This window comes from Salmo trutta, chromosome 14, assembly GCF_901001165.1.
Source record: "Salmo trutta chromosome 14, fSalTru1.1, whole genome shotgun sequence".
Classification (NCBI taxonomy): domain Eukaryota; kingdom Metazoa; phylum Chordata; class Actinopteri; order Salmoniformes; family Salmonidae; genus Salmo; species Salmo trutta.
In genome coordinates, this window is record NC_042970.1 from 38,074,000 (window position 1) to 38,145,544 (window position 71,545).

Consider the following 71,545-nt stretch of genomic DNA (forward strand, 5'->3'; position numbering starts at 1 on the left):
GGACTTAGCTATCTGGACCTACCTACCGGCCGGACCTAGCTACAGTGCATTTAGAAAGTATTCAGACTTCTTGACTTGATCCAAATTTTGTTACGTGACAGCCTTATTCTAAAATTGATTAAATTGTTTTTTCCCTCATCAATCTACACACAATATCCCATAATGACAAAGCAAAAACAGGTTTTTAGGACATTTTTGCAAATATATTAATAAAAAATTAACTGAAATTACATTTACATAAGTATTCAGACCCCCGATTACAGCCTCGAGTCTTCTTGGGTATGACGCTACAAGCTTGCCACACCTGTATTTAGAGAGTTTCTCCCATTCTTCTCTGCAGATCCTCTCAAGTTCTGTCAGATTGGATGGGGAGCATTGGTGCAGAGCTATTTTCAGGTCTCTCCAGAGATGTTAGATCGAGTTCAAGTCCGGGCTCTGGCTGGGCCAATCAAGGACATTCAGAGACTTGTCCCGAAGCCACTCCTGCATTGACTTGGCTGTGTGCTTAGGGTCGTTGTCCTGTTGGAAAATGAACCTTCGCCCCAGTCTGAGGTCCTGAGCAGGTTTTCATCAAGGATCTCGCTGTACTTTGCGCCATTCATTTTCCTGTGATCCTGTGATTTGGAAAGGTGTGAGCCTTTCCAAATCATGTCCAATCAACTGAATTTACCATAGGTTGTGGACACAATCAAGTTGTAGACACATGTCAAGGATGATCAATGGAAACAGGATGCACCTGAGCTCAATTTTGAGTCTCATGGCATACTTTATTTACTTACATAAATAAGGTATTTCTGTTTTTAATTTTTTATACATTTGCAAACATTTATAAAAACCTGTTTTCAATTTGTCATTATGGGGAATTGTGTGTAGTTTAATGAGGGGAAAAAATTATGGAATCAATTTTAGAATAAGGCTGTAATGTAACAAAATGTGGAAAAAGTCAAGGGGTCTGAATACTTCATGAATGCACTGTATCTGGCTGGCCGGCCAGACCTACCTAGAGTTGAAGTCGGAAGTTTAAATACACCTTAGCCAAATACATTTAAACTGTTTTTCACAATTCCTGACATTTAATCCTAGTAACAATTGCCTGTCTTAGGTCAGTTAGGATCACCACTTTTTATTTTAAGAATGTGAAATATCAATAATAGTAGAGAGAATTATTTATTTCAGGTTTTATTTCTTTCATCACATTCCCAGTGGGTCAGAAGTTTACATACACTCAATTAGTATTTGGTAGCATTGCCTATAAATTGTTTAACTTGGGTCAAATGTTTCGGGTAGCCTTCCACAAGCTTCCCACAATAAGTTGGGTGAATTTTGGCTCATTCCTCCTGACAGAGATGGTGTATCGGAGTCAGGTTTGTAGGCCTCCTTGCTCGCACATGCTTTTTCAGTTCTGCCCACAAATGTTCTATAGGATTGAGGTTAGAGCTTTGTGATGGCCACTCCAATACCTTGACTTTGTTGTCCTTAAGCCATTTTGCCACAACTTTGGTATGCTTGGGGTCATTGTCCATTTGGAAGACCCATTTGCGATCAAGCTTTAACTTCCTGACTGATGTCTTGAGATGTTGCTTGAATATATCCACATAATTGTCCTTCCTCATGAACTCATCTATTTTGTGAAGTGCACCAGTCCCTCCTGCAGCAAAGCACCCCCACAACATGATGCTGCCACCCCCATGCTTCACGGTTGGGATGGTGTTCTTCGGCTTGCAAGCCTCCCCCTTTTTCCTCCAAACATAACGTTGGTCATTATGGCCAAACGGTTCTATTTTTGTTTCATCAGACCAGAGGACTTCCCCAAAAAGTATGATCTTTGTCCCCATGTGCAGTTGCAAACCGTAGTTTGGCTTTTTATGGCGCTTTTGGAGCAGTGGTTTCTTCCATGCTGAGCGGCCTTTCAGGTTATGTCGATATAGGACTCGTTTTAATGTGGATGTAGATACTTTTGTACCTGTTTCCTCCAGCATCTTCACAAGGTCCTTTGCTGCTGTTCTGGGATTGATTTGCACTTTTCGCACTAAAGTATGTTCATCTCTAGGAGACAGAACGTGTCTCCTTCCTGAGCGGTATGACAACTGTGAGGTCCCATGGTGTTTATACTTGTGTACTATTGTTTGTACATATGAATGTGGTACCTTCAGGCGTTTGGAAATTGCTCCCAAGGATGAACCAGACTTGTGGAGATCTACAATTTTTTTCTGAGGTCTTGGCTGAGTTCTTTTGATTTCCCCATGATGTCAAGCAGAGAGGCACTGAGTTTGAAGGTAGGCCTTGAAATACATCCACAGGTACACCTCCAATTGACTCAAATGATGTCAATTAGCCTATCAGAAGCTTCTATAGCCATGACATCATTTTCCAAGCTGTTAAAGGCACAGTCAACTTAGTGTATGTTAACTTCTGACCCACTGGAATTGTGATACAGTGAAATAATCTGTCTGTAAACAATTGTTGGAAAAATGACTTGTGTCATGCACAAAGTAATGTCCTAACCAACTTGCCCAAACTATAGTTTGTTAACAAGAAATTTGTGGAGTGGTTGAAAAACTAGTTTTGATGACTACAACCTAAGTGTATGTAAACTTCCGACTTCAACTGTATCTGCCCGGCTAGCCGGAACTACGTATCTGGCTGGCCGGTCGGACCTCTCTGGTCGGCCGGCTTGCCGTACCTACCTATCTGGCTGGCCAGCCTTCTATATCTGGCCGGACGGACCTACATATCTGGCCGGTTGGCTGGCCTGGACGGCCGGACCTAGCTATTTGGCAGACCAGACCTACCTATCTATCTGGCCGGCTGGACCTAGCTATACCGTAGGACTGCAGGCCGGGCCTACCTATCTATCTGGCAGGCCGGCAATACATACAGTACCAGTCAAAAGTTCGGACACACCTACTCATTCAAGGGTTTTTCTTTATTTTTACTATTTTCTGCATTGTAGAATAATAGTGAAGACGTCAAAACTATGAAATAACACATATGGAATCATGTAGTAACCAAAAAAGTGTTAAACAAATCAAAATATATTTTACATTTGAGATAGCCACCTATCTGGCCTGCTGGCAGACCGGACTACCTATCTGGCTGGCCAGCCGTACATATATATCTGGCCGGCCAGACCTAGCTATCTTACCAGGTGACTGGACCTAGCTATTTGGCAGACCGGACCTAACTATCTGGTTGGCCGGCCTGCAGGACCAAGCTATCTGGCTGGCCAGCCGGACCTAGCTATATGGTCGGCCTGCAGGCCACACCTATATATCTGGCCGGCCGGACCTAGCTTGGTCCTGCCGGCAGGCTAACCAGAAAGCTATCTGGCTGGCCGACCGCACCTAGCTATCTGGCTGGCCGACCGCACCTAGCTATCTGGCCGGCCGGACCTAGCTATGCGACCGGCAGACCGGACCTAGCCATCTGGTTGGCCTGCCGGCAGGACCAAGCTCTCTGGCTGGCCGACCGGACCTAACTATCTGGCTGGCCGGTTCTAGCTATCTGGCTGGCCGGTGGGCCGGACCTTCCCTTTTTTCTCCCCAATTTCGTGGTATCCAATTGGTAGTAGTTACAGTCTTGTCTCAGACAGATAGTTGGGTCCAGTCGGCCTGCCAGTCAGATAGGTAGGTCCGGTTGGCCGGCAAGACAGGTAGGTCGCCTCCCGGGTGGCGCAGTGGTCTAAGGCACTGCATTGCTGTGCTAGCTGTGCCACCAGAGATTCTGGGTTCGAGCTATGTGGCTTCCATTTCTGACGGGCTGGCCGACCGGAACTAGCTATCTGGTTGGCAGGCCGACTGGACCTACCTATCTGGCCGGCCGTCTGGACCTATATATGTGGCCGGCAGACACAATGCCACAGATGTCTCAAGCTTTGAGGGAGTGTGTAATTGGCATGCTGACTGCAGCAATGTCCACCAGAGCTGTTGCCAGAGAATGCCGTTTTAGAGAAATTGGCAATATGTCCAACTGGGCTCAACCGCGGACCACGTGTTTGGTGTTGTGTGGGCGAGTGGTTTGCTGATGTCAATGTTGTGAACAGAGTGCCCCATGGTGACAGTGGGGTTATGATATGGGCAGGCATAAGCTACGGACAATGAACACAACTGCATTTTATTGATGGCAATTTGAATGCACAGCGACACCGTGTTGAGATCCTGAGATCTATTGTCGTACCATTCATCCGCCACCAACACCTCATGTGTCAGCATGATAATACACAGCCCCATGTCGCAAGTATCTGTAAACGATTCCTGAAAGCTGAAAATGTCCCAGTTCTTCAATGGCCTGCATACTCACCAGACATGTAACCCATTGAGCATGTTTGGAATGCTCTGGATCAACCTGTAAAACAGCATTTTCCAGTTCCCGCCAATATCCAGCAACCTCGCACTGCCATTGATAAGGAATGGGGCAACATTCCACAGGCCACAATCAACAGTCTGATCACCTCTATGCAAGGAGATGTGTTATGCTACACACCAGATACTGACAGGTTCTGATCCACGCCCCTACTTTTTTTTAAAAGGTATCTATGACTAACAGATGCATAACTGGATTCCCAGTCATGTGAAGTTAATATATTAGAGCCAAATTAATGTATTACTCATTACCCCCACCAATTTATGCTGGGTGTAATAACAACCGTGGTTGATGCTTTTTGCCTACTCGGAAATTACGATATGAAACGTTGATTTGAACCTTCTGACTTACTAGTGGGTGCCCCTCTGATTCATATCCCGTGACTTCTGATGATAGTTCTCGATTATATCGACTGATTGGGTCTGTATGTGGTAGGAATACAACCCTTGTTGAAAAGGGCAGAGGCTTCGGGTAACCTCGTATAAAAAAAATATATATATATATATATATATATATATATATATATATATATTAAAAAAGACGGGTTCGAGCAGCATCCTTGCTCTTTACGTCATCATCACCTGTAGCGTATTTCATTACGTATTTCAAAATTTTTAAACGGAAGCAAACTGAACGAAACGTGGAGGGACTTAACAAAAACTGTCGTTTTGCTATGTTTTCTTCCGTTTGGTTCTTAAACGCTAAACCATAGACAGTACTCTGTAAGTAAACGGTTTCCGTAATGAATATGCCCCTGCACGACAGCAATCAGCGCGGGCACATTCTCCAAAGCATCGAATCACAGAGTTTCTAAACCCAGAGGCGCAACATTACGAGACTTCCGGGAATGCTGGCTAAACAGACGAGGCGGGAAGTCAATGAGGGAAGTGAACAATTATTATTTAGTTTGTAATTTTCTCTAAATCTAAAGGCACAACTTAGATTCGACCCAATGTTTTAAGTAGTCGAACATGGTGTTACCCCAACCTTGTGAAAGTAACAAACTGACACGTTTTCATTTATATCAAAAACGACTTGATATCGAAAGATTTCCGTTGATTTGACGGCCTGCACTTGCGGAGTTTGGTGCTAGACGACCGTTAGTCCCGATTACATGTTTATACGCATGAGCCTTGCTATCCAACGTCGCCATGACACCGCCTACAAGTGTGATCGGGGAATTCTATTGGAGAAGCAGTTTTAGCCTATCTTCATACTGTACCGTCTTTGATCAAATTATTTGTCCGGTAAAAGCGTAACGTGGCTAGCTAAATTGTATCTCTCTAAATTATTATGTTGTTAATTATGTGAGTAATCTAATGTTTGAAATTGGCTATACTTTGCGATAAAATAACCAATAGCTGAATGACGTCAATAACTGATCTATTTAGCTAGCTAGGCTAGTTTGGTATTGGGAACATTTGTCATGTACAGCTAATCAGTTTGGAGAAAGAAAAATATATCTATCCAATAGTATAATCTACGATGACGAGAAGATTGTAGTGTGGAAACCATGAAAAGATCTAGAAGTGTTGGTGCGTCTTCACCTTTGAATGGGATTGGAAAACAAGGTAACGTTATTCTAACGTCATGGACATTCATTGTTTTTCTGTTTAGCTAGCTAGTTAACGTTAGCTAGCTGTTAGCTAGTTACCCAATTAGTTGAGAGGATGTGACGAATGTGTCTAGCTAACTAGTTGTCATGACGCATGTTTGCAAACTTGTTTAAACTAGATTAGCTAGCTAACGTTTACGTTAACAGCTGGAAAACGAAATGCATTAACGTTAGCTAACAACACACCATTGACTGGTAGTTAACCAGGCATTATTTGACATAGTCTCCTTAAATCTTTCACCAATCACCGGAACAGTACTAGGAACGTATAATAGAACGGGCTTCCTTAAAATACATAGCTAAATTAACTGTAATAAGTATGTAATACTCCTGAAAGCACACAAGTATTCCCAGTTTGTGTGGCACAGTGACATCAATATCCAGAAAAGGCACAGTGCAGGGGGACTGTCAAAAGGTCATGAATTGGGCTAGCCAGGTACTAACGTTACATTACACGATGGTTGTAACTCCCCAACCCAGTGGTTATTTGACTGAAGTACTCCCTCACACTTCAGTCAGCTGGGTGTCTGCAGTTCAGTTTTGTCAGGTATGTACTTGCTTGTATGATGCAGTGTTTCCTAAACAAAATGTTTTATTTTATTTTAGGAACTCAGTCCAGCTTTCAACTTATTCTTGAAAGTTTTAATAGTAGAATGCACAAGGTGAAATGTCGAAATTGGGTAGTGCATCATCAGTTTTCCTCTTGTCATATGTCAGTCATTGCCAATGGTGGAAAAAGTACCCAATTATCAAGTGAAAGTCACCCAGAAAAATACTACTTTAGTAAAAGTCAAAAAGTATTTGGTTTTAAATCTACTTGAGTATCAAAAGTAAAAGTATACATCCTTTCAAATTCCTGATATTAAGCAAACCACACAGCACCATTTTCTTGTTTTTATGTGTTTTTTTACAGATAGCCCCTGGCTATCTCCAACACTCAGACATAATTAAGCGTTTGTGATTAGTGAGTGTCTTATGTTATGTTATAAGCACATCAGACTGTTTTTGTTGTTGTTTTTTTACAGATAGCCAGGGGCTATCTCCAACACTCAGACATAATTTACAAACATAGCATTTGTGTTTAGTGGGTCCTACAGATCAGAGGCAGTAGACATGACCAGGGATGTTGTCTTGATAAGTGAGTGAATTGGACCGATTCCTGTCCTGCTAAGCATTGAAAATGTAACGTACTTTTGGGTGTCAGGGAAAATGTATGGAGTAAAAAGCACATTATTTTCTTTAGGAATGTAGTGGAGAAAAAGTAAAAGTTGTCAAAAATGTAAATAGTAAAGTACAGATGCCTAAAGAAACTACTTAAGTAAAAATACTTTAAAGTACTACTTAAGTACTTTACACCACTGGTTATTGCATACCTTAGAGCGCTATTTATAACTTGTCAGAAATGTCCAGATCAACTAGCGCATGTCAGCTAACGTTTTTTAGCCCATAAATTTTGTTGTAATGTTTGAGCCACTTAAATATCATATAAATAAACAATAAATATGACAAAATGTGTAGAATTGCACTAATTAGCTTTTAACCTACAAAATGTTCTCTGCGTTAACAAGAGGGGTGTGAACAGTGCTTGTGCCTATAGAAATAGACGTGACGTGTGTGCGTGGGGGGGGGGGGGGGGGGTTCGGAATGTGTTCCTCAATGCTGGAAGGGGGGCCTGAGTAAAAACGTTTGGGAACCCCAGGTCTGATGGATACTTTGCCTGTCCGCTTCCAAGTTTAGCTATCTCAGGAGGATGTTCTGGCGAATGGCCACTGTGCTACTGTAACTGCTGTGAGTTGAGACCTCACCTGAACTGTTGTCATGTGGACAGATGGGGACTCCCGGAGGAAGAGGAAGTTGGCAGAGATCTCTCAGGCCCTGAACGTGACGCCAGTTGATGTGGCAGTGCTGAGGAGGATGGCCATCAGCGAGGGGGGGCTGCTCACTGATGAGATCCGCTGTAAAGTGTGGCCACGGCTGCTCAACGTGCCCACCGACATCCTGCCTGAGAAACCAGGTGAGTTGCCTGGCCACTGCCACTGACAGACCAGGGATGCCACTAAGGCTAAAAAGGGTAATAGTCCTGTATCAAGCGTAGGGGCATGTATTGAAGTTATTTTTAAGGGGGATTTAGGGTCTGAGCTTAATTGACAGCAGATTTTGTCACTTGAGTTAGTCTACTAATTGCTGAACCTGATAGTTTCATAAATTACAGGAGTCCACATCCCCACTGCAATTGCCTATATACCTTCCATGCGCCCAACAACAGTTGGTGGTTAACAGTAGTAATGCACCAATATGACATTTTTGGCCAATATAGATATCCAATATTTTCCTTGCCAAAAAAAACGATACCGATATTTTGAATTTTTGTGTCCTTTTTAAGCATTCTTTTACAGTTAAATAGTTAACACACGGATGCAGCGGTCTAAGGCACTGCATCTCTGTGCAAGATGCTCCACTACAGTCCCTGATTCGAATCCAGGCTGTATCACATCCGGCTGTGATTGGGAGTCCCATAGGGCGGTGCACAATTGGCCCAGCGTCGTCCGGGTTTGGCCAGGGTAGGCCGTCATTGTAAATAAGAATTTGTTCTTAACTGACTTGCCTAGTTAAATAAAGGTTACACACACACACCACACTGACCAAAAAGTTATTTTGTTGGCATTTACATATGTCCCCATTACCAGTAAAACATAATCAAATCCTATTTCTTTCACTTGCTGTGCTGTTTCGTTGTTCATTTGTTCAGTCGTTTCATTCTCAACCAGGATTTGTATGGAATGCCGTTTGGGTCTTTTCGTGTCTTAAAATATACTATTTAACACGATTTGACGTGTCGATTAAGCTTGTTAACCAATCAGGACCTGAATATAATAATTTAACGGGTTGGTACATTTTTTACGTAGTTATTACACATTTTCGTCATGTACCACTCACTCGTATTTCCTATGTCATAACAATTCATTGATGTATGCTATGATGCTGGTAAAGTTGTCTCGCGCACCTACAGTGCTGGTCATTAAAAAAAAGCTAGCTAGCTCATGGATTCAAACAATGTTCTTCCCCAAAAACATAGCAAAATGACATCTGTTTCAGTAGCTGTATAGCTAGGTGTCATCATCTAAAATAACCCTAATTTATAAGACAGTTCTTATTTGATTAATGGTGGTCAGACCCATCTATGTGAAGCTAGTCACAATAAGGATTAGCCACAACAGTGGACTTTGCGGTTAGCCTTCAGAATAAAAGTATGGCATAATTCTACTATTTGTATTTATTTTCATCACTGTCAATGACCTACTTTTATTTTGAAGGCAAACTGCAAATTCCTTTTTTGTGCCCAATCCTTATTGTGGCTAGCTCCATAACCCGGTCCGGTCGAGCCTCACTAGCCAAATGAAGCCAGCTGAATCTTATAATGTTAGCTATGGGCAACAGGGTTAAGTAGTTGGCTAGCTATTTATTTTCACGAACTGAAGTTCAATTTCAATAGGCGAACAACAAGTGGCAACCTAGCTAATACTTACTCACAAGGATTCCTAAATCATTGCTAAGAATAATGAAAATGACTGCAGTTTCTACTGGTCATTGTTTTCAGGCCGGTTATATTGGTGCTATCTCCGTACCAAGCTAAAGCTAACTACCCCAGTTGTTGCGGTCAAACAAATGATGCTTTATTACCAACGCGGTATTGAAAACACATAGTTCGTGACCGGTGTTTTCTTGTTTGTAGACTTTTTTGTACAGCTTAGACAGTGCTACTGTATCTTTTTTGACACACAAAGACCCAAACGGTTTTCCATAGTATTTTTGTCTTGAAGCTAATAGCAGTGACGCTATTACTGTGTAACTCCGGTAGGGAAACATCTGAAAAATAGCACACTTGGTAGTGTTTACCGGTGCCCGACCAGTCGGCGAAAGCCAACATCACCCACGACAGAGAACGGTTGATTATCAAGGGCAATGAATCCATTATCTTAGCTTTAATGGATTTCACCTTTGAGTTGTCTCGCTGAAATGTTCTTACTCTTTCAAATTACTGCTCGTCTTGTTGACTGCTCGATCCACACAGCAGACATTCTGTGGGCTAGGTTAGGAATGCTGTGTTGCACGTTTAGCGCCAAATTTTACGTGGCATCATTACGTCATGTACCTACGTTTATATAGGTATGAACGTCAGCTTTGACATCGGTTTTGCACATCGGTGTTAAACTAGACATCGGCCGATACCGATGTCGGCGTTTTTAGCTAATATCGTCCGATTCCGATATGTTCACCCCTAGTTAAGTGTGACCTGATCTCTCTCTTCTCCAGAGGAAGTAGAGCGGGAGAATAATAAGGACTATAACCAGGTGCTGTTGGATGTCCAGCGTTCCCTGCGAAGATTCCCCCCTGGTGAGTGACACTGGTCTTAGAATAGCACTAAATCACGTGGGGCAGTGGTGTGGTTGGTCATCATTGTCTGATCTGCCTGCGTCCCGCTTGAATTTGACTTGTGTGATGTAGGCCTACAGACTACGCAACCCTGTCAGTTTGTATTTGTTTCTTTTGGAGAGTGTCCTAGATGTCTGTCCTAGATGTCTGTATGTTATTGCTTTTATTCATTAAAGCAGCAGAAAGTCCCAAAGTGGAGAAAGCATAATCTGATTACTGGGTGCTTTGGAATTCATTGGAATTCTGCCATGCTTGTGTTTCACTGGCCAAGAATTCAGAGCAACCTTTTTGCATGCGAAAGCTTGGTCATTTTGTCAGGAAGGTTGTGACCGTCTTTTCCAGTTGTATACTACAGAAGCCTAATTTGGGAGCTGCCTGCATAACTCGGTCTCCTGTTGACATCAGTGCATAAGATACACAAATGCCAAGTTATACATGCTTTTCCCTAGTTAGGATTTGGCCCATAATAAGGAAATCAACTGGGCCTTTTGACTAGTGACCTTTTGACTTTTGACTCATCTCCCTGTGTAGGCATGCCAGACGAGCAGCGTGAGAGCCTCCAGGAGGAGTTGATTGACATCATCCTGCGGGTGCTGGGAAGGAACACTCAGCTGCACTACTACCAGGGCTACCATGACATCGTGGTCACCTTCCTGCTGGTGCTGGGCGAGCGGCTTGCTACCGCTCTGGTGGAGAAACTCTCCACGCACCACCTTAGGTGGGTCTCTGTCTCTCTAGGTGCTCCCCTCCCATAGGAGCTTGGCTTTCAAAGGGGTTTTAAGTAGAAGGGAAGCCATGTAGAAAAGAGAACGTAGCCAGTTACAATACAATAGCAGCACCTCCTGTTAGTTTCAGCATTCTATACTGTGTGCAGGTTTAAATAACTGTAAACTGTGCACAGTTGGCTAGATGAGTCATCCTATACAGTTGCTAGTGGAGACGAGGCAAGTCTGGAAGCATTTAATTTAACAATACGCAGTGCTACTTTCTATTTTTAGGATTTGACAGACTGTTTTGTTGATTATCTGATTCTGGTTCAGGTTGTCAAGTGTCCAGTTTGTCTCTCCTGTTCCTTTACTGCAGGGACTTTATGGACCCCACCATGGACAACACTAAACACATCCTTAACTATCTGATGCCAATCATCGAGAGGGTCAATCCAGAGGTGCATGACTTCATGCAGCAGTAAGCATATTTTCTCTTGTTCTGTTAGTACAATCAGTAATTTGTTCAAATAACTAATGAGCACAACTAATGTAGCTATAATACCAATAATGTGACTTACTGCTAAATGGGTGTCACTACGTTTTGTGTCCTCAGGGCGGAGGTGGGCACCATCTTTGCCCTTAGCTGGCTCATCACCTGGTTTGGCCATGTCCTGTCAGATTTCCGCCACGTCGTGCGGTTGTATGACTTCTTCCTGGCCTGCCATCCCCTGATGCCAATCTACTTTGCTGCTGTGGTGAGCGTTCTTTTTGGGACTAAAGTAGAGCATTTTTCTAAGTGACTCCAAACATAACCCTCTTTTTCCTTTTGTCAGTTGACATGGATCTGATATTTAGAAATGTGGCTTTAGCCATCCTTAGAGTTCAAATGTGCCTCACAACTAGTGTTTTATTTTTAAAAAAACATGTTTTTTTCCCAGCAGCAAAGAGCTTAGCTGACCACTTATGCTGTGTTCTTGTCTTCGGACAATGTCTTCTAAGTTGCTGTAGAAGTTTGATAACAACATCTATTGAATTCAATAAAATGTTAACTGCTTGTTGTACTGTGGGTGTGTGCACGCCGTTTGGTTGGTGTCTGTTCCAGATTGTGCAGTACCGGGAGGATGAGGTGTTGGACTGTGAGTGTGACATGGCATCGGTGCACCACCTCCTGTCCCAGATCCCCCAGGACCTGCCCTACGAGACGCTCATCAGCCGCGCAGGAGACCTCTTTGTCCAGTTCCCCCCCTCCGAGCTGGCCAGGGAGGCTGCCCAGCAGTACAGTCAACAGTAAGCCTCTCGCTTGTCTCTGTCACGTAGTCTCTCCCATGGATTCTCTCTCGCCCGCCCCCACTAGATCCTCTACCTCCTCCTACATCTCCCTTCTCCAAGCCTCTTTTCCTTTTTCTATCGTTTCCCCTTTCTTTTTCTCTCTCTTTCCCCCCTCCTCTTTTTACCTGCTGTTGCGAGTCGAATTCCCTCATTAACACTGAGATGAGAGTGTAACCTGACAGAATAACATTCATCTCCCCTGACAGGTGAACTGTGCGCTAATAACCTGAGACTGAGCTAATTCTGTCTACTCCTTCACACTAGCCTGTACGACTATTATCATGTACTTATTTCCAGCGTATTTAAACAATGACACAGGAATTTGAACATGTACATGTGTCTTTCTATAAATAATGGGGCCAATGTGTGACATTGGGATAAACATTTCTAAATAGTTTGAAACTAAACTAAAATACCTTTTTATGCAGTTCCAAATGTGTACTTTGAGGAATAACTGTGAATATATGCAAATTGGCCCATAACTCCAGCTATACAACAACATAGGTCTAGGACTATACATCCTTTAAGCAGGGTTCATTTATATAATTGTACATATAGGGCTTAGTCCCACTGTAGCTCAGTTGGTAGAGCATGGCGCTTGCAACGCCAGGGTTGTGGGTTCGATTCCCACGGGGGGCCAGTATTTAAAAATGTAATAGAATGTATGCACTCTACTGTAAGTCGCTCTGGATAAGAGCGTCTGCTAAATGACTAAAATGTAAATGTAAAATGTTAATATAGAACCTTCCCTCCCCCAAAAGCATGCAAAAAGTAGGCCATAACCACTTCAGAAATAATAGGCCTTGCTTAGGCATTGATATTCAATTATTACATTCTACAATATGAGAATAATGTGGACATTGCATGACTACATAGACTGGCGACTTTTCTGTTTCCTGTTTGGCAGACGCAGGCACACACAAAGCCATGAATAGCGGTAGCATTAATCTCACCATTTGAATCTCACCATCCCTCTTTTTATAAAGAGAGCGCCACCAAAAAACAGTTTCTTTTTTTAATGGAAGGATTTGTATGGAAAGCCAAGTTGAAGCCAACATTAGATGTTGTCGTCCTCATAATAATCACACATGGTTTTACCTCAACAGAGTAGAGTAACACCCTTCAATTGAAGTAGCGGGAAACAAACGAGGCGACATCTCTCACAAAAAACTGATCAAAAATGAAATCACAGATAATTATAAGGGAGCATGAGAATGTATCAATTGACTACAATAATTACATTAAGCTAGGCCTATACCAGTATTTGAATTTCTGAGCTCCAAATTCAAGTAGGCTACTTCAAGCTCCTTGTATTGTTTAACATTGCAGTTGTAACATGGAAACCAAAATGTATTTATCATGTTGTTTAATTGAAAAACCCAGGCGATATTTATCTACAACAACGTTTCGACCCTTAGGTCTTCATCAGGCATTGTTGTAGATAAATATCACCTGGGAGCGTGAGCAGCAGTGTGCGGAGTTTTCCATGAGTTTGCCTACAACTCCAGCACCTGCAGAAAGTACCTGGATGTGCGCATGTTCTTCAGCTTTTGTTCATGTTATTTCATTACCAGATCATATTGTCAAATAAGCCCACTAGGCTATGTCATTTGTTGTCATATATATCCAGAATAATTATTAGGAATAGCGTTGGGTGTTGCGCAATAGTCTGTCCTGCACAATTGCACACAGTAGACTGTGTCCAATCATGAACTCGTTACCTTGACGCATTCTCTGTTAAGTCTAACGAGATCCTGCTGGAAATCAAACCGACAACAACCGATGATCAACAACAATTCACTAGGGATATTCGATCCGACGTGGATCCAGGCACAACTGTCTTCACCAGCGTAACGAATGAGACAAATATTCTTGACATTCCTTGCGAACACTTGGGCTGTTGTTTTAATCGCATGCGCCGTCACAACAGCTGTTCCTCACTTGGCTGTCATTCAGAAAATTCCTTCCTGGATCAGATGATGATGTGTGAAAATATCGCTGCGTAATTAAACAGCTCGACACCAAATATGCATCAAGTATTATGCATAATTATTGAAGAACCACAGTGTCGATTTAGGTTTTAAGTATAAAGGTAAGGTGACTCGGTTAGAAGCATTCGTTGTTTGCAATCACATACATTATTTGGGATTTGTGTGCCCAAAAAAAACTGTTTTCACGCCGTAACATAAGGAGACACAAAATGTTACACTGCGGCGTGGTAGGAAGGTCCGGAAAATCGTTAAGACTCCAACCACCCAGGCCATGGACTATTCTCTCTGCTTCCGTATGGCAAAAGGTACCGGTGCATCAAGTCTGGCAACAACAGGCTGTTAAACAGCTTATACAAGCATTAAGATTGATAAATAGCTACATGGACTAATAAATTGAACTTTTTATTTTTATTTGTGCACTGTCTCTATGCACAATCACGGGGCCCTACACATTTCCACACACACTTCATCTGTTCACTCACACTTAATATGCACAATTGAATTTCTACTGACCCTACACACACACGCACACTCACTCACATACAAACTGCTGCTACTCTGTTTATCATATATCCTGTTGCCTAGTCACCTTACCCCTATACATATCTGCCTCCATCACTCCAGTGTCCCTGCACATTGTAAATATGGTATTGAAACTGACCGTGTATATAGTATGCTTGCTTACTTATTATGCTCTTCCTATTTTAATTTTTTTTCTAGTATTACATTGTTATTGATTATTGCATTGTTGGGTTTTGAGTTTGCAAGAAAGGTAATTCACTGTACTTATGCATGTGACATTAACTTGAAATTGAAAATTCTGAGATCTCCATACAAAAAAATCCAGGATTCTTACAGGGTTCAAGTTCAATGTCTAATTTAACTGATTCATGCGTAATATATTATATAACGACAACTTACATTGCCATAAATGCAAGGACAGACAAGATGTGTTTTATGTCATACAATTTTGGAGAAATCCGTCAACACAAACCACGAGAAAGGGTTAAAACAGGTTTTAAATCAACTCTTGTATTTAGTTGAATATAGCTATTCAACCCCCTTATATCTTAATATAATGACATGACAAAAATTGGCAGATTATTATCAATTACTTCTCAACAGCTGTAACAAGTTGTCCAGTTTAGGAAATCGTCACGGGTATCCTAGTTTATAGAAATACACACATACCCCAAGCGAAGGCTCTGTATATTTAGGAAAATACATGTCCTTCCTTCTGATATTTGTTCTAAGCTGTACCACTAGTATGGGAGACCAATATAACTAGTTTGTACTAGAACAAGTAACACGGTTAGCCCCAAACAGCCATGAAATCATGCAAATTCCTCTGCGCTGTCCCAACAGTAGCTGCCTGGTGTTAATAACATTGTCCTCTGTCTCCTCCTTCACATTAGCCTATAGGTCTGTTATCATGTACTTATCACCATATTAAGCAATGACTCTTGAATTTGAACATGGCTGTAGCCGCCTGGTGTTAAAACCATTGCCATCTGTCTCTCAGGATGGCAGCCTCCACCTTTAAAGACTTTGATCTGACCCCGGAGCAGCAGCAGCCGGACACGGTGCTGCGGAGGCGGCGGAGAGAGAAGCAGGCGCTGAAGGGAGCTGCTGCAGGTGCTATGGTGGCGACCGCCCAACCCACCGCGGCTCGGCGCTTCGTCCGACTGGCCGTCATGGGGCTCACTGTGGCCCTGGGGGCAGCCGCCCTAACCCTGGTCAACACGGCCCTAGAGTGGGCGCCCAAACTGGACCTACACCTCTTTCCCTGAGAGAGAGAGAAGGGGACTTGTAGGCGAGTGAAGGGGGCTGACGGACAATACAGCAGAAGACATCCACGGGAAGGAGAGAGAATAGAGATCTTTGTAAAGAGAATATGGAGTTCTTTTCCACATTAATATGAAGGACGTGAATGGAACAGAGACTTGACTGTCGACGTTGTATTTATATTTGTTAATAAAATAACCGAATGGTGATAAATGTTGTGCTGAGAGAGATTAAACTATTAGGAGTGATGGCAAGCGACAACTTGTAGCAAAGACTTAGGTTTCCTAGGTTGAAGAGTTGTCACTGGGGTCGAAACTGCTGCCAATGAAGAGCGTGTGTGAGAGTGTGGATGTGTCTGAAATGGCTCCCTATGTAGTGCACTGTATAGGGAATAGGGTTTCATTTTAGACGGTCTGTGCGATCAGGTTCAAGGGTGAGTTAAATGTCCCTCTGAACCTCACATGGGCCATGTTGGCACAAGGACAGAGATCCCGCTAGCCCGCCACTGGCATGGTCCCCCCCCCGGCAGATCATCAAGTTGAATCCTCTGCCTTCAACACATCATGTCCCTCTTCCTTTCCTTTCATTCTGTACCGAGACCAAATACACATGTCTTAGTCCCGTCTTTGTTTAGCACTTCATTTTCTAATTTTCTAAAGCATCATTTATTATTGTTAAGTTATAGGAAATATAATTTTTGTACAAACACACCCATATTTAACATTAAATTAAAGGAATCCATTTGGGTCTTTCTGACTTTATGGATGACAATTTGCAATAGTTCTTTTCCACAGCATGCCTAAATTAGGTTAGGTTTGGAATAGGTTAGCTTTGTGAGCTGCGACAAAGCACCGATAGCACTCCCAGACATCCCATGAGCCTTAGCTTGATCCCATGCTTTTATTGCACAATAATGAAGTCCTATTACATTGTTTGCACACCCTATCCTCACATTTCAACCAAACTCACCAAATGGCCTGGTTGTAGAAATGACAAGGTTTTTTGCACATTTAATTTTAAGAAATGTCGCTTGAGCTTATTGACTACAGTTGACACGATTTGAAAAATGTGTCGCATTGGACCTACTGAAATTTGTTCAACAGAGATACATGAGTAGAATCGTGTGTAGTCGACTCGATTGTGACACGCAGATACTCAGCGGTGCCTGTTGACTCCATCAGTGTTAGCCATGGATGGTTTTCATTGCACTGAAATAGCCTCATTCTGTATCATTGCAATGGTTTTTATCTGCCTTTTATGTTGAATTGTTATATTTGTCATGAGAACAATAAAAAAATCAATGCAAACTGCATAGGTTGAGTGGACATATCTGTTTAGTTCCTATGTATCGCTACATATAGAGTGTTTCTTTAAGGTGAATGCAGTAGTGAAAATATGAAGGAAACGTTGAAAATCACTAGTGTCTATTTAAGGTTTCTACCATCTTTGTTTACGCTAAGGGCTAAAAATTACTCAAAGCAGCACAGACAGAAAACACAAACCTTCAAGCAGTAAGAGTTGAAAACCCCTTTATTCTGGATCATTCATCAAGAAAAGTTGTGTTCTTTTCCCTAAAGTAAATAATGCTTTACATTCGCCAAACAAAATAGTAAATGTGCCCTGCAATGGTATCATCCTTTAAAAAAGTAGCTAATGAACATAGCTAAGACTTGCATTATACTGCACTGTATGCAGTGTTAAAACAAGAAATTGGCTACACTGAACAGATCGGTTTAGTTGTAGTCATCAATGACAAAAAGTACGGATGGCTTCTGCTGGGAGTGTTCAAAAAAACACTTCCAATAAGGCTGGAGTTGTGGTCAAACCAAGCTACTTAAGAATTGTGATTGTCTATTACCGTCTTTTGATAACTTACAGAACCAATGAATATGTTAAATATCCCTTCATTACAGTTGTACACGCTCAGTCCAAATGAAAGTAAATAGTTATCCCCATTACAAGGTTACAATATGTATCTGTTTTACATTATCTCTAGTGTTAATGCTTTTAAGGTCATGACTAGAACCTTACTGCTGATGAGAAGTTAAACAATTAGCCAACATATTTATTTTCTACATGAAGGACAATATTCTTCCAGTGTCTAAGACTTGCCATTTAACAAAACAGAAACATGCATCTCAAAGAAAACAATAAGCATCTTGAATTTATATCACAACCCTGTTTTGTTTAAATGGAGTCTCCTGTCAGATATAGGTGGTTATATGCCTCTAACATAATATTTAACAATTGTCCTACATGTATAGAGCAAAACATTTATATAAATCTTCTAATTAGGTAATAAAATGTGAGATACACCAACGTCAATTGAACCATCAATTAAACACCGCCCAGGGATAATTGGTGTTCAAAGTAATATAAAAGGCCTTTGGAAGTAAGACCAGCCAGTGTCTTCACAAAGGACTGAATGACTTGAGATCCATGTGCAGAACTAAAGTCTTTACCCAAATCACCCCTTGACATCAGTGCATGATTTCTTCAGGTTAGTCCAGGTTAGGATTAATGAGTGAAAAATAGTCTCCTTGCCTCACATGACACTGAGTGTGTCCCGATATGGACTACCCATCCAGCACCATGTTGAGATGGAGTGGGGCCCCTCAGTGGCAGTTCTGGCAGTTAGGGTGACAACGCGCCACATTGAATCGACATCCACAGCCTCCTGAGTTGTCCCCAGAACCCTGCAGAGAGGCATCAGATACGTAAGGAATAATCAACGAGTTCCAAGATGCACTAGCGGAGTGGAACTGACCAATACAGAGTTGCATTATTTCCCAGAGAACGCATAGAGCCCCGAGTTGATTATCCCTCATACCATGGCTATAATTTAACACATTAGCCACTAGAAAATAGTTTATTTAGCAAGTTTACAAGATTGTGACAGTAGTTGCCTTGGTAACCAAACAAATAGACTTGCTAGTTTAGCTAACTAAACCATCAATCAATAAAAAAGATTTTAAAAATCAATCAAATCTATTTATAAAGCCATTTTTACATCAGCTGACATCAAAGTGCTGTACAGAAACCCAGCCTAAAACCCCAAACAGCAAGCAATGCAGGTGTCCTAGCTTGCTATTATGAAAATTGAATTAAACAATGACAATGTTTTCAATTATACTTTTGCTTTCAAAAGCAGCTAAAACATAGAACATGTAGGAACAAACTATAGCCATGGAATTCTACTGTGCAAATATACAGTGCATTATGGGGAAATAATGCATGCTCTAGAATGCCCTTCAAGCCAATCAAAAATGAGTATTCAACAATGCCATGGTACAAACTTTTTAATACACTCAGTTCTACAGGATATGCAAAGCCTTATAGTACTGTACCATGTATTTAACACCAAAGCAGTACTGGATTGAGGTAGGTCAGTTAATAATATATATTTTTTTGTGTTATCACTATATTAAAATCTGATGGATTCTATCTGACCTGAGATATCTGAATGACTTAATAAAGAGTATAGCATTCAAACTAGGAATGGTAACTTTCAAATCTTTTGGTGACCATAGTGATATACTGCTGTGCTTTCGGAAAGTGTTCAGACCCCTTGACTTCTTCAAAATTTTGTTACAGCCTTTATTCTAAAATGGATTAAAGGAAGAAAAAAAATCAGCAATCTACACAGAATACAGCATAATGACAAAGCGAAAACTGTTTTTTAGACATTTTTGCAAATGTATACAAATTATTTTTTGACTGGTACTGTAAGTACTGTAAGTATTAAACGTTGAAATTGAGCTCAGGTGCATCCTGTTTCCATTGATCATCCTTGAGATGTTTCTACAACTTGATTGGAGTACACCTGTGGTAAATTCAATTGATTGGACATAATTGGGAAAGACACACACCTGTCTATATAAGGTCCCACAGTTGACAGTGCATGTCAGAGCAAAAACCAAGCCATGAGGTCGAAGGAATTGTCTGTAGAGCTCTGAGACAGGATTGAGTTGAGGCACAGATCTAGTGAAGGGTACCAAAACATTTCTGCAGCATTGGATGTCCCCAAGAACACAGTGGGTGGCCTCCATCATTATTAAATGGAAAAGGTTTGGAACCACCAAGACTCTTCATTGAGCTGGCCGCCCGGCCAAACAGCAATTGGGGGAAGAAGAACCCAATGGTCACTCTGACAGAGCTCTAGAGTTCCTCTGTGGAGATGGGAGAACCTTCCAGAAGGACAACCATCTCTGTAGCACTCTGCCAATCAGGCCTTTATGCAGTGGTGTAAAGAACTAAAGTAAAAATACTTTCAAGTACTACTTAAGTAGTTTTTTTGGGGTATCTGTACTTTAGTATTTATGAACTTCTACTTCACTACATTCCTAAAGAAAATAATGTACTTTTTACTCCATACATTTTCCCTGAAGAACTTATTACGTTTTGAATGCTTAGCAGGACAGAAAAATGGTCCAATTCACACACTTATAAAGAGAACATCCCCGGTCATCCCTACTGCCTCTGATCTGGTGGACTCACTAAACACAAATGCTTAATTATGTCTGAGTGTTGGAGACAGCTCCTGGCTATCTGTAAAAAAAAACCATAAAAACAAGAAAATGGTGCTATGTGGTTTGCTTAATAGCAAGAATTTGAAATTATTTATACTTCTACTTTTGATACTTAAGTAGATTTAAAACCAAATACTTTTAGACTTTTACTCAAGTAGTATGTTACTGGGTGACTTTTACTTGAGTTATTTTCTATTAAGGTATTGTTACTTTTACTCAAGTATAACAATTGGGTACTTTTTCCACCACTGCCTTTATGGTAGAGTGGTCAGACAGTAGCCACTCCTCAGTAAAAGGCACATGACAGCCCGCTTGGAGTTTACCAAAAGGCACCTAAAGACTCTCGGACCATGAGAAACAAGATTCTCTGGTCTGATGAAACCATGATTGAACTCTGGCACCATCCCTACGGTGAAGCATATTGGTGGCAGCATCATGCTGTGGGGATGTTTTTCAGCGGCAGGGACTGGGAGACTAGTCAGGATAGGGTAGTAATGGCGCTGGAGGAGATGGCTGCTGTTTAATGGGCTCTTAACAAACCGTGCTATTTTGTTAGTTTTTTTGCATTGTTTGTAACTTATTTTGTACATAATGTTGCTGCTACCATCTCTTAGGACCGAAAAGAGCTTCTGGACACTAGAACAGCGATTACTCACCTTGAACTGGACAAATCATTTTTCTTTAATGAGTCGGACGAGAGGGATTTACTCCAGACACCCGACAAGGCCCTCATCCCCATCATTCGCGGGAGAAAAATATGTAGATATCGCGGAAGGAGATCGGGGTGCCTTGTAAGGATCCGGCGACGATTGGCTAATCTGCCTTTGCCATCGGTACTATTGGCCAACGTACAATCACTGGATAATAAAGTTGACAAACTACAAGCACGTATATCCTACCAATAAGACATTAAAAATGTTTATCTTCTCTTTCACCGAGTCGCGGCTGAACAACGACATGAATAACATACAGCTGTATCGGCAGGATAGAACAGCAGCCTCTGTTAAGACAAGGGGTGATGGTCTATGTATATTTGTAAACAACAGCTGGTAAACAATATCTAAGGAAGTATTGAGGTTTTGCTCACCTGAGGTAGAGTATCTCATAATAAGCTGTAGACCACGCCATCTACCAAGAGAGTTTTCATCTATATTCTTCGTAGCTGTCTATTTACCACCACAAACCGATGCTGGCACTAAGACCGCACTCAATGAGCTGTATACGGCCATAAGCAAACAGGAAAATGCTCATCCAGGGAAACTTAAATCTGTTTTACCTCATTTCTACCAGCATGTTAAATGTGCAACCAGAAAGAAAAAAAACTCTAGACCACCTTTACTCCACACACAGAGACGTGTACAAAGATCTCCCTCGCCCTCTATTTGGCAAATCTGACCATAATTCTATCCTCCTGATTCCTGCTTACAAGCAAAATCTAAAGCAGGAAGCACCAGCGAAGCACCAGGCCCCTGACCTAGTCACAAAAAAACATACAGCCATTTTCCAGCCAAGAGGAGTCACAAAAAGCAGAAATGGAGATAAAATGAATCACTAACCTTTGATGATCTTCATCAGATGGCACTCATAGGACTTCAAAAACGCCGTAAAGCGTTTTTGAAATCAGACACTGTAGCTGGATTAACAAGAAGTTTATATTTAAAATGGTGTATAATACTTGTATGTTTGAGGAATTTTAATTATGAGATCTCTGTTGTTTGAATTTGGCGCCCTGCAATTTCACTGGCTGTTGGCGAGGTGGGACACTAGCGTCCCACATATCGCAGAGAGGTTAAGGGGTTGTAAGTAAGCATTTCACTGTAAGGTGAAACCTGTTGTATTCAGAGCATGTGACAAATACAATCTGATTTGATTTGAACGAGAGAAAGATGAACGAAGCAAAGTACAGAGATTCTTGATGAAAACTGGCTCCAGAGCACTCAGGATCTCATACTGGGGCAAAGGTTCATCTTCCAACAGGACAACGACCCTAAGCACACAGCCAAGACACCTCAGGAGTGACTTCGGGACAAGTCTCTGAATGTCTTTGAGTGGCCCAGACAGAGTGGCCCGGACTTGAACCTGATCAAACATCTCTGGAGAGACCTGAAAATAGCTGTGCAGCGACGCTCCCGATCCAACCTGACATAGCTTGAGAGGATCTGCAGAGAAGGATGGGAGAAACTCCCCAAATATAGGTGTGCCAAACTTGTAGCGTCATACGCAAGACTCGAGGCTGTAATCACTGCCAAATTTGCTTCAACAAAGTACTGAGTAAAGGGTCTGAATACCTATGTAAATGTGATATTTCCCTTTTTTTGTTTTTTATAAATTAGCAAAAATGTCTAACATCCTGTTTTTGCTTTATCATTATGGGGTAATGTGTGTAGATTGAGGGGGAAAAAAACTATTTAATCAATTTTAGAATAAGGCTGTAACCTAACAAAATGTGAAAAAAGTCAAGGGGTCTGAATGCTTTCCGAAGGCACAGCCCTTCAAATTAGTGGTTTCGGCTATTTCAGCCACACCCGTTGCTGACAGGTGTATAAAAATCGAGCACACAGCCATGCAATACACAAACAATGGCAGTAGAATGGCAGTAGAATGGCCTTACATGCTGACCACACCGGTCGCGTCGCGTGACCGAGCGTTGCAAAATAAATGTGCACATACATGTTATTCAATCATTGCACCCACACTGTTCGCGCGCGCCAACGCGTGTCTGTGTTGCCAGACGCTAAAATAGATGCAGAACTCGCTGCAAGTCCTGCCTCTCCCATCTCCTCATTGGTTTTTAGAAGCACATACCCACGTGCCATCTTCTCATTGGTTTTTAGGAACATATACCCACGTGGGTGATTGAAAGATGAACTGAGGTCGTTGTGGTAATGCACCTTATTATGAAAGTTAGTTGCCAAAAGCCATATAGTCCAAAGAAGAAAAAGAATCCTGGAAGGAGGAGAGATGGCTAAAAACAATTCAGTTGACTGTTTCATGTGTAGATTAACTGTCGGAGTAGAGGACCTTGTGCATTTCAGGTAAAATAACAACTCAACGTTTATATCCCAGGACAAATTAGCTAGCAACAGCAAGCTAGCTAGCTAAATTGCCATAAATGTTAATGCTTTTCGACCTGTCCCCAAATTAATATAATTGGTTCAGAGTTTGTTTTGATATTTCAACCTGCATGTTGTGATCACGTTTGATGTGGGGGGACAAAATCAATTTGCGCACGATGGCGCACGCACTCATGCGTCTGGTTTGGGAATGGTGTAACTGAAGAGCTCAGTGATTTTCAACGTGGCACCGTCATTGGATGCCACATTTCCAACAAGTCAGTTCGTTAAATTTCTGCCCTGCTAGAGCACTATAAATGCTGTTATTGTGAAATAGGAACATCTAGGAGCAATAAAGGCTTTGCTATGATGTGGTAGGCCACACAAGCTTACAGAACGGGACCGGCGAGTGCTGAAGCGTGTAAAAATCGTCTGTCCTCGGTTGCAACACTCACTACCGAGTTCCAAACTGCCTCTGGAAGCAATGTTAGTACAAGAACTGTTCGTCGGGAGCTTCATGAAATGAGTTGCTTGAGCAGCATCACACAAGCCTAAGATCACCATGCACAATGCCAAGCATCGGCAGGTGTGGTGTCTAGCTCACCGCCATTGGACTCTGGAGCAGTGGAAACACATTCTGTGGAGTGATGAAACACACTTCACCATCAGTCCGACAGACGAATCTGGGTTTGGCGGATGCCAGGAGAATGCTACCTGCCCGAATGCATAGTGCTAACTGTAAAGTTTGGTTGAGGAGGAAAAATGGTCTGGGGCTGTTTTTCATGGTTCGGGCTATGCACATTGGTTCCAGTGAAGGGACATTGTAACACTATAGCATACAATGACAATCTAGACGATTCTGTGCTTCCAACATTGTGGAACAGTTTGGGGAAGGCCCTTTTTTGTTTCAGCATGACAATGCCCCCGTGCACAAAGCGAGGTCCATACAGAAATGGTTTGTTGAGATCGGTGTGGAAGAACTTGACTGGCCTGCACAGAGACCTGACTTCAAGCCCATCAAACACCTTTGGGATGAATTAGAACGCAGACTGCGAGCCAGGCCTAATCGCCCAACATCAACGCCCGACCTCACGAATGCTCGTTGCTGAATGGAAGCAAGTCCCCACAACAATGTTCCAACATCTAGTGGAAAGCCTTCCCAGAAGAGTGGAGGCTGTTATGGAAGCAAAGGGGCGACCAACTCCATATTAACACCCATGATTTTGGAATGAGATGTTCGACGAGCAGGTATCCACATACTTTTGGTCATGTAGTGTATGTTTGAAATGGTGCCATAGGGTAGGTCTAAGAAGAATGGTCTAGTACGGCGAGGTATTAAGAGTGGGGAGGAAGTAGCTGTAAGAGTACAATTTGGTGTAATTGAAGGGCAAATCAAACGAAACGCCAACGAGTGTTTACACGCTGGAATTAGAATGCATGGTAGTGAATAACAGAAATCAGACGGGCCGCGAGCGTCGATGCCGTCAAAATCATCATGCGCTTCAAATTAGAACACAAATATATTTTTCTTGCATCGATTGAGCAATGCTCATTCGTTTTCGTTTGATTTGGCCTTAACTGTCTTACGTTTGGTCCCCAGCGAGCCTGCTTGGTGACCCAGCAGATCTCCGTCTTACACATCAGGCAGCAGATCCAATCACAGCCGTCCTTCTTCTGAACTATGACCTTACACTTAGGACAGTGCATGGCCTCCCCGTTCTGCAGTAAGGACTATCGAAGAAGACAACAGGAGCTCCAGGTTAGGTTTACCCATAGATATCATATCACAGTACAGTTGTATAATAACCCAATAATGGGTTTAATCAAGATTAGGTATACCCGTAGACTTCACATATGGGTTCGGTAGTGTAATAGGCTGACAGTACATGTAATCTAAACCCATAAGCTTCATATTTCAGTTCAAAACTATAATAGGCCGATAGTATGCTTCACCCCCAAAAAACAGACTTCAAATAGCAGTTCAGTAGTGTAGTATGTCATGTTCAATCCAAGACAGTGCTATATTACTGAAAGGGAATACTATCTGCCTGTTACCACATTACCTCCAGCATCTGTGTGGTCTGTTTGGCAGCCACGTCGTTCTCAGCTCTGATCCGGAGATCATCTTGATACTCCTTGCAGTTCATGTCTTTGTGGATGGCCTTAAAAAGAGGTTGACCAAAAGGTTTGTAGTCCAAGCACCTTTTGTTATCTTCATAATTTATTTTTGCATTCAAGGGTGGACAAAGGAGGAAGAGTAAGAGAGAGAAAGTTGACACACCTTGCAGAGGAGGCAGTTGGTCTCTTTGCAGAGCTCACAAATAAACTCATTGACTTCGTCCTCAAAGATGCACCAGCCAGCGCAGTCGGGGGTTTTGCAGTGGTAGCTGTTCTCACTCCGCGTCTCAGCAATACTGAGCCTCAGCTCTAGAAGCTTCTGGTGCTCCTCCTGAGAGAGAAGCTAAAGAGACAAAGAACAGGACACTGTAGAGTACAATGGAATGGATGAAATATATGTTATGGTGATGAATATTTTTCACAAAAATCATCTTTGGGTCTTTGAAAAGCACTATATAAATGCCATGTATTATTATTATTATTATAAGCACCCTACATAAATGATACAAGGCATTATCATCACTTGATACAGAGAGCTATAGTGAGATAGCCTGGGTACAGTTCTGTTTTTCCTTTAGCCAACAAAGCATAAACTGACTGGCTGCCAGGCTAATGGCGAGAGCACCAGCAGGACTCACAGATTGGATCTCCCTGTCCTGCAGCTTTCTATCACAGCTGTAGTCTTCATCCCCATAAGGGCAGGTCACCTCTGGATCCATGCTATTCACTATGGTTCCTTTAAGACACTCCCTGTTTAGAGAAAACACGCAAATAAGAAGGCATTAAACCTGTCTCAAATTATTATATTATTTAGATGGTTGTTCTTTTTATTTATTATAGATACAACATTTATGGGAACATCTCTAATATTGATAAGAGGTCAGTAAGTATTTAATTTATATATTATTAATAGCAGTGGAGAGACAGTGATCTACTCCAGAGAGTACCAGCCAGGGCTGTGTCTCAATAGTTGTAGCTTTGTTTCCTCGTGCATGAGACAAGTAATGAAAGCCATTTTATAATATTAAGGCTTGATCAAAATGTACAGAACGGTTATCTGGAGGGAAATTGCGTAAGGTCCTCCTTTTTCAATCTCCGTCAAGGGGAGGGTTTAGTACTTTTTCAATCTAATCCAGGGGAGGGTCATGTAATTTGTAATTGACGAAATTTCAATATTTCTCAGTGTTTTCGAATTAGTTGCTTATTAGGCTATATATCAATGTGTGCTTGATGCCGCTCCTCATCTCTGATTTGCCGCTGGGCGTGCAATATCGAGTGTGCCTATAGGCTATTTAGTGTGATCTCAATCCAATGATCCATAGCCTATATGCCATAGGCTATGAAGTGCATGCTCGGAGAGGCACCGAGCAAAGTTGTATTTCTAAGATAGCTGCAGTGAAAATAAAACTAGGCTGCATTACACACGGCAATGAATATTCCAACCTGAGCCCTGGCCTGCTCTGCTCTTGCTGATCCAAAACTTTTTGTCTGCTGCCTAACCAATGGCTGTGCTGTGTAGGCCTACAGTGGAAGTTCAGGAGGTAGTTCCAAATGTTTTTATTTATTAGACCTTGTCCAAAAAAATGCACTCTTGCGCGCGGACTAGCCTATATCCTATGTTCTGTTCAGTTTGAAGAGAGTGCGAAAATGAGAAGGAGAACCGGAGGTCAACTTTGATAGCTTGCTAATACTTTTAATACATTTTATTAAAAACAATATGTTTCTTGTCCATGATGTAGTTATCATATTTATTGACATCACAATAAGCCAAATTTGAGTAGCTTACATCGTGGGGCTAAAACTTGAAGCAGCAGCCGTGTCACAATCAATCGGAAATGGACACCTCATGGTGCTGAAAGTAGGCAAATTCAACTAGACATAATTCATTTCAACCATATTCATTTTTTAATTAGACTTAACTAACAACAAGAGGGCTTTATACTGGAGTCTATTTCTTCCTATTTAAAAAATAAGAGGTAGGCTTACCTGTTTGACAGACGAAATTAGGCTATAGCCATAAATTTGTCGGTCAATTCCTCCACTCACAACCTCCTGGCCTGCAGCCCTCTGCGCTATCAACTTCATTGCTATGCAATGCTTACAGGATGAAGAACAGTTTCTAAAACTGCTTATCTATGGCTCTGGTCTGTCCAGGAAGTGAGGGTAAACGGTATACATATTCTCTGCTATCAACTTTTTTTTATTATTATTTTGGGTATAGGGGATGGTCATTGTTATTTGTCAAGCGTTCACAGAGGGTTTAAGTAAAATATATTTTGCTGAAGGGATGGCCGTCCATTTTCATTTCAGAGAGGTCCGATTTTCTCCATGTAACCCCTATTATAAATAACGTTTACTCCCGTATTGAGATGTAGCCAAGATGTGTCATACCTGCAGAAAACATGAAGGCACTCCCGCAGTGTGGCTCCCTCCCCTGGCGGAATGGAGCAGAGGCAAATAGGACAGTCCAGCTCCTCTGTGTTGGGGACGAGGCTGTGGGCGTCTGTTTCCACCAGACTCAAGAAATTCCTCTCCCGCTCTTCCTCCAATGCCTTCATCGTCCCACAGCAGCAGAGCGGTAAAATTAAGGGAATGCTGACTTTCTCATTTAATAAGGTGGCTACACACATTACAACAGTCATACCAAGTGTCTTTTTAGCTATATGTAATTATGACATTATTGTCACAAATCTGAGTAACACGTGTATGTCTCATATCTTGCAATTCATATCTTGTATAAAGCATTCACCTGCTGGTACTGTAGATTGGCCATCTCCTCTAGCTGGAGTCTCTGGACCTCCTGCTCATCAGGCTGGTAAACCTCAGGTACTTGATAATCTTCTGGTCTTTCAGACCCACACATCTCACAGCCCGGCCTCGTTGGCTTGTTAGCATAGGTGCACACAGAGCATGACCAACCCACCTAGTTGTCCCCACACACATATGCAAGCACACATTATTGTAGAAACGGGCATGGTTATCGTACATGTATACAATGAGTCATTGCACAGTTTGCATTATAATCTTACCTGAGGCTTTGGTTGCAGAGGAGGAGGGGCTGGGTGTTTAGTTTTGGGAGGTGGGGTTGGTCCAGTTGCTCCTCTGGCCAGTAGAGGACTCAATGACTCAATGATACCTATACCATGATGGCAACAAGTCAAAATACAAACATGGCTGTCTAAAATGGGGGGGAAATATTTTAAGGTATAGGTTGATGTAAGTGTGCATGTGTGTGTCACAAGCTGATACATTGACATCCTGTGCCTTGCTCAGTATACTAGGTTCTTATTGGAAGACTAAACAGTGCTGTACGACAGAGTATCCTTACTGTCTAGCCGACGGTGCTCCTCCTCCTGGTTCACTTGCTCCCGGCTGACTTTGGCAGCCTGGGCAGACTTGATGTACAGGTAGGCTTGGTCTCCATTCTTCCTTACCCCATGGCTGTACAGAGTTGTAGAGTCCAGTGCCAGACGCTTACCGATCACCCAGCTTTGCAGGGATGGATGAAATCCATAGTCACTATTGATCTGTAGAGAGAAATTCAAGAATGCATGGGGTCTCGGTCGCCAGTTTTTTTCACGGCAAATATGTGTGTTCAAGATAATGAGTAAATATCAGAGCGGTTGGTGAAAATGGGTTGCAACAATTATTTATTTTACCTTTTCTTTCAGATCTGAAATGGTCATGTCAGGTGTTACCAACAAAGTAACCGGAATATAGTTTTCTGACTGTGCATCCCCGACTGCCACCTTCAACCTGCAGCAAATTAACCAATAGAGGTAACCGGGTCTGAATTTCTCAGCACTAAAACAACACAGTTAAAACGGTAGAAAGAGGAGGAAGGGAAGCGCTACTAAGGTACACAATAGTAAATGTTGGTAGACAGAAGGTGCTCTTTGGTAAAAGGGTTGAGTTGGTCTTCAAAAAGAAAGGAGGACCAAGGCACTCTTCATATAATTGATTAAAATGCCTTTATTAGTATGGCATGTTCAATAGAAACAATGTTTTTAAAAAAACGACGCGTTTCGGCTGCATGGCCTTCATCAGGGTGTACAAAGAAATAATACAATGTTCTCTGTTTAACAGCTATTCCAATTAACCCTAATTAGAAGGGGGAGTGGTTAAAATTGATTGGACACACCTAGTAAGCAATAGTATACACACTTTAAAGTGAAATGCTGTAGCTATGTTATCATAAAAATGTAACTCCAAACTAGAAGTATCAGTTACAATTTATTAAATATGTCACTTTTTGGGTGAACCAACCAAATTCACATAGAAATTGGTGTTATAGATGTGTCATTCTCATTGAAAGCAAGTATAAGACGTTCTATGTGCACTATTTCTATGCTTCACATGCTTAAATTTCGTATTTCCATCTTTTACTTTCGGTTTGGTACACCAGCTTCAAACAGCTTAAAACGCAATAATTTTGTTTATGGGAAATATATTTCATAGCGGTTTGAATGGTACAATGATTCTCTACACTCTACTTGTTTGTTTTAACTATTAGAATTGTAGCAACCAGGAAATGGTGGCGCGATTTCTGCATAGTGCATCTTTACGTTTTTCAAGATGGTGAGCGATAATGAGTAAAGTAATCCACAATCGCTTGTACCAAATAGCTTGTTACAGCCTAATTACATGTTGATTATTCCACGTGCGTTTATTCTGTTATAAGCTAATCCTATGTAATTATTGTAAAGTATGACCCAACAGAATACTAATAAATGATTCCACCTACCGAATAGAGTCTTGGGAGTAAGCCTTGCGGGAGATCATGACAGATACTGGTAAACACAACTCTGCCAGCTGCTCTGAACACCTTTTGGCTTCCTCTTTGTCACCGCAGCTGATGGCCTCACTCAACAACTGGGCTAGCTCCTCCGCCGCTGCAATACAAAAATGACATTTTCATCAATGCACAGAACACTCGATACTCAATTAAAAAAATAGACCAGCTATTGTACGTTTCGCGTTCATATGATGCCATACTATCATTGCTCTTTGGCCGTTTATTGACCTGCCCATTTAGACATGATCAGGAAATCAGATAGGAGACTATTATGAAAATGCTTTATTCTTACCCTCTATTAAGTTGCTTGTGAAGACCTCAGAAGTCATAGTTAGACCTATTTTAAGAAATGACAAGAATAAGAAAGTAATGATGCAGAGAAGAATAACACAGAGTGAAAAACAACATCATGTGAAATGGAAACGTTCACTTTGACAGCACTCTATCCCATAAGGAAGACCATTACTATTAATATTGTATTGTATGCTAAACGACATGTGATACTTTACCCATAAGTATCCAGAGGCTACCAAAATTGAGAGGGAAATTTGCAAAGAATGGGTCACACACAGCACAGAGTGAAGGTGGTAAAGGCGGTCGAGCTTCAAGTTGATAAAACTGCAAATGGGTTTCTCACCTGATCAGCGGGCAGTTACGTAATTGGGCTATCAGGCTTCTTCATAGAGTTTCCTCATCTGTTGACAATTAACTTACCTTTCTCTTGCCTCAAGATTTAACGTAATTATAGAACTTGAAACCACTTCTGTTTACGTGTGGCTACTTCATTATCGAGATTAGAAGGCTAGCTGAATGAAAAGTGAAACGAAACTTAGCTAGCTATATTCAGGAAGTACGTTTTTAAAGGATTCATTTGCATATAGCAATTTATGACATCTCAGTACTGTACATAGATAGTGATGAGAGACTGCCGTTTCATAACATCCAGATAGACCAATATGTATTTTAATAATTTATGACATGATATTTGCTTTTTGTGTGTTAACTTTTAATGCAAGTGAAAGTCTACTATTAATGGACGAAGAGGGGGTGTTATTATAATACGTCATTGCATGTTTATATGGCCCCATGGCGCCCCCTCCAGGCAAGATGCGCTAAAAGAGGAAGAGCTTGTAGGGAAGAAGGAAGTGCAGTTACACTGAGGAAGGATCAAAACAACCAAATTGTTTTGCTGTTTTAATAGACAAATTCAGGTGCATATCGAATGCGAAAGGCTTCGAGAAGCCTGGGATTTCTCTTTAAGTTCTGATACAAAAGCTGGGATGAAGATTTTTGTATCTAATTTCAGCTTATTTAATGGCAGGTATTGGAAATTTCACAGTAAAAAGGAAGACATTTTTATCAGAAATATAAGTGCCTTAAGCCATCGACAAAGGTATTTACATCATCCGTAAATGAATCGGGCAATATTGAATTTAAAGTGTGTGATTGAAATTGGTTACTTTGGTGTTGAATTAAGCGAGCGCAAGATACACCGAACTGTTTTGCGCGCTGGAGCTGAGGATCTTCATTCTCCACGGCCCGTTGTCTCGGAGGTATTAAATGCAAGGCAAGCTTTGTTGCAGGATTAGCAAAATGGCTAGCTCCATTAGCTAGGCAGCTTGATAGGCCTGAAAAGTTTATGCGTTCGCTGTTTTTTGAACGACACATTTGACCGAGTTTATTTGTTGTGGGCCAGTGCATAGCTAATTGTTAGCCTAACTAAATTAGTACGACCATTGTTGAATATCTAACTAAAGTGTACAAATCAAGACAGGGGTGTAAAGACAAGTGTAATTTTGTTTATCAGAATTGATGACCTGACCTCCTGGTGGTGACAAATAGCAGTGTAGTATTCAAGCCTTGGTGCTAAACAGGGGATGAGTGCATTTTTAAACAATTTATATTTTGCATAAGAAAACAAACTCACGATGAAACTCCTGGAGAATTCAAGTTTTGAAGCCATAAACACCAGACTCACCATTGAAATGGGGGACTGTCAGATAATAGGAAGGTAAGTTCTCAACACTTCAGTAGTGCCACCAACCCATTTGGTATGTAGACCTAGAAACGGGAAAACATTTGTACAGAATTTAACAGACCTAACACAACTTAGCTTTGTTCCACAGGAAGTCGATTTTCACAACCACATCATTTGCTTAAGTAGATGCATGATGTGATGAACCGTTCTTTGTTTTGCACTGTGTCTTTCCTCAGGATCGAAAGCTACTCTTGCAAGATGGCAGGCGAGGACAAGCAGATGTTCAAACAGTTCTGCCAGGAGGGACTGCCTCATGTCCTGGAAGCCCTGTCCCCTCCACAGTCCTCAGGAATCAGCCCCAACAAGTAAGACTACAGATCTGCAGAAAAACATTGTTTTGAGCTCAAGAAGCAGTAGTCGCAGTATGCAAATCAGAAAGCTAAATGAACAGCTCTTTCACTGAGGTGATTCGGTTCCAGACATACACCGAAAAGATCCCTTCAAAAAGAGCTGTTTGTTCGTGAACGACCCATCACTAGTTGGTATCAGACCTCATGCTCCGATACCGCCTGCCTTGACGGTAAGGGAGAGAACAGCTCGTGTATGGGGTCCTAGATGATGTTGCGTGCCTTCCTCAGGCACCGTTTCGAGTAGATGTCCTGGATGGGTGGGAGCACGGTCCCAGTGATTTACTGGGCCGTCTTCACCACCCGGTCAGGATGCTCTCGATGGTGCAGCGGTAGTATTTGGAGAGGACCTGGGGGCAGCATGCCGATTTTCTTCAGCCGCCTTAGGAAGTAGAGATCTATTCAGTACTTGGGAGAAATGGTCAGTGTTTTTCAGATAAATGTAACTAATGCATGTAGAGTTCACACACACTTTATAGTAGATGTATAATCTAGTTAATTGAATGTGTTCTAGTCATTACACTTCTATCTGTATTCTGTAATGCTCATGGCCTGGTCACTTGAAGACCTAGAATAATCCTTTAGTTCCTGTCAAGCAGACAGTTGAAATGACAAGTATTCACAAGTGTGCACTGAACATCTTCATAACACTAACTAGGGTGTGGTTTTGTGCTGTGGTGTAGGTTGAGCCAGAGTCAGAGTGGAGACGAGGGGGAGGGGCCTCTCTCTGACAAGTGCAGCAGGAAGACCCTCTTCTACCTGATTGCCACCCTCAACGAATCCTTCCGCCCCGACTATGACTTCAGTCGCACCAAGAGCCACGACTTCAGCAGAGAGCCCAGTATAAACTGGGTGAGGATTTAATATCTCTTACGTACACAACTGTGCCTGTACCTGCCTCACGTTGCTGGTAGGAATTGCTTACACCAGAACCAGCGTATTCTGCTGGTTTTGCGTCGTGGCTTTCACTACACAGTAGCTGGAGTTGATTGGGCTTGACGTGCCGAGGCAGCTTGTACACGACCCAAAGCCTGTCTGGTCTCATGTGGTATGAGACTGTAATCCATTACCTGGAGGACAAAAGGCTTGGGAAGGGGACTAACAGATCAACTCCAAAATGAGAAGTACAACACACTGTGCTTGAATCTATTAGTTGATGTCTAGACATGGTCAGTGTTGGCTAAATCCTAACAGGGCCTGATAAACACGAAAGTCCTGTGTTTGTATGGCATTATTAACGCAGTGTATGATGTTAGGTGTTCAACGCGGTGAACAGCAGTCTGTCGGCGGCGGCTGGGGAGGAGTACAGTCGGCTACAGCCCCAGCTGTGGGAGGCCATCGACACAGAGATCTGCCTGTCGGAGTGTGACATCTACAGGTGAGCAATGCCATTTTTTCTTAAAGGTAGAGAGGGTATGTGTGATCTGGAGTTGGCAGCGCTATCACTACATCAGACTCCGGCACGAGCACCGCCACCTTTAAACATATGCGAGGAGACATACCGGTAATTGACAAAATAAACACCAACATAGTGTCTTAATAGGGCATTGTGCCACCACAAGCCAGAACAGCTTCAAAACACCTTTGCATAGATTCTACAAGTGTCTGGAACTCTATCGGAGGGATGCAACATCATTCTTCCACGAGAAATTCCATAATTTGTTGTTTTGATGGTGGTAGAAAACACTGTCTCAAGCGCCGCTCCAGAGTCTCCCATAAGTGGTCAATTGGGTTGAGATCTGGTGACTGAAACACACACCCTTTAAACCCCATATGCTCCTTTGAGACCCCTCTTTCAAAGTCACTGAGGTCTCCTCTTCTAGCAATGGTAGCCAAAATAATGGGCAACTGGGCATTTTTATACATCAACTTAAGCATGATGGGATGTTAATTCCTTAATTAACTCAGGAACCACACCTGTGTGGAAGCACCTGCTTTCAAAATACTTTGTATAGTCATTTACTCAAGGGTTTGCTTTATTTTGGTAGTTACCTATACATGTCGTTTGTAAACCAGAATGTAAAGGCCGTTTTGTTTTGGATGCTGCAGCTACAACCCAGACCTGGACTCTGACCCGTACGGAGAGGAAGGCAACATGTGGTCCTTCAACTACTTCTTCTACAACACGAGGCTGAAGAGGATCGTCTTCTTCACATGCCGCTCGGTCAGGTAAGACTGAAGACTGCAAAACACATTATTACAGATTTGTGCTCTGTTTTGAAAGTCCTCAATTTTAATCATCTTGATTGATGTGCACAGTTCTTTGGGGTTGTATTAAAAATGGACTAATTAACAAAATATGAATGTATTATTTTTGAATGACCTATACCTTTTTTAACTTCTCATGTCCATTTGACGTGACAGTTGTCTGGGTATGGTATTCTTTTATCTGAGTGGAAATCATCTGTTTACGATCTGAACATGGTTGGTCAAAGACAATATAACTGCATACTGGCAATACGATCAACAAAATAAATACTTACCTTTTGCTCAAAGCTCAATGCATGGATAAATGTCGTTGGCAGTCAGTCAACATAGCCAAAGAACCAGGGAAGGGATAGAAATGAAGCTAGCCCGCTAGGCTGAGGCTAGTGCTTTTCAGACTGGGCTGTTAGAAACTAACCCGGCAGTGATATTTTGTCTTTTCAAACATCGCATGGCACAGATTTTGGACCCGAATGTTACCTGGGCCAGTAGAAATCTGTCTACTACTCTGACTGGCGAATGCCCAAAATACTTCTATTCCATCCCTGAAAGAATTTCTTATACATTGAAATGGTCTGTGGTGAGCATCGTTTGCTTTTGTCTCCGCGTGTTAGTTTATTCATGAACCCACGGGACTCTGGCATAGGCAACGAACTGGACCTGGAGCTGGATGAAGATTGTTATGATGAGAACATGGATGAAGAGAGGTGAGGAGGACACACTGCCTGCATTCTTCACAGAAATGTTTCCCCAAATAGAAAAACAGAAAATGTGATTGGTATGGAAAACAAAGAGAATGCAACTGTTTTACAGTCTTTATGTTGAATTAGTACTGTTCGTGGATGCATCGTTTGGGGCGGTCTAATCTTCTAATCTGAACCATGTATTTCTTCTCTCAGTAGGTATGGTGCCCTGTGTGCCCAGTGACGCGCCAGTCCCATTCTCATGCAGGAGCAGACAGTATACTTGGATGTCTGTCTGTACCCACGTCGCCACCATTTCTCTTACAATCTTAAACTCGTTCGGGTTGGGATTTTACTTCAATTTTTTTCTTATTCATTTGTTTGGTGGACCTCATGTTTTACTGAAGTCAGACTGTGAGCTTGGAACTCTGTTACTTTATTTGTGTCTCGTTTTAGTTTTCCATTGCTATGTTCTCCTTACCTTGTTTATCAGAAGCAAAAGCTTTTATGTTTGGCGTGTGTTGTTTGACCTGGTATTGGAGCAAGTTCTGGCACTCATTCATTTGCAACATATTTCACATTCTCTATGCTGGTTTTGGTAAGCACAGTTTGGGATTTTTATGATCATGTTCTGTTTTTCAAGCTTTACCATTCCAAAGTGTGGGCTGTTGTAGTACCAAATTGACTCAACTTTGGTTTAGGACCATTCTCAGACTGCATGCTTGAGGGCATGTTTGAACACAAGGGGGCATACTCAACTTAGCTGATGGAAAACTCACATACCAGTTTGAATCAGTCTGCCTCTTGGATATGTTATGCCTTCCATACCAATGCTACTCAAACCTACAATGTTTTTATTTATTTAGCGACAGAACTTAGTGCAGTCTATAGTTTTATGGTTCAAGCCAGCAAATACAATTCTGCTGCATCGCTGTTCCAAAAGTACTCCAGAATCTAGTTCGGATTCTCAATTCTATGGTGTGTTTTAAGGACGAGTGTGACGTGAATTCTCACACCAAATACAAACTCTGCCTGTAGAGTGTACTGTTTGAACCTAATTTACATATCTTGTATTTTAATAACTAAGTATTTTTAGGTATTGCTTTAGTTGAACAGTTTTTAGTTTGTCTGAAGAGTTTATGATAGCAGAAGTCTAGCTATAGAGCCGTTTCCATTTAGTCCAACTGTTGCTCTCCCACCGTGTGTGGTGTTTTGAAATGTCATTTTAGACTTATAGTTTCAAAACAAATCTAGTCTCTTTCCTTTCACTGAAAAACTCCCAGTAGAGATCCGTGATGCCTATCGTCCAATTTTCCTTATCAAATGATGCATGATGGAAATGTACTTAATATAGAATAATGCATTTGTGATTAATGGGAGGACTGAAGGCTACCTATTTAGGGCTATTAGTGTGAGTGGTTGGTTAGCCGGATATCGATCCTCACAGCTACTGTATCAGTATTGTGTTTGTCCTACTGAATACCAGCTGGACAGTCTTACTGTAACAGATGTAGGATATTCATTTGGTCACCCTGTTGCAGGTGAACTTTCCTGCAATGCAGGACATTTTAAACTTGTAGTGTACTTAAGGTTTAAAAAGTAATTACCACTTTGAAATTTTAGACTGGATTTTCCCTTACAAAACATGTCAATTAATTATAATTCACATTTCCTGTTGCTGCAGGATTATTTTCCTGCTGGAGCAAACGGGCTCAAAATAAGATCCTACATCTGTATATGGCATAAGTCTTGCTCTTGGCTGTTTTTGTTCAAGTAAAATGTGACAAAGACTCATCCTTTGTACGTTGGGTACAAAATAGTAAAAAAATACCGGTGGGTATTCTAAAGTTGCATCTAGTCCCTTCTATGTGATGTATATCTATCTGCCTCTAGTGTAGAACATGCTCCCTAGAGATGTTACCGCAAACCTGTCCTGAATTTACTCAGATATTGATTTCAAATGTCAACAACATCCAAAGTGATCAGCGTATTAGCTTTAGACATACATACTTTGTGCAGGTAGATATGGCTACAGTACATATTTCCTTGTTGGTTGTCTTATTCTTTGTCTACTTAACAGAGGTTTTAGACATACTGTACATTACCAGTCAAAAGTTTGGACACACCTGCTCATTCAAGGGTTTTTACTATTTTCTACATTGTAGAATAATAGTGAAGACATCAAAACTATGAAATAACACACATGGAATCATGTAGAAACCAACAAAGTGTTAAACAAATCAAAATATATTTAGAGATTCTTCAAAGTAGCCACCCATTGCCTTGATGCCGCTTGGCCATCGCTCATCCATATATTTATATGTACATATTCTTATTCTATCCCTTTACATTTGTGTGTATGAGGTGGTTGTTGTGGAATTGTTAGATTATTTGTTAGATATTACTGCACTGTTGGTACTAGAAGCACAAGCATTTCGCTACACTCACATTAACATCTGCTGCTAGCCATGTGTATGCGACCAATAAAATGTTATTTGAAGACAGCTTTGCACACTCTTGGCATTCTCTCAACCATCTTCATGAGGTAGTCACCTGGAATGCATTTCAATTAACAGGTGTGCCTTGTTAAGTACATTTGTGGAATTTCTTTCCTTATTGCGTTTGAGCCAATCAGTTGTGTTGTGACAAGGTAGGGGCGGTATACAGAAGATAGCCCTATTTGGTAAAAGACCAAGTCCATGTGATGGCAAGTACGGCTCAAATAAGCAAAGAGAAACAACAGTCCATCATTACTTTAAGACATGAATGTCAGTCAATCCGGAACATTTCAAGAACTTTGAAAGTTTCTTCGAGTGCAGTTGCAAAAACCATCAAGCGCTATGATGAAACTGGCTCTTGTGAGGAACCGCCACAGGAATGGAAGACCCAGAGTTACGTCTGCTGCACCTCAGATTGCAGCCCAAATAAATGCTTCACAGAGTACAAGTAACAGACACATCTCAACATCAACTGTTCAGAGCACACTGAGTGAATCAGGCCTTTGTGGTCGAATTGCTGCAAAGAAACCACTACTAAAGGACATTAAATAATAAGAGACTTGCTTGGGCCAAGAAACACGAGCAATGGACATTAGACTGGTGGAAATCTGTCCTTTGGTCTGATGAGTCCACATTCAAGATATTTGGTTCCAACTGCTGTGTCTTTGTGAGACAAGAATAGGTGAACAGATGGTCTCCGCATGTATGGTTCCCACCATGAAACATGGAGGAGTTGGTGTGGGGTGCTTTGCTGGTGACACTTGGTGATTTATTTAGAATTCAAGGCACACTTAACCAGCATGGCTACCAGATTCTGCAGCGATACCCAATCCCATCTGGTTTGCGCTTAGTCCCACTATCATTTGTTTTTCAACAGGACAATGGCCCAACACACCTCCAGGCGGTGTAAGGGCTATTTGACCAAGAAGGAAAGTTAAGGTGCTGCATCAGATGACCTGGCCTCCACAATCACCTGACCTCAACCCAATTGAGATGGTTTGGGATGAGGTGGAACGCAGAGTGAAGGAAAAGCAACCAACAAGTGCTCAGCATATGTGGGAACTCCTTTAAGACTGTTGGAAAAGCATTCCCCATGAAGCTAGAATGCCAAGAGTGCAAAGCTTTGATCAAGGCAAAGGGTGGCTATTTTTGAAGAATCTCAAATATATTTTGATTTCTTTAACACTTTCTTTGGTTACTACATGATACCATATGTTTCATATTTTTTATGATGTCTTCACTATTATTCTACAATGTAGAAAATAGTAAAAATAAAGAGAAACCCTTGTAGCTGTGTCCAAACGTTTGACTGGTACTGTACATGTCACTGTTGATTTGTTGTGATCAATTTGGCCCATGTGTGATAACCAGGTGGTTGTCATGGTAGGGACAGGCAAGCTTTTTTTCTGACTTCCTGACGATATGTTCCAATTACATACTAAGAAGCAAGATATTATTGCTAAAGAAGGCTCATGATTTTGTATCAGAGCCACATTTATTTTAGTATCTTGTGTTAAAGACCAGGATATATTATCTGTCAAAACATTTGGTTTTAAATTCCCATTGCAAGATTGACCTATTTACTTAATACATTGCAAAAGAGTTTAATTTTCTTTCTGGCACCTTTTAAAGACCTCATAGTTGTTTCTTTTCTCAACTTGTATCATTTGTCACCAACTCACCATGTACAACAAAGGTCTTGACTAAAACATGTTTTTATAGCACTGATTTAAATAATGTAGATGCGTTATTCTCTTAAACTCAGGTGAGTGTTTTTCTTTCAAAATCGGTGTAATCCAACCAGTACAAGACTTAGGGGCTAGGTAGCGCATCATTACTATTGTCAGCCATAGCAGAAACCCGACAATCTTTACTATTAAGTATGAATTGGCCATAACCCCGGTCCTTGCACGTTACATCCTGGTATTAGTCCAAGCTGAATCAAGGTGTGCGTATAGTTAAATAATTTCTTGATTCCTGCAATTATTTTTCTGACCCTGAAAAGAGAGATTGGGTAATGAAGTGTTACAACCATCTGACAAAAGTTTGGTCGTATCGCATAAAAAGCTGATTTGCAAACAGTCAGTTTAAGGATTTATTTTTACTGGCAACAAATACTTGTTCACAAAAGTACATCCACCAAACCAACATCAGAAAAAGTGTGTACTTTTCTTACAAAAAAGTATTTACAAAGTCACAAGAGCTGTGGCTTAGTGTAGGATCTTAGATCTATTTAGGGTCAGCGAACTGCATGCAGGCATCATCATGACTAACACACAGTACTGTGTAATGTATGTGATGCCTTTGTTTCTTCAGGTCAACAGATACACGGTTTCACCATTACATGGGTATTCAAGATGTTTAAAGTACACTACAGCACTGTATTCTTCAGGATCTAACCCACTGCACTATATACTTCTACAGACATTAACTCACGCCTGAGGTAATGACTACACTTGTCTAGGGATCTAGGACACCATGCTAACTCTGACATATGTTCGTCAGAAAACATACAAACCCTGCGACCGAGGCGAACGATCACTGAATCACAGATGACTAAAACTATCGGCACACCATAAGTGATGATTGAGGGTAGCCTAGTGCTGCGTTCATAACCAAGTGGGAAGGTAGTAATTACCAGTTGGATGCATTGACGCTTTAAACTTGTTGAATGCTGAGTTGGGTAATGGCCAACAAGTTGTCAACTAAAAAGCACAGCTATCATGCTTGTGAACAAAGTGTTCAAAAGCCATATTAATAGCTTTTTATAAATGTTTTTTTTTGCATTTAACTGCTGAAAATGCAGTTAAAGGTCATTTCCTTAGTAGGTGACCTCAGATCAGCATGTAAGAGAAATCAACTCAGGGATGATAGACGAGTTTCCCACTAGTAATTACCAGTTGGAGGGACGTTCAAGTGGATTTTTCCCAGTCGTATGTGGTAAATACCACCTTCCCACTTGGTTATGAATGCAGCATTAGTCTTTGGTAAAGCAAAACTCAACTTCTGGTAGGGAGGGGGACTAAACGTAAACTGTGGTTATGAAAACAAGGCACTTCAACGGTTGGTAGGATTCATCGGTCACTGAAATATATAAACAGTAGGCCTACATAAAGGCACAAAACGTGCATCAAGTATTCCAGGATTTCATCAAGTTCGGAGGTATCAGGTATCAATCCCGTCAGATATAGATCTTCAACTTAGTGTTCCCAACGGAGTTGCTCAACAAAAAAAAGTAAAATTACTGCTTTTTGTGAAGGGGAATACAGCTCGATAGACTGCTTCTATAGGGCATGTTATCTGAAGACTTTTCACCTGTTCTTCCCATTGAGTCAACAAAACATTTCCATTGGTTAAAGCACAATAGTTGGGTAGCTTTTGAAAAGCACCTTTCTTGATGTTACACTGCAGTGTGGGACTAACTGCATTGGACCCTAGACCAGCAAGTGTACACCTACCTCGACGGATGTAGGTGTAGACGTGGCCAGGAGATACAGTATTTGGTAGTTACTGCTTTGTTGTCTGCAATGCCAACAGATGCTTTGACACAGAACTGTGTTATACATTTGGTAACACTTCAGATTAAGGGCCATGCATAACTTCAACATATATACATGTTAATGTCTAACGGCAGGTTAACAACACTGCAGTTAGACATTTGCAATGCCTTATGACTATATGTTTCTTAAATGTCAAACATTTCAGGTAGGGAGAACCTGCATTACCAGCATTTCCTATATGGAGATTATGCAGCTGTACTTGCATCGGTAGGACAAAGTGGACGATGAAGGACAGAGGATATTTAACATTTTTATTCTAGAAACACGTGTTGTCGGTGTAGCTGGGGACCACTTGGTCAGTGCAGTTCCTGGGGTTGAGGTGCGTGTTGGGAGGTGTTGTGTTGTTGGAACAGTTCAGCCACGGGTGGAACAACAGCTCCGAGGCCTCCAGTCTCTCTGAGGGAGCTTTTCGCAGCATGCAGCACACCAGTGACTTTGCCTGCACCGAGAGTGACTCTGGCACTGTGAATGCCCCCCGGCGGATCTTACTGAAGAGCGCAGCAGGCTCCACGTCTTGGAAAGGGTAACGTCCCACCACCATGGTGTACAGCACCACACCCAGGCTCCACACGTCGGCAGCCTTCCCTGAGTAGGAGTGGCGCGAGTTGAGGATCTCAGGGCCCACGTAGGCCGGGCAGCCGTGCTTGTCCGTCAGAGAGTCGTCGTCCCCGTGGAGCAGACATGAGTCTTCCAGGTTCTGAAGAACAAGCTTGGTCCTAAGGAAAACCAGAGAGAGAGGTTGAGTCATCATCGTAATCAAACCCCCATGGTGGGACATCATGTTTTCTGCTTTGTGTGACTTACAGGTGGTGGACTGGGTCATATGCATGCATAATACAGTGGCTTACATAACTGTCTGGAATAACACAGGAGTTTACAGGGTTGGAGAAATTACAGTCCTATATGGCAGTTATGATGGCATGATTAAGGCATTATGAAGATCTTTAGAGTTATTTTAAGTTACCTAACTAAAGGGCTTTCTTTAGCAGTAACATAATGGAAGTGAACATAGTCCACATATGCCTGGCCATCTAAACATTCAGATGATGAATTTGGGCCAGGTCTCAGTCACTACTGTAAGGCAATCTAACCTGCAAACAGATGATCATGTTCCTCAGCTAAAACTCGATTAAGTTAAGAAAAGTGTCAACTACTGACCTCTGCTGGTCCACGAAGACAAACTTGCGCAGCTTGAGGTCACGCAGGACAACGCCGTGCTCGTGACAGTGGGCCACTGCCGCTGCCATCTGGCCAAAGAGACGGACCGCCTCCTCCTCCTGGAGCCGCTTGCACGTGCGCACGTAAGAGTGCATGTCACCGTAGTTATGCTGAAAGAAGACGTAGACGCTGCGCTCGCCCATCACCACCTCTGCGATGCGGCAGATGTTGTCGTGGGGCAGTAGGCGGGCGTAGGGGGCGATGAGTTCCTGGTACCGCCTCATAGAAAACACCTGGTAGAGGACATGGGGTAGAGTTAGGTTACAGTTCATGGTCAAATTACAGACTGGACTACAGTACAGCTATGCATATTCTTTATTGCCTGAGGATAATGTACCCATTCGAGTGTCAAAGAACACCATGGGTTCCTGTGCATATAACAAATAAGCTGAACTTGAACGGCACAAAAGGGATGTGTGTGCATAGGTCGATTTCACAGGCACAGTGTCAAGCAAGTACCGACAGACAGTTGGGCGACTTGATTAAGCAAACAGTCACACCACTATCTGGTCATGTAGCTACAATACATACCTTGCAGGTGTACTCCTGCTCTGTGACCCTATGGATGGCCCTGTAAGTCTCTGTTCCCTCTGTGGGTTCGAGGAGGAGGTAGGGCCCGATGCAGGACACACAGTGGTGGTCGGAGCCCACGGGACCCGGGCTGTGTCTCAGGGGCCTCAGGCAGGGGGCCAGGCCGGGGGACGAGGGTGGCAGGCTCAGTCGAGGACGCTTGCATTTCAGGGCCTCTGTGTAGTCCTGGGGGTCATCCAGCTCCAGCCGCTTCAGCCGCAGGGGACGAGTAGGCGCAGGGGCGGGAGAGATGTTCACACTCATCTGAAAGAGTCCCAAGGGTTGTTTTAGTGGGGTTTCATTGCAATGTGTAGGACGTGACTGAACCACATGGTAACCTGTAGGGCTATCCTAGTGGGTTGTATGATTCATGTTTGATTGGATATGCTGATAACCACATTTGAAATGCACAGTGAAATAACTACCTATAAAAACTTACTGTGTGCAAATACTCTATTTTTTATTGCACATACAAAGCATAATTTACAACTTGGGGAACTTGGAGGAGACACCATTAAACAGTGCTAAATAACAGGCTAAAAGTTATTGGATGACGCCATGGAGCCTTGACTGATGAGCAATGTCTGTCATTTGCATTACTCAAATTACTGAATGTTTCTTTCGAAATGTGGCTAGTGAGTCAGTCATTGTCAGCCAGCCAAATGAAAAAAAAAGTTAAATACATGGACGGACGTCATGATAAAAGTGACGTCAGGCTTCCCTTAGCTTGCGCCAAGGCCTGAAGTTTTACAAGTAAAATAACTATGATAAATATACATTATTAACTAGAAGAGGTCACGTTATTAGTCGAAATAAATATTTGTTGAACCGGGTAAAACTGGTCAGACCAGTTATTAATTCTGAGAAATAGAGCGACCTCGGGATACTTCACCGAGCGCGAAGAGTGGAAGGGAGAGTTGCACCATCACTTTCTAAAAGTTTAACATTGTTGTTTCACGACAACATACAAGTAAAAAATGTATCAATTTTAAATACATGTCGGGACTGCAAGCAACCCCTTCAACTGTATGATAAAAATATGGATACTGAGGTAGGGTGAAAATTGTGAACAAGTTCTTACCTTGGCAGTGGAAGACAAAGGGGTCAGCTCTCCAGAACAGAACAATGGTATGGTAACTCCAGCTTTTGGTGTAGTACTTTGCTTGTCAAGAAACTCGAAATGTGCAGTAAACGTAGCAAAACCCTTGCTGTGTAGAGGAAACCAAATAATTTTGAGAGCTTCAGACAAAATATGTTTTTCTTCCTTCTAAAAGAAAGTGGTTCAAGGGAGTCTAACGTATTTACAGTTACATGTGCAAATTATGTAACCATAAAATACGAGTTCAAATTAGCTTTCGTCGTTTGTTGTGCGGGATGTCTGGTCACATATCCAAAGCAAAATATGTATTAAAGTCCTTGACAAATTGAATAGGTTATTTTGCTTTGAAGAGAGGCGGCAACACTGGTGTCTCTACTGTTGTTGGTACAGATGCCTTTGTTCCATTCCCGGTGTGTAGCGACTTGTGTATCCAGTGTTTTCCTTGCGAAAAAGCCAGAGGCTTTTAGTAGAAAACCAGCGAAACTTTCTATAAATAGAGAAAATACACGTTTAAAGACTCTTGCACAATAATGAAGAAAGAGCGCCTACTTGTCCGAAGTAGTTATGGAAACTCGTGGACGCGTCCAGATAAATAATTGGTCATAGGGAAGAGTAAGCTACACGTCCCCTAATTTGGTCAATTGCATAGTAAACCTTTAATTTCCAAATGGAATCCCCAAAAAGTAGATTTCTAATCAGACGTGCCCCCACCGACTGATTGAGAATGGACTGGACAGCACATTGGCTTCAGATATCCTTTCTGTTACAGCAGTGAAGTTGGTGATGCGCGGCTGAGCATGATTGCAACATCGTAGCTCCACCCCCTGGTCTGACGACATCAGCAGGGGAACGTCGCAATAGTCACCCAGGCAGTTTACATCTATGGAATGGAACAAAAATAATCTTGCAATTTAAATCTGAAATTGCAAGGTGTGCTGCAAGTCATTGATCATAAAGTAATTATGTGACAAAATCCAGTTGAGGTGGAATACATCCAAATGTGCACTGACCAAATGAATATAAAACGATTTAGTCTACATGCAAGAGTTGCATATGTAATTAATGTATTACATTTTTTTCCCAAAAGGACATTGGGCATGTTATTTAATAAGATCAAACAAATTGTCACTATAAACCCAACCATATGTTGGACAGGGTTTGCCACACCCCTGCTATGACTCAATAGCAATGATTGTATTGCACCATTCTTCAAGATGCATGCTCTCTGGATGGCATGCACATGGGGATGGGTTATTATTCATCATGTATATTCTACAGTATTTCAATTAAATGTTTCAAGGACAAAATGTATTTAAATATGTTTTGTTGTAGTGGGGACAGTAACATTAGCACATAAAAATATATATACTTTAAGGAAAATCTCTATATTTTTGTTATTATTATATATATTGTTTTATGTTTAGCTCACATAATATAATTTAAAAGTATGCATTAAGGTGTCTGTAATAGCATAAAAGTGGCAAAAACAAATGTAGAAATTAAATAAATGCATTTCTATAGCTTCCAAAATATTTTTTACACCTGCCAAGATGGAGGGGCGGTGGCTTCAAGACAGAGGCCCCTGTCAAGTCATCTTGTGTTGGTTATTTTGGTTATTTTGGGATAGAAAATATCTGTTTGATTGTTGTAACTATGGAAAAGGAGAGAAATTGACTTTGAAAGTAGAAGCGTGTTGTCCTCACCATCTATGTTCAACACATTGCAAGTATCAGGAAAAAAGTGCCTAACATTGATTACAAAGCTAAACAAATTCAGTAGCCTGGAAATAAAGTTGGCAAGGATCAAATCACTTTTATCCGGCTATTGATACAACTTACGGCATGCGTCACATACACACATACACACGCCTCACTAACACACACGTAGAGGACAGTTTCACATTATTAATGTCAATGAAACACATGGATCATTAGTCCTGCATAGGGAGCTTTTAATGGCCTGAGCTTGTGCTTGAGTTGCACAATGTTCCCTTCAAAGTCATGTCTTTGTGTGACCAAAGATAGGATTAATGCTTCATTACTGGTGTGGTCCTGAGCTAAGTCAGATGGTGTGTGTTTGTGTGTGGTCTCATTTTACTATGCTTTTGGGTTCCAACAGTCCTCACAAGGATAGTAATTCAAGGAAAATTTGTGGGGACATTTTGCTGGCACCCTAAAGAAAAAATTACATTTTAGGGTTAGGGTTACAATTTAAGGTTGCGATTAGGGTTAGGGGTTAAGATTAGGGTTAGGTTAAGGGTTAGGGTTTAGGAAATATATGATTTTAAATGGGAATAAATGATTTTGAATGGGAATAAAGTTTTCGTCCCCACTTGGGTAGTAAAACCAACGCGTGTGTGGGTGAGGGAAGCGTCCTATGCCTGTGCCGTGATGACTCCTAGTCAGACCTATGAGTGGGAGATCATCCTTGCCTTAATATTGAAACATTTCAGTCGCACACACAGCGTTGCATGACTGGTAGAGACATTGCCTGCGGCTACAGCCATGAAATTGTCACTCGTCGCAATGTAACTTGGCAGCACTAAATATCCTAAAATATTCTCTGGGAGCCTTTCTCCCCCTGCCTGCCTGCTGCCTCAATCTCCCTTCATTAACTCTGTGAGTCACAGTTTGATGTTGAATGAATCACCCTCTGTATTAACATTTACATGGAAGGATTATGAAACAGTATAATTTTTGTTGGCACCATAGCAGTCTGCAAATAGTGCAATGATAAACCAATAACTATCTCAGTACAATAGATGGCAATCAGAGGAAATTGATTAGTGGGGGGAAAATGACTGGATTTCTCTGAAACTCTCAGCTGTGTTGAAGTCATACTTCCTGGGTTGAGCAACAGTAGGCCTATCGCAATGGGAGCATAAGTCGCTGTTCTCACAGTGGCGTGCCTTGATGCTGGAGTCATGTAGACTTGGCTGTTCTGGCATCCCATGATACAAAATGTCCTGGTAACCCCTACACAATGTTCTGTGGTGACAGACTCTCAGCCTGGGGAACATGGATTGGAGAGGGCTAGCTCAATGAGATGGCTAGCTCAATTAGCCTAGATAACAAAGAGGTTATAGCTTTTATTTCTGTGGGTAATTGGATTATCAGTACTTCTAGCGGTTTCAATGGCTCCTTTGGAGTTTGGGTCTTCAGCTATCAGACCACAGAGTTCCTGGCATTTACAACAGACAGATACTACCATGAATTGGGCCTCTTCCCACTACTGTAATGATTCAGTCAGGGGAAAGAAAAGGGCAAGTTTGGGGTATTGCATCATAATGCTGCTTTTGTGGTGAATGGTTCTCTGTTAGGGAAAATATCTGCAGGACTTTTTAACTGTGACCAGGAAGATAAATAACAGCAGAGCCAACCATACTCGGCTTGGCCTCATTCTGGCATGGCCACAGTAATGCAAGAGATTACGAAAGCAGAAATTCCATTGCAGCGACAGGTCTTTTTGCATAAACAAGTTAGACAGTGGTGTTCTTCTCAGGCAAATGGTACCTGCTGCTCTGACCGTGCTCCTGTTTTCAGGCTCCAGAAATAAACCTGCTAATGCTCCCCAATGACATTTGACAAAACTTATATTTCAGTTACAGCTCATTGTTCTTAAAGATATTTAATGAAGACAATAATTTGTGACATCAGCTGATGTAAAAAGGGCTTTATAAATACATTTGATTGATTGATTAGACAGATTATGTCACGACTTCCGCCGAAGTCGGTCCCTCTCCTTGTTCGGGCGGCGTTCGGCGGCCGACGTCACCGGCCTTCTAGCCATCGCCGATCCACTTTTCATTTTCCATTTGTTTTGTCTTTGTCTTACACACCTGGTTTCAATCCCCCAATTACCTGTTCATTATTTAACCCTCTGTTCCCCCATGTTTGTTTGTGAGTGATTGTTTCTATGTAGGAAGGTCTGTTATTGTGGGCTCTGTTTTTGTATTGCATTTATTATATGTTGAGTAAAATACGTTTATTTACTCATATCTGCTGTCCTGCGCCTGACTCCTATACACCAGCTACACATAGACCTCCTGACAGATTAAAAGAAAACAGAGCCTAATTTATCCCATTAACCAAACAGAACTGTTATAATACAGCTTCATAATTGTATTAATTTATCCACTTAACCTGATGATGCCATCTGGTTTGCTCTTTTATTAATCACATTAAAAATGTGTCCTTTGAAGCAGGGGCACCTTCCTCTAGCCTTTCAATGGAGAGGAGATTCAATTAGCTGGCATCTGTCAATGTATGCTTCTTTCTAGAATTGAATTATAAGAGGCAACACTGCTGCCGCCGTCCCTTATGGCCTGTCCTTAGGCCTTCATCCAGACATTGTATTGGGACCTATCGTGACCTATTTAGCCCTGTTGACTGTAACTAGCTGTGCACTGACAGACCTCCCCCTCATTAGACACTGAGCGCTAATCTCTTTACAGATCAAAAGTCGCAGGCGTCAGGTTCCATTATGACTGGGCTTTAACGCTTCTTACTGCTGGCTGTGGTGGAGCTCCACCACACATAACTGGGCTGTGGGTGTTTGTGTATTGCGTAGGGAGGCACAGTTTGTGTATTGTTTCTAATGGCTCATTAATGTCTAATGCCCTTTGAGGAAGCAGTAAATCCCCATGGCCTTCCCCTTTTCCCATCCTCCCCCCCATCACCGGTCCCTATTGATTTCTTTATTCTAGCTCAGTGACGACAGAGTTTTGCTTTCAGTCCTTTGTGCCTACTGTATTACCTGCACATTACTTTTAATGGCAGTTCAAACCATTTCTAAAGAGTGATGCATCCAACATCCTGTTGTGCAAACAAGATCCCGAGACTATACAGTTTTAAATAGATTCCATGACCTACCCCAAATATTTATATTATCCCCTAAACAAATCATCAGAGACATTTGATCCTTTTAAACCAACGCCCTCTTAAGAAAGTAACATGTACACTGAACAAAAATATAAACGCAACATGTAAAGTGTTGGTCCCATGTTTCATGACCTGATTAAACAGAATGATCATTACACAGGTGCACCTTGTGCTGGGGACAAAAAGCCACTTTAAAATGTGCGGTTTTATCACACAGAACAATACCACGGTGTCTCAAGTTTTGAGGGAGCTTGCATTTGGCATGCTGACTGCAGGAATGTCCATCAGAGCTGTTGCCATATAATTAAATGTTAATTTATCTACCATAAGCTGCCTCCATCATCGTTTTAGAGAATTTGGCAGTACGTACAACCAGCCTCACAACCGCAGACAACGTGTATGGTGTCGTGTGGGCGAGCGGTTTGCTAATGTCAATGTTATGAACAGAGTGCCCCATGGTGGGGTTATGATATGGGCAGGCATTTCTACGGACAATGAAGACAATTGCATTTTATTGATGACAATTTGAATGCACAGAGATACCGTGACGAGATCCTGAAGCTCATTGTCGTGCCATTCATCCGCCGCCATCACCTCATGTTTCAGCATGATAATGCATGGCCCCATGTCGCAAGGATCTGAACACAATTCCTGGAAGCTGAAAATGTCCCAGTTCTTCCATGGCCTGCATACTGATCAGACATGTCACCAATTGAGCATGTTTGGGATGTTCTGGATTGACGTGTACGACAGCAGTTCCCGCCAATATCTAGCAACTTCGCACAGCTATTGAAGAGGAGCGGGACCACATTCTACAGGCCACCATTAACAGCCTGATCAACTCTATGCAAAGGGAATGTATTGTGCTGCATGAGGCAAATGGTGGTCACACCAGATACTGACTGGTTTTCTGATCCACGACCCTACCTTTTTTATTTTTAGGTATCTGTAACCAATAGATGCATATCTGTATTCCCAGTCATGTGAAATCCATAGATTAGGGCCTAATGAATGTATTTCAATTGACTGCTTTCCTTATATGAACTGTAACACAGTAAAATCTTTGAAATTGTTGCGTGTTGCGTTTATATTTTTGTTCAGTATAGTTTTGGCTAATAGATGTTCTGGGTATTGACAGAATCGAATGCTTCTGTGTGCTGGGAGCTTAGTGTCTGCTAGCACTTGTTGTAGGAAGGAGGAATGTTTAAGGGCACTGCCGCCTCTGGCTAATCCACAATCAATTATATACTGTGGTCATGTTTCGCTTGACCTGTTATTTTTGAAAAGGTTAACCAGAGGTGGGTAGAGTACTGAAAATCTGTACTTAAGTAAAAGTACTGTTACTTAGATTGTAATTTATTGAAGTAAAATTAAATGTAGCTATCCAAAGAAACTACTCAAGTACTGTGAGAGTAAAAAAGTATCCGGCCAGAAAACGACTTAAGTACTAGTTACAAATTTTGTTTGGTAATTTTTTACACCTCATACAAACTGTGACAGCAAACAAAAATAACAACATCTTGACATTAATTTATTATTTAAGCCTGCCAGCACCAATTTGCAGATGTCCACCAGCACAGATAGTCTCCAATGAAGAGTGATATCAAACAAAGTCCGTAGTACAGAGAGGTTTGAGTATTGCTGTCCATCAATGATTCCCAACTAAATGTACCTAAACTTGAGCAATTTTGACAAAAACAATGGACATATATTGCCCTACTAAGAGTTTTGTAAAGTTTGTATAATATTTTTTCTAAATGATCACAGCTGTAATGGCTGCCAAATGTGCTTCCACCAAGTATTAACTCTGGGGTGTGAAGACATGCAATCAAGACATCTTCCTTTATTTCTGATTAATTAGGATCATTTCTATAAGCAGGTTGTAGGTTGTGTCGATCTGTAGAAAAATAATGTAATTTGTTCCCTTTTTAGATTACATTTTGAGGCAGCAAAATGTGAATACTCCAAGAGGTGTATAGACTTTCACTAGGCACTGTAACACAGTATTTAAATGAGTTATTTTATAGTCATTATTGCACATCTTTATCAAGGTTGTCATTTTCGGACCCCACTATATATCATTCATTTATAAGTCCACAAATGGATTTAACAACTAAGGAATCTAGCTTTTAAATGATTGTGAATGCACTCCATAGAGTGTGTACTACGTGATGAAATATTTAAGAAATGATTGGGAGGAAAGATGGGAATGCTAATTTAAGTGGTGTATGATTATAGACTTGAGAAAAAAATCGCTCACATTGATAGCATAGCATGACACCCAATAACCTATTAGGGACTTCCCTGTTCATTCCCCTTATTTGTTTATTTCAGATGAAATATGTGGCATAACTTAACTCAGAAACAAAGCGGAAAATGCTGAGTTAAGCAGTTCTTGTGAAAGATTTCACAATTATAAGTCACGTTCCTAACGATGCAATAATTATTCGGAAGTGATGACCATGAAGAAAAGCGAAAGTCAGAATCGTTAGAGATTGCCTCAGTCTCTCCAAGCTGTTGGCAAGTTTTTTGGGGGTTAGCTGGGTATTTTCTGGTTAATAATAATGACGAATTAACACAGATTTTCTTCTATTGTAACTTATTTTGGTACCATCAAATGAAGAAAAAAAATCTATGAACATTGAACAGCTGTTTGAACCAGTTCGTTCTCCTGCTGTAGGCTATTGCCTAACGTTAGCCAATGGAAAGGTGCAGACAATCTATCTTTGATCCCCTCCCTAACGTTAGTTCAGCTGTCTTGTGCCCTTTTCTATCGAAACAATAAAAAAGCCTGTCTCCACAATGAACTCCTGCCTTTGTGTTTATGTGAGTCATGTAAAACACATATCTTCGAGTCTTGTGTAAACATAGAATGGGGCCTCTGAAACAGAAATGACCTTTCACAAGCGAACAGAGCCGGTAGCCGAGGGCAACCAATACAATCTCACGAGAGCCTTATGACTGTAATGAAATCATAATGTGGGCTAAGTGAAATCATACCGACCTGGCATAGAAGCCGAGGGGCCTGGGTGTACATGAACAGAGCCAGTGGATGCCCAGGTCAAAAGAGAATTAATAGCTAAGACCCTGTGTTGAGCATGCAGTGAAATACTGAGAAATGTATTTTGTTTTTTTGCTGATAAGGCCACACACAATGAGACCATTCTCTTCCCTATAGTCTACAGTATGTGTGTCTCTACCATTAAGGCAAACCACTAACAAATACACAAGAGATTACCTATTTTCAACAGAACACTAAATTGACATGGGATTTTCACTGGTACAGTACAAGGCAGGATTTGGGCCAACCAAATGCTGCATTTTGTGTCCAATGCGGAATTATCATGTAAAAAGGAAAATAAATGAGGAAAAGGATTTATACATTTGTAAAGGGTACTGCTGTATGTGTTGCTGAGTGTTGCCATGGCTCACTGTAGCCTTCAGTCCAAGCTAGAAGTAAACCACTAGGGCTGGCATCCTATTCACTATATAGTGTATGACTCCTGTCTAGGACCCCAGAGAATAGGGTGCCATTTGGGATGCAAATAGATGTGATTTTTAAAGGCCTCCAAGCCACTGTGTTTCATCTCGTTGCATCGCTGCTAGCTGGTGCAATGGATCTATCTCTATATTGAGAACGACATTTCAGATCCATTTCCACACCCAGCCACAAAAGTGGCCTTTTTGAGTCAGCTGCGTTTTCTCTCTGAATCACATGCCTTTCATAACAAAATGTGATGAAATCAGAGGCCAAGTGCTCTGACTCAACGGTGGTCTGCCATTAACGCCAGGCTATGCCCAGAGACAGAGCACAGCCTGGTCTGGTCTGGCTACACTCAACACATACATACTGTATGGACCAAAACAGCAGGGTTCTCCTTGGTTTATTGTTAAGCTCTGTTTTCCCATCCAAGATGAAGGTCTGATCATCAAAACAGAGTCTTATTTGCTCTCTCTCACTCACTTTAACTTCCTCACAGGATCACCTTTAGGCTTGTTTTGTCAGGCTATATTTCCCAAAATATCTATTTATTGGATGAGGGTTGTGCAATCAATCCATGTCGAAAGCTAAAGCAAAAGCAGGAAAGACTATACAGAGACACTTGACTTGACTAGCACCTTGACACACTTGACAGATATGTCTACCACATGGAGATCAATCAAAAGTCAGATTCAATAGTCTTAACCTGGGGTTTCCTTCTGTTTGATTTGGAAGAGTCTACTGTATATTGAGTGGCTAGTAGTGAGCTATTGAGTTCACAGATGTTTTCAGCTGTCAAAGGTATAAATGACTCAGTCTTTCTGTGACTGTGGTACAGGTCTCTAGTTTGGGTAGTAGGGTTTGGTGTTGACTCCATAGTGACTGTTTGTGTGTTTTCTCGCTGGCTTGGCGTGTCACAACCTGTGGGATTCCCCAATAAGAATGTTGCTTTAAAGTAAATTGTTCTGTAGTTTTACTGATCATTTTACACCTGGTACCTTGCCCTCTGCTGGCTCCTCTCTATCACACCCTTATACATGTGTTACTAACAGGTAACATCTTAGTTGCTTTCCAAGCTGTATTTAGGAGAGGGAGGACTATTTTGACTGAACTGATCTCTGTCATTCTGATAAACTAAGACAGTGGGTAGCTAGATGTAGATGTAAAGGGGTTCCATGTGATTGATTCTCCACCAGACAGCTTTTTGAAGTTTTGGAGTCTAAAATGTTCTCTGTGATCAAGGGATTTCACTAAGGACCCTGGAGACAGGGCTGGGACGGTAGTCAGGAATCAGGATGCAATTATCTGGGACACTTCCCATTGGATTCTCTGAGAGGATTTCCCATCTCAGCCCCCATCAAAGTCCCACACAGGTCCACTGGCAACAGCAAGGCCCTGCCTGCCTTCCAGCAGGAAAGGGTGAAACTACTGTAGTGAAGTGGTGGGGCTGAGGTCTGTGGTTTAGCCAGCGTTTCCGCTCCCCACTCGTATGACTCCTGTGAGTAACCAGACCCCCTAGACCATGCAGCTGCGGGTTGAACAGGCCCCAGAACTGCATGTGGAGTACGAGTACTACGCAATGAGGGTTGTGAAATCCATGTCGAAAAACACTTAACTTGACTAGCACCTTGACACATTTGACAGACTGATATGAGTCTAGCACATTGAGATCAGTCAAAAGACCATTTGATATCTCTCATGACAAGGTCATTCAAATGTCGATAAAATAATAATGCCGTTCATTAGAAAATAACTCTTATCAGCAGTTGTCAACTCATCTCAGTGTTGGGAGCTTCATCCTGCTAGGAGCAAGAAACTGATGGGACTGTCTGTGCTTTATCTGAGCTTTGATTGATTTCCTCATATCCTCCTTCGTCCTAGTGCTTTCCCCTCGGCCACCACAGCATCCGTCTCCCTGTCACCCATGCAGCCGAGTCGCACACCAGGAAGGAAAGGGAAGCGAGCACGTCGTTTGCATAGCTGGGTGGGTACAGACAGATACATGAGAAATGTCCTGGAACTGTTGGAGTTCATCCAGTGTGCAACTTTAATGAGGACTAGTCAGCGTGGTTGTACAGTATTCATACCCAGTCAAGAATTAAATATTGATTGATAGAGGGGATTTGATATACACTAGATACTAATTAATGCAGTGGTATGAATAGGTTATGATATACTTCTGAGATTACAGTTGATAAAATAGCAATAGCACTGTACTGTAGTTCCCATATACAGTGCATTCGGAAAGTATTCAGACCCCCCCACATTTTAAGTTACAAACTTATTCTAAAATTGATTAAATTGTATTTTTTCCCTCATCAATCTATACACAATACCCCATAATGACAAAGAAAAAATGTTGTTTTTTTAGAAATTTGGCAAGTTTATTAAAGATAAAAAACTGAAATATCACATTTACTTAAGTAGTCAGTACTTTGTTGAAGCAACTTTGGCAGCAATTACAGCCTCGAGTCTTCTTGGGTATGATGCTACAAGCTTGACACACCTGTATTTGGGGAGTTTTTCCCATTCGTCTCTGCAGATCCTCTCAAGCTCTATCAGGTTGGATGGGGAGTGTCACTGTACAACTATTTTCAGGTCTCTCCAGAGATGTTCGATCGGGTTCAAGTCCGGGCTCTGGCTGGGCCACTCAAGGCTATTCAGAGACTTGTCCCGAAGTCACTCCTGCATTGTCTTGGCTGTGTACTTAGGGTTATTGTCCTATTGGAAGGTAAACCTTCGCCCCAGTCTGAGGTCCTGAGCGCTCTGCAGCAGGTTTTCATCAAAGATCTCTCTGTACTTTGATCCGTTCATCTTTACCTCGATCCTGAGTAGTCTCCCAGTCTCTGCCGCTGAAAAACATCCCTACAGCATGATGTGGCCACCAACATGATTCACCGTCCTCCAGACGGGACGCTTGGTATTCAGGCAGAAGAGTTCAATCTCAATCACAATTGAGACGGCTCAGACACAAGACCTATGTGGCAGGGTCTACAGGCAATCACGGACTACAAAAAGCTTGATATTCAGGCCAAAAAGTGCAATCTTGGTTTCATCAGACCAGAGAATCTTGTTTCTCATGGTCTGAGAGTCTTTAGGTGCCTTTTGGCAAACTCCAAGCAGGCTATCATATGCCTTTTACTGAGGAGTGGCTTCCATCTGGCCACTCTACCATAAAGGCCTAGTTGGTGGAGTGCTGCATAGATGGTTGTCCTTCTGGAATGTTCTCTCATCTCCACAGAGGAACTCTGGAGCTCTGTCAGAGTGACCATCAAGTTCCCTGACCAAGACCCTTCACCCCTGAATGCTCAGTTTGGCCAGGAGTCCAGCTCTAGTAAGAGTCTTGATGGCTCCAAACTTCTTCCATTTAAGAATGATGGAGGCCACTGTGTTCTTGGGGACCTTCAACACTGCAAACATTTTTTGGTACCCTTCCCCAGATCTGTGCCTCGACACAATCCTGTCTCGGAGTGCTACAGACAACTCCTTCGACCTCATGGCTTGGTTTTTGCTCAGACATGCACTGTCAACTGTGGGACCTTATATAGACAGGTGTGTGTCTTTCCCAATTATGTCCAATCAATTGAATTTACCACAGGTGGACTCCAATCAAGTTGTAGAAACATCTCATGGATGATCAATGGAAACGAGATGCACCTGAGCTCAATTTCGAGTCTAATTGCAAAGGGTCTGAATACTTATGTAAATCGGGTATTTGTGTTTTGTATTTTTTATAAATTTGCAAAATGTTCAAAAAACCTGTTTTCACTTCATCGTTATGGTGTGTTGTGTGTAGATTGATGAGGAAAAACATTTACTTAATCAATTTTAGAATAAGGCTGTAACGTATCAAAATGTGGAAAAAGTCAAGGGGTCTGAATACTTTCTGAATGAACTGTAAATATGCAGATTTATACAGGAATTCACTTATAACCCTAACCCCATTCTTCTTATTTCTTCAGGCTTATATCACCCTCATTCCTAATACAACACCTAACTCCACTTGCCCAGATGACTGCTAGGGTAGTGGCAGCCATTTCAGTGCACGCAGGCTTAGGATTGGAACTCTGATGAAACACTCTGTAATGCCGCGTGTCGGCATGACAATTCAATAGAGGGTCATACACCAGGGTCAGAATAATCTTCCTCTACCATCGGCACTTTGTTTGGTTCAAATTGCAGGCATTGTTCGCTTTTGACAGTTGAATAAAAATAACTTTAAATAGTTTTTATTTTTCTTGCGAACTCCCACTGGGGAGAGTGTGTACAGCGCTGCATGATGCAATTCAGACATAATCACATGCACTTAATGAAAACGACACAGAGTCTTGTGAGAACTCGGGAGAAGTAGGATCCTGAAAGGTAGGGTTTCTGTCACGAGTTAAAGCCTGTGATAATATGAGCCTTCCTTCTTCCTAATAAATTAAGTAGACGTTTTTGCAATCGGCGGTAGGAATCAATTCTGTGGAACATCCCTATTATAAAGAGCATGCTATGAGGAAAAAGCAACCTTCCTATTACCTCAGTCTCAACATAGTTCCACTGAACTTCTGGGTTTAAACAAAGAGGCAGTGTGTAACTGTGTTAATGTCATACTTCTAACAACAGAGTAGGATCAGATGGGTTTGGGTGTCCTCAAGGTGGCCTCTGCCTCAGACCACTGTCATGTGGTGTATTCTTATAACTCAGTGTGACTCTCCTGAAATGTTTGCTTGTCTGAGATGATGATTAGCCTCATCAATTCTGTGAGATCAGGATGGTTGTACGAGGCTAGATGGTGATGATGAGTATTTCTCACACCACACACTTGGATTTTCCATACAGATGCACCACAGCACAGACAGTGAAACCTGTATATAATTAACTACAGTAACATGCCTCGGGCTAATCTGGGAGTGCAGCAACCTCTCTCAACGATTTGTTTTGGGAAGAGAGGAGGAGGGCCCCATTTTTGAATATTTAATTGCTGGTAGCATGTGTTGATAGTTACTATAGTGACTTCTTTGCTTTGACTTTTGTTTTCGCTCCTGGTGTGTCGACACAGTTCCTGTTGGGAGAGGTTGAGCAATCCCCTGGGCCATTGCGTAAGCTGGCCCCCTTCACTTTCAGGTATGAGCTAGTGAATCTGTCTGTGTGGCTGAAAGTCAAGCCTCTTCTAGGAATGTGATACGTGTCAGAGGAGCGGGATTGAGGTAATGCCATGCAAATACTGCCCCAGCTCCACTGGCTGCACAGATACACAGACAGGCAGACAGACAGCACAGTACACAGGGGAGGTTGCGCAAGATCTGACACCTGCTGAACAGTGGCAGGCAGGCCCAAATGAGGGGGTGAGAGAGAGGGGAAGAAATAGAGAGACAGAGGGAGAGAGAGGAAGAGTGGAGAAGACAAAACAAGAGGCAGATATAAAGAAAGGTTGAGAGAAAAGATTACATTTTTACATTTACATTTTAGTCATTTAGCAGACGCTCTTATCCAGAGCGACTTACAGTAGTGAATGCATACATTTCATACAATTTCTTTCTGTGCTGGCCCCCCGTGGGAATCGAACCCACAACCCTGGTGTTGCAAACACCATGCTCTACCAACTGAGCTACAGGGAGGAAGAGTAAAGAAGAGGGGAAAGATTCAAAGGGAAGACGAGCATTGATAAGAAGTGAAAGAGAAACCAAGAGATTGACAGGTATTGAGTCAGACAATGTGTGACTGAGAAGCAGCTAGGGACATAATAAAACATTGAGTGAGAGAGAGTAGATGGGCTAAGAAATTGGCAAGGAGCATGATTGACAGGCAGAAAAGAGAGAGAGAGAGAAAGTAAAAAGAAACAGAAGCAGACAAGCAACAGGTTGAGAAAGAAGTATCGGCACAGAAAGTGAGTAAAGGAGAGACTGACTGAGAGGGAGAGGATGGGAAGCAAAGAAAGTGAGGAAAAAAGTGGAAGAGAGAGAGAGAAACATTGTTTAGACCAGTACTACACACCAGGCACCTCTATAATTGTCAGTCTGATCACTGTACCGGAGGTGAACTTTTTCACTCAGGAATTATTTTTCTTCACACCTCTGTATTAGAGACCTTTTTCTGACCTCAGAGCACCACGGTTAAGGTGTGTGTGTGTGTGTGTGTGTGTGTGTGTGTGTGTGTGTGTATATAAGCTCTTAGGGATGACACAACTGCCCAGACAGGGCCGTGTACATACTGTAGTGTACACCGTCAAATGCAATGCCAGGCAATAACAGTGTCTCCATTGCAACAGATGGAGCAGAGCGGGACTGACTGCTATCATGCCGTAACGAGTTGCAATCAGTGTGCAATGATGACCAACACTTAGGCATCACCTCTCCACACACATAGTCTGCTTGCGTGTTTCAAGCGGCACCACAGGAGTCAACAGCAATGGAAAATGCAGTTCTATTCATAGATTGCATGAGAGTTGCAGGAGGTGAGCGTGTATGTTGGATCATAAGTTTTCAGTGCCAGGTGCTGAAGAGGAAAAGAATTGACTGGAAACGTTATGCTTTTTTCTTTATGGGAAGGATGCTAAAATGCACAACATATTCATGAACTATGTGTAATATATTCATACATGCTACATACTGTAAATGCATATAGTAGTTATGCATCTATCAGTAGGGATGTCATTGTTTGTTAACCTGTGGTGGTTGAAATAACATGACCTAAAATGAGCATTTATGAATGTTTAGTGCCTACAGACACAATAAAATACATTGAGATCTGCCATCCTTATATTGACTCAATTAACCATGGAGATCTAGTTTGTAGACTCCCAAGTTTAACAGGTTTGATTGGGGTCCAACTGTACAGTAACACCCACAGGAAAAAACAACAACAACAACCCCCCAGAAATTCACCCCAAGCGAAAGGGAAGTGCTTATCTGGTGTTCACAGCCTCATTGGTGACTCTTTGGTTTGGTTTCCACAACAACAAAAAGAAGAAAAGAAAAAAAGGAAGTCCTGAGAGGTAAATCTTTTTCTGTGAAGGGAGTGTCTGATAACATTGGTATTCCCCTACATACACACACGTACAAGCAACACACGCACGCACACGCTCTCTCTCTGACAGAGCTAATTGTGGAAGGGCAATGTCGTAGCAAGTTCTTCTTGCTGGAAAAAGTGACAAGCCCAGGAAAGGGGGCGTAGGTACGTTACGAACGGCTGAGAAGTGGTCAGAAAGCATTACTCATTACCAGAAACAGAAAGTCATATTGGGTGAACAGATAGCCCAGCATTTTTCTCTCTCAAGGGCATTTCTATGTTTTTTGCTGACCTTTATCAAAAAAGGGTTTCACTATTACGTAGACATAATATATGATATTGGTGTACTTTTAGAGACATTTCAATCTACTCTTTTAATACAGTCATAATTTCCTATAATGGCTATATGCATCCAGATGTATTTCAATATCAACAACATGTAACTTTTGTTGCTCTTGTTTTGACTCCAAGCTTTTGTTGGCGTGGTTGTGTTCTGCTGTGGATCTGGTTGTAAGATGACTGTCTGCAAGTATTTTTGTGTGTGTGTATGTGGGTCTTTCTTATAAACTAGGGTATCAGTGATTTCCTACACTGGATAACTTGTTACATCTGTTGATACGTCATTGATAGTAATCTGCCATTTTCGTTATGTCATTACATTAACCTCTTCACTCTAGGGGGCAGAATTTTCACGGCCGGATGAATAACGTACCCAAATTAAACTGCCTCCTACTCAGACTGAGAAGGTAGGATATGCATATCATTAGTAGATTTGGATAGAAAACACTCTGAAGTTTCTAAAACTGTTTGAATGATGTCTGTGAGTATAACAGAACTCATATGGCATGCAAAAACCTGAGAAAAATCCAACCAGGAAGTTTGACCTCAGATGGCTGTAGTCATTTCAAATGATGTTCTGTCTAAACTACAGTGTCTGTGATGTCATATTGCACTTCCTAAGGCTTCCACTAGATGTCAACAGTCATTAGAACCTCGTTTGAGGCTTCTAGAATACAATTTGATTGAAGAATACCCGGAAGAGTATGTGGTCGACCTGGTGTCGTTGCCTTACCTCGCGCGCGCTCACGAAGGATTAGCCATTTTCTTTTTCTTTTGTAATGAATCTGCTATTGTCCGGTTGGAATATTATCGAAATGCTACGATAATAGCACCCTAAAGATTGATTGTGAACATGGTTTGACATGTTTCTACAAACGCTGAGGGAACTTTATAACTTTTCGTCGACGGTGGATAGATGCATTTTGGAATGGTGATCTGGATGCGCCATCAAAACGGATTTATTTTGACATAAATGATGGACTTTATCGAACAAATGAACATTTCTTGTGGAAGTGGGAGACCTTCCGAGTGCATTCAGCCGAAGATCAGCAAAGGTAAGATAATATTTTTAACATATTTCAGCGTTTTGTGGATGCCGTGGCTGGACGGCTAACTGAATAGCTTGGGGCTCAGTACTCAGAATATTGAACAATGTGCTTTCTACGTAAAGTTATTTTGAAATCTGACACAGCGGGTGCATAAAAGAGTACTGTATCTATAATTCTTTAAAAAATTGTTATGTATTTTGTCAACGTTTATGATGAGTATTTTTGTAAATTCACCGGACGTTTTTGGTGGGAATACATTTTCTGAACGTCACGCGCCAATGTAAAATGTTTTTTTTTAATATAAATATGAACTTGATGGAACAAAAAATGCATGTATTGTCTAACATAATGTCCTAGGAGTGTCATCTGATGAAGATCGTCAAAGGTTAGTGCATACTTTTAGCTGGTTTTGTGCTTTTGGACGGCTACCCTTGCTTGGAAAATGGCTGTCCTTGCTAGGAAAATGGCTGTGTTGTTTTTTTGCTATCCTAACATAATCTAATGTTTTGCTTTCGCTGTAAAGCCTTTTTGAAATCGGACAACGTGGTTGGATTCAGGAGAGGTTTATCTTTCAAATGGTGTAAAATAGTCGTATGTTTGAGAATTGAATTGTGGTATTTTAGTTGTTTTTGTATTCCGTGCCATGCGATCCCATTGGCTGTTGGCTAGGGTTCCGCTGGCGGCTAGATGTAAGAGGTTTTAAGACATAAGGGGGATCATAGCTATATTCAATAAAATGTACAAGTTGATGTAAAACCTGTGTTTAACACTTTATCATGGTTGGTGTCTTGACAGATTTGTCTAAAATTGTGTGGCATAAAAAAATTCTGTCCTTGCATTTATGGCAGTGTAAGTTGTCGTTATGTCATATATTAAGCATTAATCAGTTAAATTAGACATTGAACTTTAACCCTGTAAGAATCCTGTATCTAGCTGTCGGACAGTTTTTGGTATAGAGCTCAGAAATACATTGTAGCTATGTAACATATTGTGTCTCCTTATAATACATGGTGAAAACCGTTTTTATGGGCACACGAATCCAAATAATAAATGCAATTGAGAAATCAAATACTTCTAACCAAAAAAGTCACCTTACCTTGATACATAAAACCTAAATCGATAGTGTGATTAATGTGGTTCTTCAATAATTATGCATAATACTTATTGAATGCGTGTTGGGTGTCCAGCTGATTAGTTACGCCGTGACATTTTCACACATCATCATCTGATCCAAGAAGGAATTTTCCGAATGACAGCCAACTGAGGAACAGCTGTTGTGATGGCGCATGCAATGCAACAACAGCCCAAAAGGTATTCGTGAGGAATGTCCAAAATATTTTGGTGTTTCATTTGTTACACCGGTAAGACAGTTGTGCCTGGATTTGATTTGATTTAACCTTTATTTAATTAGGAAAGTCAGTTCAGAACAAATTCTTATTTACAATGACGGCCTACCCCGGCCAAACCATGACAACGCTGGGCCAATTGTGCACCGCCCTATGGGACTCACAATCACAGCCAGATGTGATTCAGCCTGGATTCGAACCAGGGACTGTAGTGACGCCTCTTGCACTGAGATGCAGTGTCATAGACCACTGCGCAACTCGAGAGCCTCTCCCCAGACCTCGATCCAGTGGCAATTTTAGCATGTAAATGTTGCTGGGGCAAACTCAACCAATTTTTTTAGATGGTGCCAGAAAAGCCACTACATAACAGAACACTAAACAATAAATTAATTGCACGATAATGGTGACAAACGGTGCCCACAAACTGTTAGGGCCTACATAAAGCTGTCCTGACAGCGGAACTTTCCTTTCAGCACCATGGCGTGAATCCTTACCACCGCTACACCTGGCTATCAGCAGAGCCTCTTCCGGCAGCGAAAAAGTTCATTCAGCCTCATTTACTTCCTTAAAAAAAACATAGCTGATATGACTGACTTCCTTAAATAAATATGGTTTCTACTGACTCCTTGTGGATTTGTGTAACTCGATAAGAACCGCATTCTCCTTCAATAATAACGAATGCCGGAATGAGTTTTGACATTTATGTTCAGTAATTTCATAATGTTTGTTATTATACCATTAACACTTAGCTCTAAGTACAGTGCATCGGAAAGTATTCAGACCCCTTGACTTTTTCTACATTTTGTTACGTTACAGCCTCAACTGGCCTACCTGGTTAAATAAAGGTAAAATAAATAAAATGTTTTTTTTTTAATTCCCTCATCAATCTACACACAATACCCCATAATGACAAAACAAAAACAGGCTTTTAGACATTTTTGCAAATAAAAAACTTCTATCACATTTATACAAGTATTCAGACCTTTTACTCTAGTACTTGTTGAAGCACCTTTGGCATCGATTAGGGTGCAGGCCAGGCAGCAGCCTGTTAGACAGCCTGCCAGCTTAGTGGAGTCTGCCACTAGCACAGTCAGTGTAGTCAGCTCAGCTATCCCCATTGAGACCGTGTCTATGCCTCGATCTAAGTTGGGCAAAACTAAACATGGCGGTGTTTGCTTTAGCAATCTCACTGGAATTAAGACCTCCTCCATTTTTGTCATTATTGAAAGAGATTGTGATATTTCACATCTCAAAATAGGGCTACTTAATGTTAGATCCCTCACTTCCAAGGCAGTTATAGTCAATTAACTAATCACTGATCATAATCTTGATGTGATTGGCCTGACTGAAACATGGCTTAAGCCTGATGAATTTATTGTTTTAAATGAGGCCTCTCCTCCTGGTGTAGCACCGGCATCCCGCAAAGGCGGAGGTGTTGCTAACATTTACGATAGCAAATTTCAATTTCCCCAAACAAAGACAGCTTTTTTGTCTTTTGAGCTTCTAGTCATGAAATCTATGCAGCCTACTCAATCAGTTTTAATAGCTACTGTTGACAGGCCTCCTGGGCCGTATACAGTGTTCCTCACCGAGTTCCCTGAATTCCTATCGGATCTTGTAGTCATGGCAGATAATATTCTAATTTTGGTTGACTTTAATATTCACTTGGAAAAGTCCACAGACCCACTCCAAAAGGCTTTCGGAGCCATCATCAACTCAGTGGGTTTTGTCCAACATGTCTCCGGACCTACTCACTGCCACAGTCATACTCTGGACCTAGTTTTGTCCCGTGGAATAAATGTTGTGGATCTTAATGTTTTTCCTCATAATCCTGGACTATTGGACCACCATTTTTATTACGTTTGCAATCGCAACAAATAATCTGCTCAGACCCCAACCAAGGATCATCAAAAGCTGTGCTATAAATTCTCAGACAACCCAAAGATTCCTAGATACCCTTCCAGACTCCCTCCACCTACCCAATGACGTCAGAGTACACACATCAGTTAACCACCTAACTGAGGAACTCAGTTTAACCTTGCATAATACCCTAGATGCAGTCGCACCCCTAAAAACATTTGTTATAAGAAACTAGCTTCCTGCTTCCTACTTCCTGGTATACAGAAAATACCCGAGCCCTGAAGCAAGCTTCCAGAAAATTGGAACGGAAATGGTGCTACACCAAATCAAATCAAATCAAATTGATTTATATAGCCCTTCTTACATCAGCTGATATCTCAAAGTGCTGTACAGAAACCCAGCCTAAAACCCCAAACAGCAAGCAATGCAGGTGTAGAAGCACGGTGGCTAGGAAAAACTCCCTAGAAAGGCCACAACCCAGGAAGAAACCTAGAGAGGAACCAGTCTATGAGGGGTGGCCAGTCCTTTTCTGGCTGTGCCGGGTGGAGATTATAACAGAACATGGCCAAGATGTTCAAATGTTCATAAATGACCAGCATGGTCAAATAATAATAATCACAGTTGTCGAGGGTGCAACAAGTCAGCACCTCAAGAGTAAATGTCAGTTGGCTTTTCATAGCCGATCATTGAGAGTATCTCTACCGCTCCTGCTGTCTCTAGAGAGTTGAAAACAGGAGGTCTGGGCCAGGTAGCACGTCGGGTGAACAGGTCAGGGTTCCATAGCCGCAGGCAGAACAGTTAAAACTGGAGCAGCAGCACGGCCAGGTGGACTGGGGACAGCAAGGAGTCATCATGTCAGGTAGTCCTGAGGCATGGTCCTAGGGCTCAGGTCCTCTGAGAAAGAGAAAGAAAGAAAGAATTAGAGAGAGCATACTTAAATTCACACAGGACACTGGATAAGACAGGAGAAATACTCCAGATATAACAGACTGACCCTAGTCCCCCGACACATAAACTACTGCAGCATAAATACTGGAGGCTGAGACAGGAGTGGTCAGGAGACACTGTGTCCCCATCCGACGATACCCCGGACAGGGCCAAACAGGAAGGATATAACCCCACACACTTTGCCAAAGCACAGCCCCCACACCACTAGAGGGATATCTTCAACCACCAACTTAACTGGAAGTCTTCCGACTAGCTTGGAAAGACAGTACTGTGCAGTATCGAAGAGCCCTCACTGCCGCTCAATCATCCTATTTTTCTAACTTAATTGAGGAAAATAAGAACAATCCAAAATGTATTTTTGATACTGTCGCAAAGCTAACTAAAAAGCAGCATTCCCCAAGAGAGGTTGGCTTTCACATCAGCAGTGATAAATTCATGAACTTCTTTGACGAAAAGATCATGATCATTAGAAAGCAAATTACGGACTCCTCTTTAAATCTGCGTATTTCTCCAAAGCTCAGTTGTCCTGAGTGCACAACACTGCCAGGACCTAGGATCAAGGGAGACACTCAAGTGTTTTAATGCTATATCTCTTGACACATTGATGAAAATAGTCATGGCCTCTAAACCTTCAAGCTGCATACTGGACCCTATTCCAACTAAACTACTGAAAGAGCTGCTTCCTGTGCTTGGACCTCCTATGTTGAACATAATAAATGGCTCCCTATCCACCGGATGTGTACCAAACTCACTAAAAGTGGCAGTAATAAAGCCTCTCTTGAAAAAGCCAAACCTTGACCCAGAAAATCCCATTCCTCTCAAAAATGTTGGGAAATGCTGTTGAGCAGCAACTCACTGCCTTCCTGAAGACAAACAATGTATACGAAATGCTTCAGTCTGGTTTTAGACCCCATCATAGCACTGAGACTGCACTTGTGAATGTGGTAAATGACCTTATAATGGCGTCAGACCAAGGCTCTGCATCTGTCCTCGTGCTCCTAGACCTTAGTGCTGCTTTTGATACCATCGATCACCACATTCTTTTGGAGAGATTGGAAACCCAAATTGGTCAACACGGACAAGTTCTGGCCTGCTTTAGATCTTATCTGTCGGAAAGATATCAGTTTGTCTCTATAGATGGCTTGTCCTCTGACAAATCAACTGTAAATGTAGGTGTTCCTCTAGGCTCCATTTTAGGACCACTATTGTTTTCACTATATATTTTACCTCTTGGTGATGTCATTCGGAAACATAATGTTAACTTTCACTGCTATGCGGACAACACACAGCTGTACATTTCGATGAAACATGGTGAAGCTCCAAAATTGCCCTCCCTGGAAGCCTGTGTTTCAGACATAAGGAAGTGGATGGCGGCAAATGTTCTACTTTTAAACTCAGACAAAATAGAGATGCTAGGTCTAGGTCCCAATAAACAAAGAGATCTTCTGTTGAATCTGACAATTAGTCTTGATGGTTGTACAGTCGTCTCAAATAAAACTGTGAAGGACCTCAACTTTACTCTGGACCCTGATCTCTCTTTTGACAAACATATCAAGACTGTTTCAAGGACATTTTCTTTCTCCATCTACGTAACATTGCAAAAATTACAAACTTTCTGTCCAAAAATTATGCAGAAAAATGTATCCATGCTTTTGTCACTTCTAGGCTAGACTACTACGATGCTTTACTTTCCGGCTACCCGGCTAAAGCACTAAATAAACTTCAGTTAGTGCTAAACGTGGCTGATAGAATCTTGACTAGAACCATATATATTCTTATTCCATCCCTTTACTTAGATTTGTGTGTATTTGGTAGTTGCTGTGGAATTGTAAGATTACGGTTAGATATTACTGCGCTGTCGGAACTAGAAGCACAAGCATTTTGCAACACTTGCAATAACATCTGCTAACCATGTGTATGTGACCAATAAAATGTGATTTGAATCTTGGTTTCATCAGACAAGAGAATCTTGTTTCTAATTGTCTGAGAGTCCTTTCTGTGCCTTTTGGCAAACTCCAAGCAGGCTGTCATGCCTTTTAGTGAGAAGTGGCTTCCGTCATGCCACTCTACCATAAAGGCCTGATTGGTGGAGTGCTGCAGAGATGGTTGTCCTTCTGGAATGTTCTTCCATCTCCACAGAGGAACTCTGGAGCTCTGTCAGAGTGACTATCAGGTTCTTGGTCACCCCCCTGACCAAGGCCCTTCTCCTCCAATTGCTCAGTTTGTGCCTCGACACAGTCCTGTCTTGGAGCTCTACGGACAATTCCTTCAACCTCATGGCTTGGTTTTTGCTGTGACATGCACTGTCAACTGTGGGACCTTATATAGACAGGTGTTTGCCTTTCCAAATCATGTCCAATAAATTGAATTTACCCAGATGGACTCCAATCAAGTTGTAGAAACATCTCAAGGATGATCAATGGAAACAGGATGCACCTGAGCTCCATTTCGAGTCTCATAGCAAAGGGTCTGAACATTTATGTAAATAAGGTATTTCTGTTTTTTATTTTTAGTACATTTGCAAAAATTCTGAAAACCTGTTTTCGCTTCGTCATTATGGGGTATTGTGTGTAGATTGATGAGGATTTTTTTTTAGATTAAGGCTGTAATGTAAGAAAATGTGGAACAAGTCAAGGGGTCTGAATACTTTTACGAGTGCACTGTATAAGCAAGTGCAAGCAAACAAGCTGCAACAAGGTAGGCCTTCGTTCAGCACTTTCAAAATGGACACCTATGTGGTCTAAAAAGGGAAAAAGGAAAATACAATCACAAGGATCCACTTTTATAGACAATATACAAACACACAGACAGCGCATTGCAATATCATCCGGAATTACATGGATCTATTACTTTTGAAATGGACAGCGACAGAATTCAGAACATGGGCAGTTCTTAAAGTACTCTAGAACGAGGCCCGAGTTCCCGACTTGGAATTCCGAGTTGGATGACCGTTCAAAATGTATTTTCCCAGTCGGAGTTCGTTTTTTTGCGAGTTCCCAATTGTCTGGAATGCACTGAAGTTGGAGATTTCGGAGTTCCAAGTTCTGAGTTCCCAGTTGTTTTGAATGCTGTAGAAGTCATCCTGAATTGACAGCATGGACAATGTATTAAACCTTTTCTGGACGATGGTGCTGCGTGTGAATGTTTAACCCTTTAAGCTTGGAAAAGAGACCCTGTCAGACATGTTTTAAATCCTTAAACCCAGACTTGGAACACACACCCTTTCAACCAAATAGCTAGCAGGGGAAGCAAAATAGTGATCGCTTTGCATTGCTTGCAGTTAGCCACTGATTCCTTCCAAACCACTCATTGTTGAATTTTCGATTTCCATCTTGTTGTGTGATGTTTATGTCCAATGGCCGATGAGCGCCAATACGTTTATCTGTAATTTCTCTTCATATGACATGGATTGAAAAGAATATGCCAGTATATTGTTGACTAGATTCATGATGATGACTGCTTGTCTAGCTATCTATCTAGCTTGATAGCTAATATTTTGAAAGTAGCCTATGATGTTGACATGATCAGTCTAATCAAAGTCACGGTAGATATAACGTTATTTGATGTCATTATATCTGTGGCCAATGACCTTGAGCCTTTTTGGACAGGCACTTTTAATGTAAGTATATGGCAGCTCCCAATGGGGCTTGAAATGCCTAGCTCTCCCTGTATATTCTGCGGTGATGTAGTGTCCCCATGAGTGACAGAACACTGAGCCAATCACGGCGCAGCTAGAGAAGATTACCAATGCCTATGCTCTGTGCTTTCCTGGCTGCCCCTCCGTCACAGAAACATCTGCATTTTGGAGCTGCCTTACTCTATTGTCTGCTTGCCTGGAACCACGTTAAATCTAATATCCATAGCCAATTGAGGTTGATTGTCTGTTGTCTGCTTGATTTACAGCAGGGTCTCATTAGATTTAACAGAGAAAGCATCAAGGTAATGAGTACATGTTTTCATATGTTTTTGTGCCTTGGATTGCCTAAGTCTACTGTGCGCAATTGTGTAGGATAGACTATTGCGCAACACCCAACACTCTTCCCATACATTATTCTGGGTATAATGACAACAAATGACATAGCCTAGTGGAGCTTATTGACAGTATGATTTGGTAATGAAATAACATGACAAATACATTTTGTTTTCCATGTTACAACTGCAATGTTAAACAATACAAGGGGCTTGAAATAGCCTACTTGAATTTGGAGCTCAGAAATACAAATACTGTAATAGGCCTAGCTTGAAAATCAGACCTTTTCTCAATTTGGTTCTTGAAACGTCCTTGTAATTATTGTAGCCAATTTATAAGTTCTCCTGCTCCCTTTTAATTATCCGGGATTTTATTTTTGATCAGTTTTTGTCAGAGTGGCCACTTTCGTTTGTTTCCCGCCGCTTCAATTGTAGGGTGTTGAGCTACTTTGTTGCGGTAAAACCACATGCGGTTATATGAGGACGACAACATCTAATGTTAGCTTCAACTTGGCTTTCCATGCAAATCCTTCCATTAAAAAAGGAAACTGGTTTTTGGTCACTTTCTCATTATAAAAATGGCGATGGTGAGATTAATGCTACGCTATTCATTGCTTTATTATGTGTGCCTGCGTAGGCCTCATAGGCTACAGAAAAATGGCCATGCATGCAACATTCCTGCAGTCAGCATGTCAATTGCACGCTCCCTCAAAACTTGAGACATCTGTGGCATTATGTTGTCTGACAAAACTGCACATTTTAGAGTGGCCTTTTATTGTCCCCAGTACAATGTACACCTGTGTAATGATCATGCTGTTTAATCAGCTTCTTGATATGCCACATCTGTCAGGTGGATGGATTATCTTGGTATATGAGAAATGCTCACTAACAGGGAAGTAAACAATTTTGTGCAAAATATTTGAGAGAAATACGCATTTTGTGTGTATGAAAAGTTTCTGGGATCTTTTATTTATGAAAAATGGGACCAACACTTTGTATGTTGCGTTTATATTTTTGTTTAGTAGGCTATATATAAATTCTACAATTGCATAACATTGAGGTCCTTAAATTACGATTAAATGCTTGAAAAAGTCCCTGAAAGTCCTTGAATTTGACTTATCAATGTCTGTATGAACCTTGCTTAAAGGATGTATAGTCCTAGACCTATGTTGTTGTATAGCTGGAGTTATGGGCCAATTTGCATATATTCACTTTTATTCCTCTATGTACACACGAACTGCATAAAAATAAATATATTTTTTGTTTCAAACCATTTAGAATTTTTTATTCCAATGTCACACATTTGCCCCATTATTTATAGAAAGACCCATGTGTTTGTATGTGTATAATAATAATAATATCATTTGGTGGGTTTCACAAGTGTGTATTATACACATGTGTGAAATGGAAATGTGTTTTTTTGCATATCCCAACTCCTCCTGAGACACCCTCGGAGAGTAGGGTCACGGCCAGGGTCATATACGTGAGTCATACAGAAAGCATGTGGGGGGACCTGGCTGGAGTCATGACTACGGTGTGAGGCAAAGGTTTCACAGTGCCGTGTGTGTGTATGTGTATGCCAGTAGCGGCCCATGGTTTCATAATGGCATGGTTGTGTTGAATTTTACACAGCCATGTCCTCAACGTACAACTAACCCTCCAGTCACACAAGTTTACTAGATACTATTCGCCACCCACAATAGGGTTGAGTCTGACACTTTTGTAGAGAAATTATGATAACACT

General features: G+C 41.6%; 4 protein-coding genes across 6 annotated transcripts; 2 read left to right on the forward strand and 2 right to left on the reverse strand.

The window, feature by feature from the left end:
- The first annotated feature begins 5,452 nt into the window (after positions 1–5,452).
- On the forward strand, positions 5,453–17,535 carry LOC115208018 (TBC1 domain family member 20-like). Its single transcript, XM_029775723.1, has 8 exons — positions 5,453–5,933; positions 7,806–7,991; positions 10,292–10,372; positions 10,943–11,129; positions 11,495–11,596; positions 11,732–11,873; positions 12,221–12,405; positions 15,961–17,535. Exons 1-8 carry the CDS (start codon positions 5,876–5,878, stop codon positions 16,226–16,228), a joined length of 1,209 nt encoding a protein of 402 aa, XP_029631583.1. The 5' UTR covers positions 5,453–5,875; the 3' UTR covers positions 16,229–17,535.
- A 200-nt stretch (positions 17,536–17,735) lies between these two features.
- On the reverse strand, positions 17,736–31,567 carry rbck1 (RanBP-type and C3HC4-type zinc finger containing 1). Of its 2 annotated transcripts, none has more exons than XM_029775722.1 (13): positions 31,356–31,567; positions 31,011–31,055; positions 30,668–30,815; positions 29,583–29,679; positions 29,252–29,450; positions 28,953–29,059; positions 28,673–28,846; positions 28,315–28,475; positions 26,562–26,673; positions 26,087–26,266; positions 25,869–25,967; positions 25,393–25,536; positions 17,736–18,919 (listed from the first exon to the last, which is right to left on the reverse strand). In XM_029775722.1, exons 2-13 carry the CDS (start codon positions 31,045–31,047, stop codon positions 18,839–18,841), a joined length of 1,539 nt encoding a protein of 512 aa, XP_029631582.1. In that variant the 5' UTR covers positions 31,048–31,055; positions 31,356–31,567; the 3' UTR covers positions 17,736–18,838. The 2 variants fall into 2 exon arrangements, with proteins under 2 accessions (XP_029631582.1, XP_029631580.1); XM_029775720.1 differs by lacking the exon at positions 31,356–31,567 and adding an exon at positions 31,228–31,348.
- A 255-nt stretch (positions 31,568–31,822) lies between these two features.
- On the forward strand, positions 31,823–37,842 carry LOC115208019 (repressor of RNA polymerase III transcription MAF1 homolog). 2 transcript variants are annotated; one of them, XM_029775725.1, is made up of 7 exons: positions 31,823–32,729; positions 32,933–33,061; positions 33,787–33,955; positions 34,360–34,481; positions 35,153–35,272; positions 35,923–36,015; positions 36,211–37,842. In XM_029775725.1, the coding sequence occupies exons 1-7, from the start codon at positions 32,647–32,649 to the stop codon at positions 36,233–36,235; spliced, it is 741 nt and encodes a 246-aa protein (XP_029631585.1). In that variant the 5' UTR covers positions 31,823–32,646; the 3' UTR covers positions 36,236–37,842. The 2 variants fall into 2 exon arrangements, with proteins under 2 accessions (XP_029631585.1, XP_029631584.1); XM_029775724.1 differs by having other exon boundaries at positions 31,824–32,729; positions 36,208–37,842.
- Positions 37,843–40,570: 2,728 nt separating this feature from the next.
- On the reverse strand, positions 40,571–45,726 carry LOC115208020 (tribbles homolog 2). Its single transcript, XM_029775726.1, has 4 exons — positions 44,919–45,726; positions 43,799–44,101; positions 43,208–43,500; positions 40,571–42,765 (listed from the first exon to the last, which is right to left on the reverse strand). The coding sequence occupies exons 2-4, from the start codon at positions 44,099–44,101 to the stop codon at positions 42,306–42,308; spliced, it is 1,056 nt and encodes a 351-aa protein (XP_029631586.1). The 5' UTR covers positions 44,919–45,726; the 3' UTR covers positions 40,571–42,305.
- Positions 45,727–71,545: the final 25,819 nt, after the last annotated feature.

Coding starts and splice junctions, on each gene's coding strand:
- LOC115208020 (XM_029775726.1), bottom strand. CDS start 44,101: ATGAGTGTGAACATCTCTCCCGCCCCTGCGCCTACTCGTCCCCTGCGG. Junction 43,501..43,798: donor AGCAGGAGTACACCTGCAAG/GTATGTATTGTA, acceptor GTCCTCTACCAG/GTGTTTTCTATGAGGCGGTA. Junction 42,766..43,207: donor GTCTTCGTGGACCAGCAGAG/GTCAGTAGTTGA, acceptor GGTTTTCCTTAG/GACCAAGCTTGTTCTTCAGA.
- rbck1 (XM_029775720.1), bottom strand. Junction 28,476..28,672: donor CCAATCTACAGTACCAGCAG/GTGAATGCTTTA, acceptor GGGACGATGAAG/GCATTGGAGGAAGAGCGGGA. Junction 26,267..26,561: donor AGGACAGGGAGATCCAATCT/GTGAGTCCTGCT, acceptor TTGTCTCTTTAG/CTTCTCTCTCAGGAGGAGCA.
- LOC115208018 (XM_029775723.1), top strand. CDS start 5,876: ATGAAAAGATCTAGAAGTGTTGGTGCGTCTTCACCTTTGAATGGGATT. Junction 11,130..11,494: donor CTCTCCACGCACCACCTTAG/GTGGGTCTCTGT, acceptor CCTTTACTGCAG/GGACTTTATGGACCCCACCA. Junction 11,874..12,220: donor CAATCTACTTTGCTGCTGTG/GTGAGCGTTCTT, acceptor TGTCTGTTCCAG/ATTGTGCAGTACCGGGAGGA.
- LOC115208019 (XM_029775724.1), top strand. CDS start 32,647: ATGAAACTCCTGGAGAATTCAAGTTTTGAAGCCATAAACACCAGACTC. Junction 32,730..32,932: donor GACTGTCAGATAATAGGAAG/GTAAGTTCTCAA, acceptor GTCTTTCCTCAG/GATCGAAAGCTACTCTTGCA. Junction 33,956..34,359: donor GAGAGCCCAGTATAAACTGG/GTGAGGATTTAA, acceptor GTATGATGTTAG/GTGTTCAACGCGGTGAACAG.